The 72089-nt window shown below is 39.4% G+C and overlaps 3 protein-coding genes across 4 annotated transcripts; all 3 read right to left on the reverse strand.

The window, feature by feature from the left end:
- Positions 1 to 1020: 1020 nt before the first annotated feature.
- On the reverse strand, positions 1021 to 4160 carry SLC25A6 (solute carrier family 25 member 6). The gene is made up of 4 exons (XM_088521831.1): positions 3977 to 4160; positions 2696 to 3182; positions 1815 to 1955; positions 1021 to 1331 (listed from the first exon to the last, which is right to left on the reverse strand). Exons 1-4 carry the CDS (start codon positions 4085 to 4087, stop codon positions 1174 to 1176), a joined length of 897 nt encoding a protein of 298 aa, XP_088377957.1. The 5' UTR covers positions 4088 to 4160; the 3' UTR covers positions 1021 to 1173.
- A 3094-nt stretch (positions 4161 to 7254) lies between these two features.
- ASMTL (acetylserotonin O-methyltransferase like) lies at positions 7255 to 28838 on the reverse strand. Of its 2 annotated transcripts, none has more exons than XM_088521838.1 (13): positions 28741 to 28838; positions 27299 to 27430; positions 25601 to 25648; positions 24973 to 25037; positions 24023 to 24084; positions 21807 to 21915; positions 19097 to 19523; positions 17555 to 17717; positions 16246 to 16430; positions 14361 to 14490; positions 13090 to 13233; positions 12400 to 12522; positions 7255 to 7510 (listed from the first exon to the last, which is right to left on the reverse strand). In XM_088521838.1, the coding sequence occupies exons 1-13, from the start codon at positions 28831 to 28833 to the stop codon at positions 7296 to 7298; spliced, it is 1896 nt and encodes a 631-aa protein (XP_088377964.1). In that variant the 5' UTR covers positions 28834 to 28838; the 3' UTR covers positions 7255 to 7295. The 2 variants fall into 2 exon arrangements, with proteins under 2 accessions (XP_088377964.1, XP_088377963.1); XM_088521837.1 differs by lacking the exon at positions 7255 to 7510 and adding an exon at positions 11168 to 11395.
- An 11746-nt stretch (positions 28839 to 40584) lies between these two features.
- Positions 40585 to 42210, reverse strand: P2RY8 (P2Y receptor family member 8). Its single transcript, XM_010217693.2, has one exon. The coding sequence runs from the start codon at positions 42152 to 42154 to the stop codon at positions 41081 to 41083; it is 1074 nt and encodes a 357-aa protein (XP_010215995.2). The 5' UTR covers positions 42155 to 42210; the 3' UTR covers positions 40585 to 41080.
- Between the last annotated feature and the right edge of the window lie 29879 nt (positions 42211 to 72089).

Consider the following 72089-nt stretch of genomic DNA (forward strand, 5'->3'; position numbering starts at 1 on the left):
GAAGGCTGACTATTTTTATCCACATTTTACAGCTAGCAGAACCATACATATTCTTCGTCTCATCCCCTCAGCCAACTTCACCTTTTGGAATGAACTTCCAGTTTAAATTCATCTTCCATGACAGTACTCATTGCTGCTACAGATCAATCCAAATAGGATCCTGAAGGGCAAAATCAGCATTTCCAGATAGCAGCAACAGTACAAGAGAGAGAGATTGCTTAGGAGTTGAAGGCATTTTACAAGGTTTTTGAATGAATGCTGTGTTGCCTCTTTCTCTTTTTAAAAATTTTAGCATTTCACTTTATGCTGTTTTACCAAGGGCAACAACATTGTAACTTTTTTCGACTACCCTTGGGAGTTTGGGTTACCCTTCTAGTGCTACAGTAAAAAAAAAAATAAAAAAAAATAAAAAAACACCCTCATTTTACATTACGTGACACATTGCAAATCAGAGTAAGAATCATGCAAAAAGCCACTTGCAGCATTCTACCATGAACTACCAGGCACAAAGGAGTGGTTTCTATTATTACAACCCATGCTTCCCCCTGCCATAAGGATCTCACATTCAATAAAAAAATCCAAGCTTATTCTGCTGTAGTGCAGTGTAGGTGTATCAGAATCCATTATCTGAAACAAATTTTCAACTAGAAGAGGCTTTCCCAAGCTTAGATGTAATAATTTCAACACAGACAGAGTAAGTATGTTTATTGTTTTACAGCAGAATGCCCCAATTTAAGAATATAATCGCTAGATGTTCAGCTGTGCAAAATGGTACATAGTGCTTCAGTACAAGTGGAAAAGACATGATTTGTTAGCAAGTACTTTCAAATACAATTTTATGGTCCTAGAAGATGGGACTTGAAACTGGGGGACTGATCCACAGGCAATTTTCTGCCTGAATTGGACCCAGCTGCTTTGGACCCATAACCAATGTCACAAATTTTTCATTGCTGGGAAAGGGGAGGAAAAAAAAAATCACTGTGCTGAATTGCCAGTCACAGTGTCCCCATGCAGGCCATGGATCAGTCTCTTATGCCAGTTTCTAGTCCCATCTACAAATATCTGGCTCCGATAAATAAGACTCACAGGAATTTCTTGAAGGTCAATGGTCCATAATGGTAGTTATTCTACATGATCTGCTCAACTTGATTTCCAATCCTAGTCAGGCTATTTTTAAATGACTTTCTTGAATTCATCGTACAGCACAAGGACAAAAGCTCCCCCCATGCCTCTGAGAACATTGGACCATGCACCCTTGAAGAAGGCTTTTCCTCCCTCATCCCTTGCAATCTTCCGCCAGCAGTCAATTGTTCCAGAGTACATAATATCAGCTGTAGAAAAGGAGAAAAGAACAATTTTACTTGTATATCTGAAATACTTCTATTAACAGCCCCATTTCACTTTACCAGTTACCTGTGGCATGCCAAGCCATATTTAAGATTGTTGAACAAGGCATTCTGGCGAGAGAAAAGCTTCCAATCCTCTTGCCTACTTATTACAAATTAAAGTCATACAACAAGAACGCTACCTAAGATTTCTTTGGGCAATTACACTGTTACCTAATTGCCAGCACCTATGTTACTACCAACAGACAATTCTTTTCCCCTAGTCCATGTTTCATGCTCTATAAAGAAAAGTGCTGACCACAAGTACTCTCAAGCACTGTGCCATATCACAAGCCATGGGCTCCACTGGGGTTGCCCACACAGTAGAGCCCAACAACCTTAATGATGAGCGTAAGTGCTGAGGGAGGACAGGAGATGTCTGAAGATCTTGTTAATGCTGCTTAAGAACAGCACAAATTAGCAGCCTACCTCCTTTGCGTCCCGACTGCATCATCATCCTACGCCGCACTGTGTCGAAAGGGTAGGAGACCACACCAGCCACGGCAGTCACTGTCTGTGCGATCATCCAGCTGATAACAATGTGGGTATTTCTGGGATCAGGGAGCATGCCTGCGAGAAAGAGGCTAATGAGTTTCTCTTCCGCCCCCAATTCCTCCAGCACACTCACCGAGTGAATGACAGCGACTTTAAAATTGTGACAAAACACTGCAAAGCTATAGTCTGAAGCTGTAACAAAACAATTTATGTAACAAGACTATTTCAGACAAACTGAAATGATATAAACCTCTCAAAACTAGTCACATGTTCTCCCCCCCAGCAATCAACATATGTATATTCAAATAACAGATTAACTAGAGAGGATGTAGTTTGTTCTCTTGCCAAAAGCATATCACTAAAAAACAATCACATTGTGTGATTTCTGTATTAAACAGCAAGTTTGTATTAGCGACACTATGCCCTAGCATCAAGATCAGGAAGTGTTTAGGTAAAACTGCTCAAACATATTCTGCTTTAAGCTTCAATTAGTCTAAAATAACTATAAGAATGCACTTATAAAGAAGTGTTATAAAATTGTGAATGATTACTAAAATACATTACTATAATTAGACCCCCCTTTTGAGAATTAGAATAAAACAAAACCATTAGGAAATGGCCTGCTGCCAGTCACATACATCAAAATTGTGCAGCCAGCAATGCAGCATCACTGACACTACTTCTACCTTCCCCCTCACACGAACGGTGAGGCACAAGAACAGACATAATGGTTGAAGACAGACATATAGAAAAGCAGGCAGCAGAAAGACACATTCTACAGAGAGGTTTATTATCAGCTCCCTTCTAAAGTTTACCTTTTGCTGTATCATAGATTCCAAAGTAGGCCGCTCTATAGATGATGATACCCTGGACAGAGACATTGAACCCTTGGTACAAGCCACGAAGACCATCAGACTTGGTGATTTTGACTAGACAGTCCCCCAGACCAGAGAATTCTCTGTCTGCACCAGCTTTTCCGACATCAGCAGCCAAACGGGTTCTTGCAAAATCCAAGGGGTAGACAAAGCAGAGGGAAGTGGCTCCAGCTGCACCACCAGAAGCCAGGTTACCAGCAAAATACCTCCAGAATTGAGTGTGCTTGTCTACTCCTCCTAAGAACACCTGCTTATACTTATCCTTGAAGGCAAAGTTGAGGGCTTGAGTGGGGAAATATCTGATGACATTTGCCAAGTTTCCACGCCAGAAGGACAGCACTCCTTGTTCCTTTGGTATACGCACTACACAGTCGATGATACCCTTGTACTGCTTATCGGCAGCAATCTGCTTACTTGCATGTTGCACCTGTGAACAAAAACGCTCATTTTCACTGTGCGTCTTGCAAGGCCTGCAGACACCAGAGCTGGGGGCCGCTAACACCACAAAACAAAGAGTCACTGAGCTTGAACACCTGACAGCTGCTTTCTGTGGAGACTAAGCCTGTCAGGCAAGCCGCGAGGGCAAGCTTCCAATAAGCTCAAGGTTCGGGGATCTCTCTGAACTGGGATGCCGGAAAGAACCGCAGTCTATCCGCATTCCCGCCCAGACCGGGGACTGACCCAGGCCAAGGCCCGACCTTCACACAAGGGTGGAGGCCGCGAGGCCCCGGCGCGGCCTGCGGGGCCGTCGAAGGTCACGCGAGTCACCTTGGCGCGCAGGGCGGCCCCGCGCGCGTGCGCACGCGCGGGGTGGGGCGAGGTCACAACGGACCCCGCGCGCCCCCGCCCCGCCCCACCCGCGGACCAATGAGCGCCCCGCAACACCGTCACGTGAGGGGGGAGAAAATGGCGGCGCGCTGCCACCCCCTCCCCTCTCCCTCCTCTCCGCGCGCGGCGCCGGCGGCGGGACGGGAAGTGACGGCGGAAGCTGCGCTTCCCTCCCCCCCCACCCCCGCCGCCGCCCCGCCCCGCTTAGCGGAACCGGCTTCCCCGCCCACGTGACCTTCCCGCCGGCACTGGCGTCAGCCGCCCGCCGCGCGCCCTTTGTTCCGCGGGGACGCGGATGCGCCGCTTCCCCTTCCCCCCCCGCCCCGGTGCCCGCCGCCCCCGGCCAGCCGGGGAAGCCCCGGTGCTTGCCGCCCCTCCCGCCGCATCGCCGACCTGTAGCAGCAGCTTGACGCGCTCGATAGGCGCCACGGCCGTCTTGCTGATGGCAGCGGCGACGCCGCCCGCTAGGAAGTCCTTGAGGAAGGAGATGGCCTGGTCCGCCATGTTCTCGCCGGAGCCGCTGCCGCTGGGATAGAAGAGACGCCGCCGCCGCTCAGGCCGAAAGGGCGGCCCCGCCGCCGCGCATGGGCTAAATGGCGGGCGCCGCCGCCCCGCCCGCGCCACCCCATTGGCCGCGCCGCCCGGGGGCGGGGCTTGCCCGCAGGGCGGCCGTTGCGGCGGCCGTTACGGCGGTTACGCGGCCGCCCCGCGCTGCGCCAGCTGCCCGCGGGCCCGCCCGCCGCCGCCGTTAGCCGGCCCGGCCTCGTCCCCTGGCCCGCAGGGGCCTCGCGGAAAGGCCGCGGCGCGGGGTGGCCATCGCACCCGGCTTCCCCGCGCTGGTCACCTTCCTGCCGCAGGGGATGCTTTGTTATTACTGCTATTCTTATTGTTGTTACTATTAATTCAGTTGTAGCTGAAGGTTACGTTAACCTATGCAATTTAAAGGACATTTTTTTTTTCCTCAGGATCTACACACCATACATCTGCAGCCGGATGTGACACATCCGGTGCAACACAGTCCTATGCCAAATTCAGTAGTGTGCACAGGTGCTCAGTTCAGGAGATGATTGAGCATAGCAGATAGCTGGTTTTGCTCTGAATATTTAAGATAAACTTAGGAAGGAGACACCACTTTACCCATGAAATGCTCTCTGTGGGGAAGGAGAGTGAATTTTGGGCACTCTCTGGATGCCAGAGGCCTTTGCTCTGTACTCATCAGCCTCATGATAACACCAGTTTAAGAGATCTTGTTTCCAACCTCTCCTCACACATGCTCATCTTATCCTTGTGCTGTGTATGTTCTATCTCACAGTTTTTCTATACATCACTGAACCAATGCAGCTTTAAAAAAAAAAAAAAAGTGCACCTAGGTTACCAGTGTAACTAGTTATCAGTTAACCTAGTTACCACCTAGGTTACCAGTGTAACAGTATGATCCTATGGCATCAAAATCTCGGGAGTGAGTTGTCAGAAGAAGTCCAGGGGGCCAACCCCTTACGGCTATAAATAACCAGCCTGGTCTCCCAGCAGCAGTTTCTGTTACTTTTACTGTGTCCTGAAAGTGTAACTTTACATCTAATGGCTGAAGGGCTGACATCATACCTTTTAAAAGTTAATTCCTGAAATTATTTTATGGCTGGAGGCTATTAGGCCACACACACCTTCAATTTAATGACACTTTGTTGGTAGTTTTCATTCGTACTTGCTTTCACTTTTCCTTTTCCTTTTCCCACTTCCTTCAGTGGGTCTTTCATACAAAAAGATATAAAGCAAAACTTTTTTTTTTTTTTTATTAGGGCAGTATGACTGAAGGTAAACCGCAGAAGTGCAGTAGTTGAGGTATCCAAAACCACTGTTTGCACATGTTTGTGCTTTACTGGATTTCAAAATAAGAGTGTCTCTCCAACAGGGTGCAGTGGGAACAGGATGTGCCAGCCATAGTTCTACTGCCCTGACTTTATCTCGCATGTAATATGATACTATGTATTAATACATCACTATAATATTTGTTGTACTTTAGGAGATACGAGTCAATTGTGTGCTATTTTATGTTCCAACCCTTTGAATGGATGTACTGGACTGACCCCTCTGCCCACACAGACACTAGACCCATGAGGATACAAAACTGTATCTTGGAAGCACATAACGAAATGTATAGACGCAGGGATGCACATGCAACCTAAACTTGTGTATTCCCCCAGAGACTGCTCCCTTTGTGCTTTTATTAGACTGGAGAAGTAGCAATTGACAGCACCAGACCAAACCCTCTTGTCACAAGAGTCACAAAGTTTCCAACTATCCTAATTAATTTACCTCATAATCCCTGCTTCCCAGAAGGAGGCGAGGGAAAGCACGGAAAGATATTATTAACAGAAACATTATTGCAAGTGGAGCTCTCCTTGGAATTTACCTTAATCAGATAAAATATGAAATGGCCACACCAAAAAAAGGTTTCTCAGCACTAACAGTCTATAGCAGACATGATAGAATCCTGGAAACTTTTTTTTTCCTCCTACTTTGTATTTTGGAAATTATCTGATTGGCTGTGAGAGTGGCTATACTGAATCTCAGGAAATGGGAATGGTTCGACTGGCATGAGGTAGGCCTATAGACGGCACCTACTGACAGCCTAAGAAAACTATTTACATAGCTAAGAGTTGAAGTCTGCTACAGAGTAAGAATCCAGTAGAGCCTTGTACAGCAATTGAACCATGCAGGGTTTTTGGAATCAGGATATACTATCCAGTGGTTGCCAATGTTTTAAGAATGATGAAATTGCATACAGGAGCATGCACAATACTCAAGCTGCAACGTTCATGGTGGCAGATACAGTGACATTAATTGACTGCATACAGAGTAGCAGCACATAACCCTCAGGCTAGCTTTGTGTGCATACGGGCAGTAAACACTTATTAGGAATTGTAAGTTATTAGGAATCTCGCTCCATCTAGACAGTTCCTCCATACGAAGCACAAACAACTAAGACAACAGGGGAAAAAGAAAGTGAGCAAGAAATAAGAACTAACCACTATGAAAGACATTTGAAACACTCCCTTCTAATCAAACTGTGGACTGTGAAACGGAATAAGAAGTGAACAGCAGGTGTGCTGAAAAAAAAAGAGAGAAGCAAAAAAGGAAAAAAAAATGTTTAACATAAAAATGTATTTAAAGAAAAATGACAGAAGATAGAATGCAAAAGTAAAGGCAAGTTGTGGAGTGTGGTAAGGAAGTGCTTCTTTATTTGGAGCAGAGTGTAAAGTAAAAAATAATATTAAAAGGATGATGATGGAGAGAGTAATAGCAGTACATTTTTGCCTATGCTAACATCCCAAAACACGGGAAGGGGTCAAAGCAACAGTTGGTCTAAAGATTAACCCTTCTAATTGCATCAGATATGGAGAAACAGTGATTTCTCAGCAATGTATTACTGTAAAGATGCCGACATGATTAGTGATTTGCGGCTTGCTTCTGAGGATACTATGAATGCTGTGCAGTTGTAACATTGCTGCCACCAAATAATACTCAAGTTTTCTGGCATAATTTTACTCAAAGTTCAAAATAAATGCAATCAGTATCTCTTTTGAAAATAAACTTCAGAAAGCTGACAAAGCATTTCTTATCTATGATATAAGAAATTGAAAATACATTTGCATGATTGAAAATTATCAGGCTTGACCACTGAGACATTCAGATTTTATTACTAAATATTCTCCTAGGTTTTAACACAGAGAATTACATCTAACAAATTTCCAGTCAACCTGATTTTGATATTTGTGAATCCATGTTGTTCCAGTAAACATCGATATTCAGAGCTACTTCTCTCCTTCCCCTCTGTCTGCACAAGCATGTTCAATGACTGCAGCAAAGCTGTGCTTCTGTTTTTCTTCTCATCATCCAGCACCATTTCAGCCAGCAGAAGCCCACAGCCTAATTCAAAAACAAAGGCATGCAGCAGTGCTAATCCATTATCAGACAAGAGCGAATATCAGTTACCCTATAGAAAGGTGCAAGCTAAAAGACATTGATTATTTTATTTCTCATTTATCGACCTGCCCTCAGCTAAATGACTCACTGTGTAAACCCCTACCCTTAGGAGAGAGGGGGCGGGAGGGAGGGGGGAAAGAAGTCATGAAGTCATTGTCTGTCACAATATCAAGGGATCAAAGCCTCACAAGTTACTTTATGGCTATGCTTCAAACACGAGAGAAACTACTTCTTTGGATCTTGCATGAAAGTCATGGAAAAACATAAGGTATGAACAGTACTGCTATTTATTTGGAATATAACACTGCTTCACACATATTGTAATGGTGTCACAAAGTGGTGGAGAGATCCCTGATGGCAAGCATGACAGAAGTAGAGAAGCAGCTGACCTTTCACTACAGTCTTTGCAGATCTAGGTAAGAACAGAATGCAAGGAATTCTGTTTTCATGTAGCCTATTCCTTCATCTTCAAATCCATGAGGGGAAAGCAAAGATGAGAGCGAGGGGGACTGACGAGATGAGCACTTTTTACTTCTTGTCTTTTGGCCCTCCTTCTTATGTGATAGTTTCTATCATGGCACAGCAGAGATAGGAGGCCACCAAGTGAGCTCAAAAGTGATCCGTTTCTGCAGCGATTTGGTGCTGCACAGCATTCCTACCCCTGCTCTGACGCTTACAACTGTCCCCTCAGTGCCATTCTTACCAGCTCACCTCACACACATCCAGTGCTCAATAAGAAGTTAACCATAACACTGGGGGTGAGGGGATAAAAAAATGTTAAGATTCAGCCCCATAACATCAACTACTTAAGTACACACCCACACAAACCACTTATCCCATAACGAACTGATGACACAAGTACAAGTTTTATTTGACAAAGAAAATAGTCAAGCATGTCTAAGGTGAACCTCCACATAAAGAGTCTCTCTCCAGTGGGATTCTCCTGCTCAAATGCAGGCATCCAAAAATTAGATAGTTACATTTCAGCTAGCCCTTTAAGCAACATCTGTAGCCCCTCAGGCAGTTTTATATTGCCAGTCTGGAAAAAGTGTGTCTGAATTTTGAACGGTCTGAATGGAAGGCACAAATAGAATGGTCCTCCTATTTTGCCACAGGAAGTTATTTGGAACATCTAGGAAACAACAGGATAATCAGCAAAATCACACCAAGGAAACACAGCCCATCAGGAAGATCCATAAATTCACATGATGAAATAGAACAGCACAGGGAAGGAAAAAACAAATCTCTCTAAAAGTTGTTTTCTAATACAACTGAAATTCCTTCATGAGAGGAATTGAAGCAGAACTACGTGTCAACTCTTCCAGTGAATAAATTTTGGCCATGGCCGAGCGTTACTAGTCATGCACAACTTCCTGAATTAAAAAGTCATTTAATTCAGATTATCAAGGTTTAGCAAGAACATTAGTTTCCAGTCAGAAGGTAGGAAAACCATGTCAAATGCCAGCTACCAAAAAATGTTGTGTATATATATATATATATATATATATATATACACACACACATACACACACACACACACACATAATGCCTCCACACTCTCAAGGAGTCAGCTAACAGAGTCAAAACTGAACTGATAGCTTACAAAAAGGGTTTAGTCATTACCTTCTTTACCATAAGCTTATTTGTGCTGAGTGGTTCAGGGGAGGTAGAAAATTCACATAAAACAAATGACTGCAGTAAGATACCCAACAGCAAAAGTCACTTGCTGTTCAGCAAAGATTTGCTTACAAATATTTGCCTCCTTCGTAAAGCAGTCAAAGTTCAGTGACAAAATTATGCTGGACCTCTCTAATATAACAGCATTTTATTTCATTGAAATTCATATTTACACCTTGCGACAGTTTCCTTTGTATAAAGCATAGCAAAGCTGTGATGCATTACTACAGACACTATGCCCACAGGGCTAGAGATCTTTAAGTATAAAATGCTGTGCCCCAGAGTACACTAGTTTGTAGGGTGGCCAAGCATGTTCTATTCCGTTTTTAGAGTCAGTAATTAAAAGTCATTTTACCTAGAGACACAGATTTAAGTCTGCAACAATTTTAGGTACGCTGGGTTTGAAACTGCAAGGTTCTGACTCAGACAGCTTCCAGCTGCCTAAAGAAAAGCACTGTGAACTTTATGAGTAGCTTTATGAGACATCTAATAACTAATTCGTATTAGAGACGCATTTAGGTACATGGCAGACATCATGTCAATGCAAAAAAAGTTTCTAGTTTTATTCAAGTATCTGGATATTTTCCTTGCAAAGTGACTTATACCTCTAATGTTGGAACTAGCTAGTAAGAGGTTTTTAAAATTTCTTAACAGAAGCTTTTTATGAATGCAATTTGGCCTATCTGGGCAGTCTTAATTATGTTTCTTTGATTTCATGCAGCTGAAATTCTGTACTAAGCGTGTTTCTCATTAGGGTACTTTTGCCTTATTGAATGCTCAAAGAGCAAAGGAACTTCACCAAATAAATAACCTAACATGGAGCCTGGCAGGCAGATGTGAGTAATTCTTGACCCTGCTCATCAACCTCCTTAAATTGCTGAGGTCAGCAATTCAGCACACACATTGCTTCTTTTACAATGGCTCATTGGGGTTATTCCTGTAGATGTACGTGGCAAGCAAAAAAAACTCAAAGGCCAAGATACAAACTAGTTTTAAAGTGCAACTTTAATCTCCAGGAAGGATTCTACTACAAAGTACACTTTAAATAGCAAAAATAAATATCAATATAGTATCATGAAAAGAAAATTTAGGAATGGTAACACCAATGACAATTTAGTTGATAAAGTAGGATATACAGCATGGCCTACCTCTCCAAATAAAAACGGGACCATAAAGAAATTTCTATTTCTATACATAATTTCTGAGAATTTTTATACAGATCTTCAAATTTTCACATAAGGAAACAGAAAGCATATATGGCTGTTTTAACTATTTCCAGAAAGATATGAAACTAAGGAAGTGGGAGGAAGAGCTCTCATCTACTTGGAATGCATTGGTTGGAGGTCAAAGGCTACTGAGGTCTGGGACATTACTGCTGCTCTAGGAGCTTCCATGTTTAACTCTAGCTTTGTTTTCACTACCGCCTGAGGAAAAACATGCCCAGGTAAAGATACACTTGAGTGCTTCTCACCAGTCCCACAGAAACTGAAAAATAGGTCTAACAATCCCAAACTGACACAGATGGTAGTGTTCATTTTAATTTTATCATTTCTGATATAACAAACAATAGTCACTGAATATACTGCACAGGGAAAATTCTCTGTGTTTTTTCCATAGAGTCTAATAGAAGGTGTGAATGTAGCTTATGCAGACTAGAAGGTTGAACTCACTGTGCTATGCAGCTACGTCACTAAGCTTTTCACAACATGAAGACCCGCAACCCAGGAGTTCCAGGCTGCCCCAGACACTTTTTAATGTGTAGAAATCATTCCTACATGAGCTGCAGTCAAACCTTTACTGAAAAACCTGTAAGTCTATGCCACTATAGCAGGTAATGGTCAAAAATGATACTAAGTAACTGACAATACCTGCTCATTAGTAAGTACCAATGTTATAAAAGCTTAGTGTCCCAGGTTCTTAGTGTCTGTGCACACTAAGATGACTGACTCTTCCTGAAGCACAGGACAGCATCTAGCAAGTTTCCTGTCATCTTAATTTGTACATTCGTGAATCCAAATTTCTCCAGGAGTTGTTTGTATTCTGAGCCACTTCTCTGCCTGCCTTCAGTCATACTGAGGGACTGTAGGACAGCTCTAGGAGGATGCATCTTCTGTTCATCAAGCACAATTTCTGCCACTAGCAAGCCATTTCCTGCATTCCCAAAACAATCAAAAGTGATTCAGTAATAAATAAATAAAACCCAAAAAAGTCTAGCTAGAAGTGTTTTTTTGTTGTTGTTGTTCAAAGTTTATGATAGAGGTGAAGCCTGATATTTTACTTTAGTGAAAACCAGAAACAAAAATGTCCTTTCAATAATCTTCCCTGGAAGCAATCACTGCATTCGAGAAGAAACAGGGAGCTTAGAGCATCATCTCTACTGTGATCTTCAGTAAAGTCCAGATTCCTTCCTGATCAGGATCTGAAACTCAGTCTTGTTCCTATTTGAAATAAGCAGCTCTTGCAATCTGTCATAGCCCAGTCACCACATAACAAGGTGAAGACAGTCATCCACAACTCAGTTTTGCTATTTAAAAATTATGCTCAAAGGCCTAGATTTAATATTGAATGCTACTCTATGAAATAACTACAGTTTCCTGCTGGATTAATTCCTGCTGGATTATGGCAAAGCATAACAATTAGGTGTTTCTCCTACATCTGCTTTTCTCTTTGATCTTTTCCACTGTTCAAATGCAAAAGAAAGCACAAGATGCTACATATTTCTCAAGAAATTTGTGCAAAATGTATTGCTGAATTCCAACACGCTGTATGTTGGGTACTACTGAAATTACTAAAAAAAAACCTACCTCCTCTTGATTAAATTCCATGGCCTTTATCTACTGAGATTAATGACTACACATGTGAAATAAGCACATGCTTAAGTACTTGAATGTAGAGGACAATAAGAAAGATACTACGGGCATGAGAAATGGAGCAGATTAAATGGTTAAATGCACAATCTGCAAGGGCTTTTTATATAGATTCAATGACTAATATTAGCAACTTTTTGTTTCCTTTCAAAGGATGATATAATGCAAGCACAGGTATTCATGCAAATGCAATTTGGACTGAAATAAATTATGTATTCCTTTTTAATATGAACTTTATTATCATGATTAACCATACCCTTGCAAACTCACAAGACAAAAAACCCTTACCTGGTTTGCAAACAGATGATATTTTGCTTAACAGCATATGAATTTTTTCATCAGGCCAATCATGAAGGACACGTGAAAGAATGTAAAGATCTACTTCTGGAAGGTTATCCTCGAAGAAGTCACCTGTTAGAAAGCACAGTTAGTACCTATGAAAACAAAACAAACAAAAGAAAACACATAGCCTGTGAAGGAACTGGAAAGAATTTCAGCTGAGGTAGAATAAGTGTGAAAAAACAGGTATAAGGATACCTGTAGTTAAAGAAAGTGTACTTGAAGAACAGATGATAGTTAAAAGTTCTGTAACATGCAAGAATGGAGAAAAAGACTAAAGCAAGAACAGATAAAAGTCTTTTGCAGCCACATTAGTGTTGCCTAGATAAGAAGTCTGAAACAAGAACTTGCAGCAAGCCTACACCCAGGTACCCACAAATATGACTAATTCACACTGCCTTATTTATCCACATTCTCCAACCATAGCAGTTGTTTAATTTGCCCTGCAGGCTTATGGAGAAGTACAGAACAACCCTAATTAGCTTGGGTAAACCCACATTGCCCTGTGCTGAACGACACACATTCAGGTTGGATCAGGACAACGCATTGCTTCCTACAGCAGATGAGTCTGCTCTGTGCTCCAGAGTAATAGAAATAAGAGGACAAAAAGTCATTTTATTTATTTATTTTTACATTTACCTGATACAAATGTCACTGGAGCTGTGCATTTTCCTGAGGACTGAAAGGAAGAGCTATTTGCAATGACTTCTGGAAGATCAAATATGGTAACCTTCATATCTGGGTATATTTGTACTAATTCATGAGCCAAAGCCCCAGTACAGCCTATTGGAAGCAGAGAGAGAATAAAAAGGAAAAAAAAAAAAAAAAAAAGACAGAGAGAGAGATCAAGTCTTTTATCATTTTGTCATGGCATTTGGAAACACTTTTAAAGACAAAGCTCAATCTAGCTATTGGATAGCAGCATGGAGTTGGAAACAGAAGCTCCACAAAGAATATGGGCCATAGCACTTCCTAGTGGATAAATCTTAGTTCAGCGAACACAGGCTCCCTACCCTGCCATAGACCTGTTAGCATGATCTTTGATAAGCCACTGAACTGCCTAGTGGCTCAGTTTCTTTCCTTCTAAAAGGAGAAGGAAACCACCTTCTAATATGCAGATGCAGAACATTACAAGCACCATGGATAATGGATTCATCTCACTCTTCCACATGGTGACTGAGATGATGGTCTCTGGACAAGTGGCAAAGGATGCACCAATTTTGTCTTAAATCCTCTGACACTAACTAAAGTGTTCGTCCTTCACTGAGTATGTTCTCTACACAATATCACCTATTCCATGCAACTCCTGTAGGCAGTGAAAAAGGGCACTAACAAGCAGAGTTTTCTCGGATATATCACCGGTCTTCACAATTTTGGTGGTCATCTTTGAATATTAAGAATATAAAAGAAAAAATAAACCCACCCAATACAAACAAAACCTACAAAAACACACAAACTTAAATCCGTTCTAGAGGATTCCAAGTTTTGTTCTAATCACTTCAGCATTTCAAGTGTGACACCACCACATGGAATGATCCAGAAATCACTGGTGCTTCTGAAAATCCTGAGGAGATGCCAAAGGGCAGCAACAGTACAGCTGAAAAGGGAGTTCCTATCACAATACTTGATCAAGTGAGCCACAAACCTTCTGCTTCCTACGTTATCTGAGCTATGTCAGTACTAATTGTTACCAAACACATTTGAGTAATTTGATTATTTTAAGTAAATTGATGTTATATAAGCAACTCTGCTTTCAGCTAACTGCACTCAGTCCTTCTATTTGAGCACCACAATACCCAGACAAATATCACTACACAGTTTTACTCCAGTTTTAATGAAGTAATGGAGTATGAAGTATGGAGATGAAATCAACTTTTCCCTATAGTTTAGGGAAATACACAAAGCAATACCTCCTAAATCACAGGCAGACTTAAACTGTGAAAGATCAAATGCAGTAGCCACATCTCTTGCTGTCAGGTGGGCAATGCTGTGCATGGCAGCCATAAAGCGCTGCTTCACCTCCTGGTTTTGATAGTACTCCTATAATAAATAAAAACAAATTTTTTAAAAAGCCACACAATAGTCAAATTTTATTTTCATTGTTAAGACTAAACAGAACTACTACTATGTCCAAGCAAGGTAATAGGGGTTATTTTACACCACTAACAGGAAAAAAATCTAAAACTGAATGATTAGTCAACGTGACATTATCCAAGTCCCTTCTTGGGGGATCACAAGCAGTTTCATTGTAGTGAGAAGCAGAATTTTACATCTTCTCCAAAATACCAGATATCTTTTTCAAGGCTTTAAAAAAACAAACAAAAACCCCACACATTTTTAGATGCAGACTTGGAAAAGTCTCAAACAAGGTATCTCTAGACTTTAAATTTAAACTGGAAAGAACAGATTTGAGTTTCCATCGGTCTTCTGTTTTTCTGTTGGTTTTGGGGTTTTTATTATTTGTTTTTTAAATACACTCCCAAACTGCTTTCATTGAATTCTGACATTTATTCTCCCATGGCAAGAAAGTGACTAAGCAGTTGGACCATATTTTAAAATAGGGAGACTAAAGCTCATGCTTTGTTTTTGGACTAGGTGAAAAGTATTCAGCACCAGAACCTCATGCCTTTTAGCTCCCAAATGATGCTTACACCTCATCCTCATCCAGCCCTCAACTGCCTATGGCTTTACTAACCATGTAGCGGAATGAGCACCAGACACTGTCACCAGCACACAGAGGTAGCAAGTACATTCTGTCTGGACACCCTATCCTGCACACACATGGAGTCTAGGCCTAAACTGTCAGCAACTCCTGGTGGCAGGAGCTGGTGGCATTACCCAACCAAAGGCAGCAATCTGGGTAAGTAACTCAGGAGAAGATCCAGTTCACCTACCTTGAAGTACCTAACTTGCACATGAATTCAAGTGCCTACTGCAGCAGCCTTACTAAACCAAAGCACGTAAGTTCCCTTTTAAGCAGCCTTGGAAGGCCTACCCAAAGATCTGTTCACCAGAAATCATAGCACTAACATTAGGTTAACAGCATCTTCTTGTGGAGATTTTCAGAAGCCCTTAATTCCTGCCATCAGCTATACATAAGCAATGTAAATGTTTCTTTTAGGAAAAAAGGCTTCATCAGCATCTAAGATGCTAGATATAGTCCTAAGTGGCTCCCCAGTTCTAGCACATTCACCTGTGCTAGCATAAATGAAATAATGCTAAAGAGATGGAAACAGAGAGAATGTCTGCATTTCTCAGCAGGGGTATAAGCCAGCTTAAAGCATATACAAAATTATAGTCTAGATAAAATACAATGAATCCCTTTACTACTGCATCTGTACAAAATGACCTTAAAGAGGCTCTCAATATGCAATGAGCACATCCTGCACTGGATCTTTGCTCAGATCAGTAACGCGTGATCAGCTTTCAGTACCAGGAAGAGCATGTGTGACATGAATACTTATAGTTACATAATGTATAGACATCAGTAAGGTAAATGTGCTCAGAGGTTGTTCTGGTAGTGTGCTAGTTAGACAGGCAAAACTTTAGCCAGATGATTTTTTTTCAGCACTTGAACTTCCTAATATACTCTGCGACTGTTTAGACAAGTTCAAGCCTGAAGCGTGCACAGCTAAAGCTTAAAGGAACAGAAGGGTGCAACTGGAAAGTTAAATTCCTTGGTTCTAGTACCCAAATTCACCTATTTGGACAGTTCACTCTTCATTTTGCCCTAAATCAGGTTTTCCCCCCAAGTCCTTCACAACTACTTCTGATACAAGTAAGACTTTATACTACCTTAAATAAATCCTCCATTTTCTTTCCAAAGGCTCGATGGTTCTGCCTGGTTCCTTCTTTGACAGCAAATTCCAGGTTTGTGAAGAGAGGCCAAGTGTAGTCATTAGAGTGCATAATGTAGCCATGAAGGGAGTATTTACCATCTGAAGTCAGATAGGTATTTGTTGCATCTGTATTACTGTAACCTTATCAGAAGGAAAAGAAACTGTAATTAGCTTTCAGTGCTTTCAACTGTCAGTATTTGAAGGCATATTTTCATGTGCAGCTAGTAAACAGCAATGTTGGGATCATAGTATCTTCTTTGCACAACCATTCCTATGAAGTAGGTAAAGTTCCCTCAACCTTACATGAACAGAATCCACTAAGAAATTTATTTTTTGCAAAAAAAAATGCCAGAAGATAGACAGGCACTGATATTTTTTCCTCTTGCTAGAGGGTCTCATTTATATATCTGATACTGATTATTAGAAGTTCCTCATTCTTGGCTACATTTCTCCTCAATTATACCTCTTCCTTCCCTTAAATTCAAGCTTTCTCCATCATGTTTTGCACCTTTAGGGCTTTCTCCTTGGTCTTGTCCTCTAGAAATTTGGAAGACTTGCTTCCCCTTAGCACTTTATCTTTTCAAGGCTTACTGCTCAAGCAAAACCTACAGAAGTCTCTAAGCACACGCATAGACTAAAAAACTTAATTCTACTCCCTCACCTACATCCACCTTCAATCACAATACCAACTAAAGGCTCTAGCATTTAAATTGCAGGCCATGAAGATGGATATGTTCCAGTGCTCTCATTAATACTCAGATGCTCTGCTGAAGCTGGTGCTTCTATACTGCTACATCAGGAACAATAATTTAGTTCTCATTTTATACTATACATTTGGGTCATTTACACTGTTCACTAGAACTGCTGACACGGATTTTTTTTTTTTTTTTTAATTTGGCAGTGACCAGTACTGTGTCCATTGAGGAAGTGGAGTACAGCACCCAGATGTCAGTGTCACCAGTGATCTCAGGATCACAAGAAAGGGAGCTTCAGGCATTCTCACTCAAATCTGCCTGCCCCTCAAATAAACCAATTTCAGCTTCCACCATTTCGCCAAATCCAAGTTACCCACAACATCACCTTGGTCCCCAGGATACAGCAGTGATTAAAGCTTTTTTTTTTTTTTTTTTTTCCTCTCTAGTGCTATACTCAGTTAGAAGAACCTTTCTCCCTGACTCATGAGACCAATGAGGTAAAAAGCACAGCTTCACCAATTTGATCCTTCTTCTTCCCTCCCCTTTATATATAAAAGCACAAGAAGTCACCCTGAGGTGTTTTCTTCAGCAATCCAAGGGCAGCACATGCATCAAGGAGTCTTTCTGTCCCACACAAGGAAGCTCCCATCTCATTTGCAATATCCGCAGCATTTAGTGAACCCTTCTCTTTCAGGTGATCAAACACTTTTAGCTTAGAAGCTACAAACAGAGCCTGTGTGTGAAAAGTACTAGTTAATCAGCTACATAAAAAACCTGCAATCAAGAAACATAACTCTACCTTTTATCATAAACAAGCACATCCTAAAACCATTATTCCTAACACAGCTGTGTAAGAATTGTTACAATTCCTAACTGTTACGATACGTTTCCTTTCCTCTCTTACCAGGTTTCAGTATCTTTAGCTGAGTGAGAGAAATGGGAACTTGAAAGATACTAGAACAATCTAGAGATTTTGTACTAAGGGGATCTATTTTTTCAGATATTCAGCCAATGGCTAGCTATAAGCATGTTCCACAAAGTCAAATACATGTATTTTTCAACTGATGCTAAAGAAAGGCCATAATTGATTTACCTGCAAATGTAAAGAACTGAAAAGCCCTAAGAAAGCACTGTAACAGCTCCATTTACTATAATAGATTGGTCTTTGCTTAGCTTGCAGGAGTAGACTTAGAAGCGCAACTCTACTGTATTGTGACCCACAGAAGGACAGATACATAAGGAATGGAGACAGGATAGTTATTGCCTGACTGTGGAGAGGAGAGAGAAAAAAAAAAAAAAAAAAAGAGAGAGAGATGAAAAAAAGCACCCAACAACAGAAACACATGTAATGCAGCTGAGTATGTGGAAAAAAACTCAGCTGAACTTGCAGAGAAATAATTCCCATTGACTCAACATGAGACTCCAGCCCGAAGTCCTAGCGTGAAGGATCCATTACTGTGAAAAGAAAACTTTCACATTACTGTGAAAACTCCAGCATTATGATTCCAGTGAACACTAATCATAATATGCATAAGCAAAATGCTAATGATTCTCCACATTTTGCATTTAACTTTGAGAAACACTATGTAGTATCCTACTCCTTAAAATGCATCAAAATATATTCCCTATGAATGCACCATGCTTGAAGAACCTGGCACTAGCCCTGGCAATTTCTGCTAATACAGCCTGCAGCTGCTACCCAGCTAATTTTCATTACCTGAACAAAACAGGTTTCAATTCACTTAACTGCATTTTGCATATAACTTAGTTAATTCCTCCAATTTACAGCCTAATACTGCCTCCTGCAGTACCTGAACACACTGCAGAAAGTCTCTTAATGTTCTTCCTCCTCAAATCAGAAGATCAATATCATGCGTATAGCTCAACAGAAGAAAGCCAATACTGAAAATTGGCAGAAAACACTTTGCCATACTAGGAGTTTCAGTTATTTTAGTTCTAGACTCTCTATAGCTTATACTTGGTTATTAAGATATCCTTGCATAAGTTCAAATATTTCACATATACCTGCTAGTATATGCTAAAGTTCAATGAAACAATCATACATTAGTGGGTACACTAGTAAGTAGTATTTTTGGAGGAGTCTGTTTTTACCTTTGAAGCTTTAAAACCATCCATCAGCTCTAGAATTGTAGACGGAACTTTTGCTGCATTTTCCAGCACTCCATTCTGATTTTCCGAGGGCACCACAAAACCAGTTTTGACACAGTAACAGTCTTCTGAATTGTATACAGGCCCTGAAGGATGTGTGCTACTATTGTCCAACTTGTTAGCACCTTTATGCCCTGCAGAATGTGAAGATTCACTTTCCCCATCACTTAGGTTCTCAAAAGTGTCCACAGAAGGGATAGAGTCATGCTTTGTATGTTGTATGCTATGTTTAGGAGGCGGACAGTACAACTCTACTAGCTTTTTGCAGAAGTGATTCAGAGGAAATCCCACCACATTCAAGAAGTCTCCATGGACATACTCTACTAGCATTCCACCGAGGGCCTGGATTCCATAACCACCAGCTTTGTCCCTGAAAAAGATGAAAAAAGCTGTGCCTAACTACAGTAAGGACAGAAATTAATAGTAAAGACAGTACAAAGTAACCCACTAGTAGAGCAGAATCTGACATAAAAACTAGCTGGCTCAAATTAGAATGGATTAAAGCTGCTAACTAGGCTCAACATTTCAACTCACGAATTGCAATATACACGTAAGGATTGAGGAAAGAAACATCAGAGACTAACATTGACAGTGAGTCACCCGCAGAACAGCTCTAGTCCTGTTCCATAACAGGACAAAGATACTCAGTGATTTGTCAGCCCCAATAGGACTCAGACTGAAGAAAACATCTTCAATCTCAGAAGACTAAGGTATGTGTCTTTTGGCTCTCAGTCATGCCAGGATCAAAAACAAAGGAAGTCAGGTTGCTCCTCTCCAAGAGTCCTGTTCAAATACGAAATCTACTGCTGTCCTCTCAGCTATACCCAAAGCTTTGTGCAATTCCTGTGTAACCTCAATGAGAACAGCAAAATTATGGTTTTCTACATTGTTTTCTTAGATGTCACGTAATACAAATGATTTGGCACAAGTATGTATTTCAAGGTGAGTAGTCTTGGACATCTAATTTCTCTTCAGACAAGAATGCAAATTCCACTGTATAGAATGGAACTGAACACATGACCAGCTGTGACAGTATCAAGTTAGCAGTTTTTGTAAAGCACAGTTCAACCCACAACAGAGGGCAAGAGAAGCAGGACTGAGTCTTTTTTAACCTCTTTGGAAAAGCAAGAGGTAGAGGCCCAGTGAGCCTACACACAGCATGGAATCAGTGAGAGTCCTGCTTCCATTTGCCAATTAAACAAATTGCAAAGCAGTTGGGGGGCAGGTACAAGAAACAGATTTGTTGATGAGTTTTGCTTAATGAGGCACATTTTCATGCTGCAGCAATACAATAAATCAAGACAACATTCAGAATTAGTTTGTGGGTAAAGAGGGTGCAACTTGCCTTAATTCTGTAAGCCTGTACCTCCTGTACGCATAGACTGGGATTTTTCATCTTACATTCTGCAACACCCCAAAATCTCAAGTTGTCCATGTACTCTTGGAATAATTACAACCTAAAAGACCTGTTTACTTACATCCTGTGACTCTGAAGGAAACAACTCTGAGATTTATAGTCCACATTTTATTACTTCGTAACTAAATCCAAGGCTGTTCTGGGCTCTGTACTCATCTCTTTCAAATTGAATGACATCCTTTTGGTTTAATTGCCACTACTTAGAGCAACAAAGCTACCAAAAAAACACATTTATCTTCAGATATGTATGAGCAGAGACAGAGAAAGCTGTTCACAAGGAAAAGATTACAGAATAAAAACTAGGCCAAACAGGATAGCAGAAACCAAGTCTATTCATTACAAAAGCCAGAAATATTTAGAATCACTCTGACACATCCCTCTTGCTACAAACAGCCAGAAAGCAAGAAACCTTGCCAGACAGAAAAACCCTTGATCAGAAAAGGGAGTGAGAAAAAACAAAAAAGGAAAAGTCAATCTTCCTGCAGGCAAAATGCTGGAGGATTTTAGTAACAGTCTACTTCAAAAACAGTCTTTATCTCCTGCTTATTTTCTAGTCTTAAGGCAACAATATGCTTTTAAAATTAGTTCCCATCTCTCACCAGTGATTTATTACACAATATTCTATATGCCATTTTTTGGCAATGCTATAACAATTAATCCAATCTTCAAAATCACAGAATTGTGTCTTTTTGTCAAGTCAAGACTTCATGATTACACAAACAAATAATTTATATTTGTATTTTAAAATATTAACAAATGGCCATTTGAACTGCAATAGTGATTTAAAAGCCACAGGCACATATGTACTTCTTGTACAAGCATACAACCCGCATGGTTGGCTGCACGAAAGCATGGGTTTTGCACAGTGTTTTGCAGAATTTACCCTTATAGTTCTTCCATTCACCTACTTTTGTTTGAATGAGTATCCTCTAACTATGTGTCGTGAGAACCAGTATCCAAGTTCGCTGAATATCTCAGATAACAGAGATGATTGTATACTGTTAAGAGTACTTGCTGTAGAGTATTTCAGTCTTCATTTTTCAAGTTTGTTAGGGTAGCAAAAAGGTAATTAACTTTCCCTCACGCAATGCTAGTCCCAGACAACAAGAGCAGAAAATCCATGTTGCATCACCCATGCTATCATCTATCACACACACAGCAAAATGCTGAACAATACAGGAGAGGCTAGTAAAGTACCCTATCCCTAACCCTTTTGTGCTAGCGTCAGGCTCTTACATTGGCTCCCCACTATGAATGTATTCCCATAAAAGCTCTTCAGACAGGTCAGAAAATTTCACTTTAGTCTCTTCGTAGAAATCAGTGACTTCCATCTCCAGCTGATTATCTGCAAAGGGAGAAAGATTTCACTACAAACAAACTATAACATGAAGGTAATTATTTAGAAAGCTAACATATCTGATTTAATTCCACTTCATAGCCATTTGACAATTTTGCTTAGGAAACATTAAAGGTAGATACTGAAGAAGTATATGGAATAACTAATAGTGTTCTTCAAGGACGGTAATATTATATCTATTTACTTCCCTCTGCATATACTACTTTATTAACATGTTATTATACATATTACTTAATAAAAAATGTATTGGTGGGAGGGGAAGGGATTTTCTACACCTTTGCAGCTATATCTCACAGTCTACCAGGTTACTGCTCTTGATGCAGTCCAAGTTAAGTACATAGCAGAGCTATTATGGGTTGCTTTTATATGTATTTTTATATACACCTCTCAACACTAAATATCGGTATCTCTACTCTTAAAGAGGTTTTAACAATGATGCATTGTTAAGAATTTCATATACACCTAGATGCACAGCTGCATCTGTATTGCAGACTGTCATCTAGCAAGTCTTTCATTAATAATCTTTATGACTGAAATTACAGTTAAGCCTTCGTATCATTTTTCAAGACATCAGGTATTTCAAACTTCCAGATTTGCCAACAGTCATGAGAAAGTCAGAGGTGACCCAAAGTGTTACACAACTGGCTATGGCCCCCAGTTGTGGCCCCCATATGCATGGGTACACCCCAAAACTGGGATTACTGCAGAGAGAGGCCGTTACAAAGAATGTTCCAAAGAAAGTAGCCCCGAAAAAATGTGTATGCAATTGGCTACTAACATGTTAAAAAATTACTGACTGCCTCTTCCCTGCAGGAAGAACAGCATCTCCTGTTACTGCTGTGCAGATCTCTAGTTATCTTTTTTGTAGCAGTGGAAATTCTTCATGCAGAGGATGCAAGAGATCCACAATACAGATCAGGAAAAAAAAAAAAAAACCACATACACATAAATTAGCAGACACACACTCAATAACCTAAGTTAAAGAGTTGTTATATAGGAAGATTGATTTAAAATATTCTTTCAATGTTGATAAAGGTATCAGTTCAAGAAAGTTCACCTGTTTACATATATGTAGTGCTTAATAGCAATATTATAATTACCAGCTACAGAAGGTAGAGAAATCTTTCATTAATCACACTGCCTGAAGAATATATGCTGATTACATTTTTACTCAACATTGTCTGTTTTGCCTTACTGTTTTAAACTTCAAATGCATTTTGTAGTCACAGAACCAACAGTACAATTGTGTATGGTTTTAACTTTCCTTTCAGAGTAAAAAGGCCTTTTTTTTTTTGCCCTGTATTTTTCTTATGAAACCCTTGATCATTTTTTCCAGCAGTTTCTTATTGTGAGCACATCTAAGGGTACTGGACCATTGGAATTATTTTTGTTTAAAAAAATAAAAGTAATCATTCCAATAAAGACTTTGTAAAGAATGTCAAGAGCAAAAAGAGTATGTCCACTGAAATTTGGGACAGTAGCCTTGCAAAGTCCTGTTACTGGAACCTTGGTATGAAATTATATGAAATCCCTCAAACCAAACAATGCTAAGAGTAAATTAATGATCCAGTGCTCATTAAACCACTCATTTACTACCTAAGTTATCTATTCAGTACAAAATGTACTCCCTACAGTTCATTAGGAGATAGAAACATTAAACAAACAGTAACTCCAAACACAGCAACCTCTTGCAAGCATCAGCAAGGATAAGCAGAACATAGCAAGAAACTATTATGACCAGGTTCTGCTCAATCTTGCATTCTTTAGTACCTTGCTTACATTTCATTTAGGACATTCCCACAAGTTTACATTGTCTAGAGTAGTGCTTTCAGAGACCATACTTGTAAAGGCTACTATATTTTGTCACCCTCTTTCCTTTGCAAAAACTGAATGCAATAGAAAGATTGGATTTGGTGGGAAATATCCACACATATATATACATTCATAAGGTAAATTTCATCTCAACTGGGAAGCCAATGCAGGCTGCTTATGATAAGTTTTCTCCCTGTTTCTTCACTTGCACAAATAATCTTTATGAAAACAATCCAACCTTTTTTTCATAGAACACTGAATTTCAATAAAGTAACACATGTACCTTTACTGCTGCAATGTAATATAGCCACTCCTGTGAAAACACTGTGTTCTTTCCCACTCAACCTATCAGGGAAAAGTGTACATTAGGCAAGAGTTTTATGAAATTTGTCATCTGCAGAAGTCTTACACATGACTATGTTACTTGAAAAAAACAGACCTCTATATACATAAACCATTCAATGGCTCTGAGATGCATTCTAAACAAACAGATTTTATTTCTAATTTTAACATAGTTGAAAAGACACTATAAAAAAAATCAGAAAAATACCATGAAGATTCAACTATTTCAAATCTTCCTCCTATCAATATCCAAAATTCACTGTCTACAGCATGAAAAAGTATTCAGTGATACACATCTATTTACCATACATTAGAAGTAAATCTCAAATGCATTGGGAAGGGGGAGTGAACACTCTATCGCTACACGCAACTTTAGTTAAAGTTCACAATAAAGAGCTCGTATTTATACACCTTAGATTAAATAAGTGGTAGATGACTACTGCTTATGTATTTGATTCATCTAGATGACTTAGCAATCCACGAATGATGCATTCAGCTTCCAGCTGAGCCTACTGATGGGCAGAAAGCCCGAGGTAACAGGGTCTCTCTCACTGTGCCTTCAAAGTGCTACACTGGTCCTCATTAACTCTGTAGGCTTTTTACATCTAATGGATGCATCTTATGTATCTAATGAATAAACAATGTAAGTGTAATAAGTATGAGAACTTGAGTTGAAGAGACTAATTAAGCACCCAGCTCATTAACACGTATAAATACAAAAAATCAGAATGGGACAAGATAAAAGTATGTCTAACTTTTTCCAGTGGCAAAACAGGCTTATACTGTTTAGGAAAATAACATGAAAGCTTTGTGGAATTTTGCAAGGAATTTGTACAGCTCCTGCTATAATAACTTAACCTACACATTTGGAATCTTACTAGAAGAGCAAACCTTGACAGCATCCTATATGCATCTTGCTTATCAACTGGTTTCTCCAGGATCTGCTCATCCACAGTCTGAAAACAAAAAGATATTCTATTAATTATTTCTTTCTTTTCTGAAACTGAGAAGGACAAAAGACTTTGAAATTGTAATTTCAGCCCAGCCTTCAAACACGAGTCTACTGAGTAGAGTAAGAACCACAGATACTGGAGCAGACAGTTCAATGACAAGCACATGAGTGTAACTCTACAAACCTGCCCCCCTCCACTGTCAGGAGCTTCAATAAACAAGAGGTTAATACAGCTCCTCTATTCATCCATTGTTCAGTCTTTGCAAACCACAAATATAACAGTATGTGCTAAGGAACACATCAGTAGACAGTTTACATGATTTCAACTTCCTGATGGTCAACAGCTGCCCAAATAGAATATCACATACTAGTGGACCTGAGGCACTACTTGTGTCTCTGGAAGAGACATAACAATTTTTGTGACAAAGCTGTTTTGACATAGAACCTGCAGGTATTGCAGGGATGATTTCTCAGTGAAAAGTCTTTTCCCAAGTTTAGACTCCAAGGTACAAGGATTTTATGTACTTGTCATACTAAAACAACACTGAAATACAAAAAGCTTCTTACCACAATAGTGTCTGCTCCTATAACAATATCAGGAGTTCTAAGGTGTTTCTGCAGAGGTAAAGAAAAAGAAGAAAAAGAAGAAATTTCTCAAAAAGCAATAAAAAAAGCAAACAAGCCAAGTACGTATTCATATTCAAGCTAAGAAAAGGTAAGTTCACTGATCTTCATTTACAGCTCTAAGATAACCTGAAAAGGACTCATTCTATTTCTTCTTTTGTACCATTTACAAGATGATAACCATTTATATTACTGTAAAAGTGCTGAACACAGGAGGCCTGGGCAGACCTTTCTCAGGTCACAATTGTGCCTAAGTTACTGATGAACAAATGTACCCAGGAAAGAACCAGTTTTTCATTATTAACGTGGCAACTAGAATTCCTTTCTAGCAAATGTTCTGTGTATGGCAATCAGAGATAAAAATGAGACCAGACAGCTTTAATCCTGTTTGCTTTGTCAAGGCTTGCTAGAGAACCTTTCTTTAACTACTTCCCCCCTGCTCCAAGAAAAAGACATCATAAGGGATCACAAACTGTCCATTTTGGTAAACTAAAAACAGGGGTAGAAGATTCTTTTAACTCTTTCTTTCTGAGTTTTAAACTGCAACCTGTCCTTATTGTTCAGTTTTGATTTATGTATTATGACATACACAGTGATTATTTAGCATGGAGGTACTTTTCTCCGTAACTGTAATCACTAAATAAAAAAGATGACTCTTATGTCGACATAATTCCAACAATCATTTCTCTAAATCCAGTAGAAAGAAATGCCTTAAAATTATTATCATTAGCATAATGTTTTGCAATGGAAGTTTACTATAAGTGAACTATCTAGGTTTAAAAATCCACCCCGCTAATGTCACACCATTGTGAAAATAACTCGACAGAAACCTGATAACCATTTACTTCAGAGACCATGTAATATTTGCTTTGAGGAATGGTGGCATCTGGCAACAGCGATGGTTTAAAGTGTTAAACATTCCTTTTCTGGCACCAGGATTGGCTTGAAAGGTACAGTCCACTTTCCGAGATGTATCATTAAGAAATTAGCAGCTTATGGCATATTTTATGGGACCTTATTATGTGTGGGATCTCATTATGTGGGCTTCTGAATAGGTCCTTATACAGAACAGCCTGATGCACTGATACATGATTAAGGGTAAGGGCAGATGTCAAATATCAGCACACTGATATACCGCATGAGCTGCATAACTGGCTTCTGATATTTGGGAAACGGAACAATTGCCTTGATTACAGTCATGTTAGCTTCCCCCTTCTTAATAAAGGATCTCTTTTTTTTCTCTCTCTTCTGGAGTACTTTATAGTGGATAGATTTTCGTGTCATCTTTCAGCATTCCTTCAGCACCTTTTTATTCATGAATCCTCTTTTCTTGCAACCACTGTTCAATGACAACTACAGCAAAGCACTGGATTCAAAACTGTATTTTGTACAGAATCTGCCCCCATAGTCAATAAAATACCTGGAAGGGAGAACCACTGAGATAAGAGCTAATGACCCCAGACACAAGTCATATACTTGACTGTTGCAAGGAACTCGCAGTTGTACATCTCGAGTCAGCGTGGGCACGCTGCTGATACTTGCTTCTACTGGGAAGAAGCACCTTTAAGAAGTATGTGCAAATTAAATCAGTAACACGCATGGAAAGACAATATCTAACTGCTGGAATAGCTGATCACTTACTACATGCATTCTGTTTGCTACTTCGAGAGCTTTCTGTTTTGCTGTTTCTATGGCATACTCATAAGGAGCTGCAAAAGATGACTTTTCAAGAGTCTCCTTAAACCAGGATGGAACAATCTCAAACCGTAGACCCTGCAACAAAGAAAGGAAAGCCATGCAGTCAATCTGTAAAAGCTAGATATTAAACAAGTGAAACAAATTTCATTATAGCTCTTCCTAAACCTTTACTTCCCCTCCATATAAGAGGGATTGTCCTTCAATTGTATTATTTTACATATATGTATCCTGTAAAAGCAGTGCAGAACAAGAAGTGCCCTCATCTGAATCAACTTTTGCAATGGCATACTTATTTTATGCTTACTATTTATGAGAACGTAATCATATAATTCCACTGTTCTTGTCTGTAAGAGACAGCATTTACACACTCCACAATTAGCCTAAACCACACTGAGTTCATCCTAGGCACTTTACTCATCTTATATCAGTACATGCTAAAGTCTAGCTACACATAATTTACATTTTATTATAAAATACGGTTATACAGAAATCAAGAAAAGCCAGTACCTGCATGGAGTTTTGTGATGAAAAACCTTGTTCTGCCTCCTTCCCACCATTAAGTTCACTGCACCAGTAGACAGGGTTTGTTTCTAATAAGAATTCAGTGCATATTTTCTGTCTCTGTGTTACCCTCCACTTTGTGTGTCATAGCACATCTAGTTTGTGTTTTCTTAGGTATTGCTCACAAAATGCATACTCAAGCACTATTTAAAAAATTCAACTTCCAGCATGGCCTGTGTGTTTCTCTCCATAGCCCAAGTCTGGATTTACAATTCCTCTGTAGTCAATACATATCAAAAGTGCTTTATAGAAACTATGAAACTTGTGCTAAACCCTCCCAAACTCCTCTGATATGTCCCAAAAGCAATCATGGTGGCACAGCACTTAGCAGCCAGAGCAAACCCTTCACTTGCTCTATTTCAGGCCCTTCCCTTCAGCAGGATACTTTAACTCCTTCACCTGCTAACCCAAGAATTAAGCAAATTGAGACACACACATTTGTTTATGGATCGGAAAAGAATGGCTAAGCGGGAAAAGAACTGGGATTAAAAAAAAAGGCATTTCACGACTCCACGTGCCAAGGGCCATACATCTCTGCAAACTGAAACACGATGGCCATTCCCAACAGTAACCAATAAATAAATACAAAAACAGCTGCGGTAACAGCTACGACTCGCAGTTTTACCCTCCCCTCCCCTCCCCTAGCTAATGGCAGACCAGGGCCGATCAACGGCCGCAACCGCCACCCACGCGCGCGGCCACGCAGCCGTTTAACGGCCGCTGCGGCGCGGCGCGCACGGCGCCTGCGCAGGCGGCGCCTCCCGCGCGCGGCAGCTGCCGGGCCGCACGGAGGGGCCCGGGGCGGCGGGTCGCGGCGCACTCACCGCGTTGGTGAGGATCTCCTGCCGGCGCGGCGAGGCGCTGGCCAGCACCACCCGCTTGCTCACCAGCTTGCCCAGCACCGGCTTCAGCGCCATGACAGCGGCCGAGCTCCCCCTCCGCCGCGCTGTGCGGCCCGATGGCCGGAGGCGGCGCCCTTTATAGCGCGGGGCGGAGCGGAGCGCGGCCTGGCCGGTGCTTCCCGCCCCGGGGAGGCAGCCAGAGGCCCCGGGCCGGCAGCGACGTCGGCGGGGGAGAGGGGCTAGAGCGCGGGCGAGCAGCCCGTGAAATGGCGCCTCGCCCAGGCCCAGGCCTGGCGGGGCTGGACCTCGCCGCGGGGTCGCTCCTTAGAGGCCGGCTTTGACACCCAAGGCCTCCCCACGTGCTGAGGGGGTTGCTGTTTCCAAAAAGGTGGTGGCCTCCGCTTCCATGCTCCGAAGAAACCATTTCCATCGCATAATTTGCTGCCAATTTTAGCATATAGGATATCCCATTTCACCTTTCTAAGGGAGTAAAATTATGCAACGTAAAAGCTCAATATTGTCCTTAAAAGAATCAACAGGCAGTGGGACGTGTTTTCTTAGCTGGCTAGCAAGAACCTGAACTAGATGCTCTGGTGTTACAAAATAACCCTTAGCTATTAAAATAGCAGTTTGCACTGAATAATTGAGTCTTGGTGCAGGAGCTTCAGCGCTATGCTGGTGAGCACAGGCAGGGCCAACAGCTTCCTCCCGTTCCCGCTCCGTCCGCTCTAGGGAGACATCCACGTGTAGGGACGTGCAGCGCGGATCCCTGCAGCAGCTGGTCCCGCACCAGCAGCGTGCCCAAGGGCCACCCTCAGTCCCCGGCCTCCCCAGTCGCTGGTGTCCAGGCACACGAGCCCCTGGGACTGCGGTCCCGCTCCAGTTGAAGATGTGGATCCCTCACACGCACATGCAAACGCACAAGTACATCCCAGTGGATATCCCAGACGATATTTGTAAAATACTGTGTAAAATACTACGAAAATATTATTTTTAAAATGCTAACAAACTAGGGAAACTATGCTGAAATGAAAAAGGAAATAAAATACTTGGGTTAAATACAACTGTGAACATAGATGCTATTCTTATAAGCACGGGGGACCTAAGCAGGCATTCATGTCTTTGATAAATCCAAAATGCTAGAAATAGTTCTGGAATATTGGGCAGCTGGAGAATTAAAATGGAAAGGAAAGATTCAGTGAGGAAATGTAAAACGGGAATATTTTACAATTGTCAGAGCTTGTAAGAACAAAATTGCTCTTTGTTTGCAAGGCTGCCAAGTGTGACACCATGCCTTCCAGATTTTGGAAGATACTACAGAAATGAAATCCAAAGTATCTTTTATATGATATTATTATACATTTTGATTGGGGAAAAAAAAAAAGGCACAGGGATCCTATCAAGTAACAGCAATTCATTCCCTGGCACACTCAGGTCAAGGATGTTCTAAAGTTCTTTTCCAAAAAGAGCTATGTCCCTGTCCTCAGTGTCTGAGAGTTTAACATAGGCATAAATGTTGATATGTGTACATTTTCAGTGTCCCTGCAGCATTAGCCAAAGAAAATGAAATTATAGTTGTAGCAATTGTAGGGATGCTCCTAGAATTGGGGACATGCTTATTATCCCATGTCATCACTTTATACTACACCTTGCTATATAGAGGGTATAGTCACTCCAGAGGAGCAAGAGGGTAATTCAGTGTTGTGTCTCCTGCAAGGGGCCTGCTATTTTCTCTTTAGGTGTAGTTTCACTGACATAAAAGAGCAGTAGAAAAGTGGTGACTCCAGCCCCATATATGTAAAGAATGATCTCAGCAGAAAGATCATTCCTTCTGGTTTGTTCTGATAGACAATAATGGAATGGTGCTACTGATCTGTCTAATCATTTATAGAGCCTGTAGAGACATACGCAACATAACTCATATTACATGTATGGTCCCATTAATGGAGGAATAAGACATGACTTTCCTCTCCTGATCTGCTTTCTGATATACATTGCTTTTCTCATTTGCAGAGAGATTTTACTGAGGTAAAATTAAAAATACAAAACAAATAATTGAATTTTTTATAGAGTCATATCCATAATATCCAAAAATGGAGATTGATGCAAGAATTTTTATGTGAAAAAAAAATGAGAAGTGGCTTTTTGTTATTATTTTCAAAGATCGGTGATTTCTAAATTTGTTATTCTGATAGGCATACAGGATGAAATGAAAAAAAAAACAGAAACATGAAGCTGTTAAAATACATGTTTTCATCAACCTTTAATGTTATTTATGCAGATCTAAATGTGCAACATTCAAAGGATCCCCTTGTGCACAAGATAGCGTCAGATAAGCTGACGGCTTATCTGTCAGCTAGGAGCAGACAGCTAGGAGAAATTTGACAAGTAATCTTTATGCACTTTATGCTGCTATAGCAGCTTGTAGTAGTCAGACAGAAAAAAAAGTGTGAGACTGCAGTGAGCTGACCAAGATGAAGATCGATAACAGCAGCAGTTATCAGGAAAGTTTCTGTCTTGGCTGACTATGCTAGTCAAAGATTAGCTTGTCCAAGGTTGGTTACAAAACTGTTGACTTTTTCAAATATGTGCTGCCTTTTAAAAAAGGCAGAGTGTTAGATTCTGAATTGCAGAGATATTTCTTTGATGTTTTTGTTCCACACTTCTGCTTTTCTGCCTACATATTTACACTATGGCTATCACTGTGATATTCAAAGCATGTAAATAATACTATGATGAACAAATTCTTGAATCTGCATTTAGGTATATTGCATCCAGTGCCTGGATATGTTATAGAGTCACAAGGGTTTCTTCTGCTGCACTGGTAGTTCAGCAGTTAAACTCAGTATTTCTGCAGCCTGAATCCTGTTGCCACGTAAATAATCTCTAGCAAAAAAAAAAAAAAATGGTATATTGAGCTATAAAGACCGGTGTTCCTAAACTGTTCATATGAAAAAAAATCCACAAAAAGAGTTCATAAAATAATTTCAAAAGATGTGTATGTGTATATACACAATATATATTTTTATGTACACAAATTATATACACTGAATATCTGTGTATATATATAACATGCACACAATTATATAAAATAGGATACACAAATATGTTTAAGAATGAAAACCAGCTTGTTTCTCTTAAGTGTGCCTCCTCTTCTATTTGGCCCAGAATAAGGGGGTACTGGAAGGACAACACTGTAAGGTTAGGAAAAGTGGGGATAAAACGCAGGTGATGGAGGCTTTATTGACTCAGCTGGAATCCCAGCTCAATTGGAAAATGAATTTTTTAACTCAAATTCCAGGTTGAGAACATTTGCGGGACTCTTACTTACATGTTTAGTCTATACATTTCCACAAGAGGGCAGTACATTCCACTCTTTCTCTGCGTATCTGCTTAGCATACTTTAAAGCAACACCTATAGTAAACTGGGCCTTGTAAAGACAAAACACCAAGCACCAATCCTAGTCAAAGCCCTAGTTCTAAATATAAGGACAACTTAATATACCTGTATGCACGTGTGTGTGTACTTATAGGTACAGTCAGAGCTAACGCTGACGTCAGGAGGCCTGGTAATAACTTAAGTGTTGGTGTGTAAAAATCAAGATGGGAGCTCTTGGAATTGGAGCACAGAAACATTTATTTTCAGATCAATAGGTGCTGACATACATTTGTAACAGGAAATGAGGTCCCTCCAACAAATTTTCATGATTGTAAGAACAGGAACAATTCCACCTTGCCACCCAAATACTTTTACGAAATACGATTAAAGTATATCATACCCAAACTTACAGCAAATATTGTTAGTTAGGGGCATTGTTTTTGTCTTATGTCTTCTCAGTCATTAAAGAAAATTTGTCTGCTGTATTAATACTTTTATACTTCTTTGAAGGCTTAGCATTATGTAGGAGTGTTTGCCTTGTTACAAAAGCTCAAATGTATTGTCCTATTAAAAGTGCACCAAGTGGTTTGCATTACTTAGAATGGGATGAGAATGCTGGGATACTGATGCATTCTGCATGCACTATGAAAAGCACCTGAAATACAGAAGGGAAAAATGTTCATCTGTGGACAATGATGCAGGAACTGGGGAAATTGAATCATTAGGGTCTCATTGCTGAACATTTTTGAAGAAAAAAAAAGTAATTGAATATCACTGACTGAAGACAGGGAGGTTTCTAACTGAGAAGGTGATACAGGCTCTCTGGAGACAGATGATGGAAAGACAACTCCAGTCATTTAAATGACACATTTGCCCTCATTTACGGAAGCAGAATGGGCTAGGGGAGGTGAGAAAGACCTGCTTAAGCATTTGCTGAGGTCAACAGGAGTTTTCTAGGTTGTGAGCGAGCAGGGCTTTCCACCAAGTGAACAAGCTCCTGTTTCATACATGAAGATAGCAAAATCAGAAGACAACTGTCAAAAGTCAGAAAGCGACAGGTCTTGGATAGCAGTGTTGCTGTTGTGTTATGGATCCATGGTAATTTGGAGATATATGTGGGTCTATCATCATCTGAATGTCTGAATGCAACCAGCAGTCAAAGCTGTCATGTAGCTTTGGGAAATGGATGGGGCAATCAACAGAAATCACTACCAAACATGAAGAAACCCAGAACAACACTTCACTTACTTAATATTAACTTTTTATCAAATAAGTTTCATGTTTTGTGCATGGTAAGCCAACATTTCCAGAAATATGAGTTCCTGTATTTTCTCTGTATCTAGGTAGCAGTTTGTTTGCCTGTTAATCACATTCCTTTCCTTACAGCAGGCATCTGGAGATTTGCTGCTGTTTCTTCCTTTTTCACTGAAGAGTCTCCACGTTCCTAAAATGAAACTGTCTGTTTATGAAGAAAATTATTTACACACATTGTTTAATTGAAGATGCACTCTTGCAGAGAGTATTTCTCTGTTATTTTTCCAAACTCTCACATACTGTATTTCTACCTCCAACTGCCACAGAAGTTACCCCTTCACCCCCCCTCTCTTCTCTGTCTTGAACCTGTTTATACCTCCCTGAGGTCTGTTGTCCTCTCACCTTGACAATCTGCTAAGGTACATAGCATAGGAGCCAGGCATGTGTAGAGGATGTTGGAAAAAGTTTAAGCACACAGGAAGCTTTGGCAGCTCCCAGCATTACAACATGTACAATTTCTGAATTTGGATAGCTCTGGCTTGCCAGAATCACTGTCCTGCAGTCAGTCTTCACCAAAAGCCAAGACAGTGAAGCAGAGTCTGAGGTACTATGATAATATTCTGGCTGGCAGCTTGAACTTGTTTCATAATGAAAGAGGCCTGAGAGTGGCCTCGTGGGAAAGCACATCTCTAAGTGCTGGGGATTTAAGTAAAAATATTGGAAAACATAAGACTTACAACAGAATAATGAAAGATCAGAGTTCCATAGGAATCCAGTCAAGTAGGGTTTTTTTTTGACAGTTAAGCCATCTTTTTTGTTGTTGTTATTAATAAGATATTTCTGCTAACTATCGTGTTCTACTGAATATCACCCACATACTCTATAATTATACTTTATGGGTTTGATGACAGAACATTTTTTTTTGCAAAAACTTAACACAGAATACATGGAATCTAGACAAATATATTAAAATGAATAGTACGAGTCAATTTCTGCTCTCAGTAACAACATTTAAGACTACGAACTACAGCATAAATGAGAAGAGACAGTTCAAGATTTATTCCAGTAGCAAATTCCTCTTTTGTTCTGGATAGATTTGATTGATGAGTTCAATAACCAAGTCTTATAACCCAATTGACTTGCAAGATTCATTAAGTATTGGAATTTTCATTCGGAGCACTTAAAGAAATGAAGTTTTATCTACATCTAAAAATTTTGCCAATAAAATTCTCCTAATGGATTTTGCACAGACAAGATACTGTCAGAATATCAAGAGTCACGCTCTTGAACTGTCACAGCTATGCCCGCTTTTAAGAGGAGACTCGTAAGATAAGTTGAATGAGCCAGCAATTGAGAATGTCAGTTCCACAAGGGGCCAACAAGATGTGTTGTTAATCGGCTCCAGTAACACCAGTAATGCTTTAGGAGAGGCAAGTGAAGAAAAAAAAAGATTTAAAAAAAAAAGGTGTTAGAAATAATGTTAGACCTTGAAGCAAAACAAGATGTTAGTTGAAGAGGATTGCACCATTCGTCATTGCCTGAATGTGAGAAACTTGTCTACCATGCTAAATGAAAGAGGGCCAAGGAGCAAGCTCATGCCCCACACTGGGGCACTCTTAGCCCCCTTTCTGGCTCTGGGGTAGACTCCTCAACAACAGTAGCCACAGCACCCGCAGGAGGCAGAGGGGAGGAGGCCACACTCACAGCTAGATGGTGCTCCAGGACGTTTCTGGCAAGCATTTCAGGGGATCCTATGGGTGACAGAGTGGGGCAGGTCAAGGGTCTGTCTAATTTACTCTGTTCTCCCTCAAATACTGGCCACATTTGGGTAACTTAGAAAGGCTAAGATCAAAGAAATCACATGATGATTTTGAACCTGGAGCCGATTAGTGTGATATGTTATCCCCTATTTGTTGCATGGAGAAAAAAGGTGAAACTCATCCCTATCTCTTTTCCACGTCTCACGATTTTGTAGACCTCTTTCCCACCTTCTTCATGTCAACTCTTTTCCAAGATGATGAGTCCTAAACTATTCAATTTACAAAGCTGCAGTTTCATACCTTAGGTTGTCATTGCTCCTTTCTCTGAACCTTTTCCAGTTCTTACAGACCTCTATGAAATGAAAAGACCAGAAGTATTCAAAGTAAAAAAAAGTGTGAGTAAAACTTGGATTTCTACCATGACATTGTCAGAACCCTGAGGCACTAATAGGCCTAAACAGGCCTGATTAGTCTCACCTGGGACTCCCACCAACACCCACTGACCAAGGGGCCAGGGACTCCATTTAAGTGCAGACCTGAGCTCTTACTGCTTGTCTGATCTATATGTAGACTTGTTTGCTGCTGTTTGGATTTGCTGACTGGGCTTGCTGGATTGACTTTGGAGCTATGTTGTCACCTGGGCTTATCCGATGGTCAACTGAGCCTGTACCTGACCCTGCTAGGGTGCTGAGAGTTTGCTCCATAGGGGTGAGAACACTGGGCTGCCATCACCCTCAGCTCCTGGCCTGGCTTTCCTATAGAAATCCCCCACTCTTTTCTGCTCCCAGGCATTGCAGTGTATGTGTGGTTGGTTGGTTTGTTTTTTCTCCTGTTTTTCCGATTCCTAATAATCCTTAATGTTTGACTTGTTTTATTCCTACTGCTGAGCTAGTGCTTGAAGCTACATATTATGATACCTAGATATAAATTAGTGTTCATTGAAGAGTCTGTCATGTCATATGTGAAACTATGACTGATTTTCTCCATGTGGACTCCACTTTCCCATGTACACTTTTCCCTTGAATATTCATGATTTATACACCTTCTAGGAGGCAGGCATTGCAACGACTCTGTGACTTACTTGATTATATGATTAACAGCTTAATCTCTCTAACTTTTTTTTTTTTAATTCCTCTTGGAGAAGAGTTGATTTTCTGCTAGATTAGCAAATTGAATCAGCTTGCTCAGCTGTTTGAAATTGTTTGGTTGATTTAAATCATTAATCCACCGCTAAATAAGCTTCTCCCTTCCTAGCCAAGGGGAAAAAAAAAAAACACATAGACCTGGGAATTAGTTTAAAGACAGAGATGTTTCTCGTCCTTGTGTTTACTACTGGCTGTTCACAAGTTCTTACTTTTTTTTTTTTTTTTTAGTGTCAGGGTGTTACTAGGTACTAGCATCTTCTGGGGTTTGAGATGAATCTGTTCCTGACAGTTTGCTCTAAAGATGGCTTGTATTAGATGTAGTAAACAATGTGAATTTAATATATGTGGTCAAATGACATTAAAAAACACCAGAATCCACAGGTATTAAGAACTTATATTTCACTGTGAAACATAATATTGAAATTATGAAAAAAGAATCCTAAGTGCAACTATTGGGCAGAGAGAGGTATTTCAAGGTGGCTGACATTTCATTCTAGTATTACAGCTTTTCAGCTTGCTTTTCAAATTTGGCTCTGTAAAGTGATATGCCAAAACCAGCTTCTGCCATATTAAAAAATCAAAAGGGAACAGATATACCAAAAGGAATCAGTCTCCAAAATCCTTGGGGGAAGGAAAAAAAAAAAAAAAAGGAGAGAGAATGAAAAAGGAGGAGAAAAAAAAATGAGGTATGCTAGTAATGGCAAGCAGATTTGTTTTATTTCATAACTTGTATTCCTAGTCTAGGACTAATGTATCAGTGGATCCAGGACTTAATGTCTAATCAGTGTCTATAAGTACCTCAAGGGAGGCAGTGAAGAGGATGGTGCTGGCCTCTTTTCAGTGGTGGCCACCAACAGAACTAGAGGTAATGGCCACAAACTGAAGCACCAAAAGTTCCACAGGAACTGAAGGAAAAATTTCTTAACAGTGAGGGTGACAGAGCACTGGAACAGGCTGCCCAGAGAGGTTGTGGAGTCTCCTTCTCTGCAGATCTTCAAAACCCACTTGGATGCAGTCCTGTGCCACGTGTTCTAGGTGACCCTGCGTGTGCAGGGGGGTTGGACTAGATGATCTCTAGAGGTCCCTTCCAACCTTAAGCATTCTGTGATTCTAAGCTGGGGGGTAACTCATGTACGGCAGATAAAACAAAGGAAGCAATCTTAAATCAGGTCCTTTTTATTTTTTATTTATTATTATTATATACAAAAACATATAAGCACATTCATAGAGATTAAATTGTTAAAAAAATTAAAAAAAGAGAAAAACAGAAGCCCATACACTTGTGTCTTCAGCACAGGCAAGTGAAAACGTAAGTCAGAATCCACAATTCCCCAAATGAAGGTGGTATAGGCACAAGCTTCTTGATAACTGCTCAAAAGGTATATACATATATCTGCATATACCTATATTAACACACACCCACAATATAAGGAATGCAGCAGTATTGTCACCTTATGGTGTCCCACAAGGACAGGTTGCCAGTGCCAAAGAACAGTATGATGCGATACTTCTGAAAATAATTTCTTATTTCTTCTTCTGTTCTCTTAAGGGGAGGAAAAAAAAAAGATTCACAGTATATACTGTCAACCTCAAAAGACTGATCTCTGTGTTCCTCACTCTGGGAGCAGTTCCACTGACTGGCATGGGATTTTTGTTTAATAAGAGCTAATTACAGGCTAGGTAGTGAGATGACATGAAGCACCTGAGAGGGGCATCCTTCCTGTGCCCTTTCAGGCAGCATCTGAAGAGGGATGAAGTGCTATGAAGTGTTGTGTGAGGTTGGAGAGAAAAACATTTTCAGTCAGTTTTAACCATCTGGTTTTTGTCCTGCAAAAGGAGCAATTCAATATTTTCAAAAGAGCAGTTTTTCTGCCCTTGTAACTCCATTAGATGTCAGTTATAATTGAGACATGTTTCAGCACATTTTAGGAGCCACTAAGAGCTTCAGGAGTAGACTCAAAATATACCAGAGTGAAAATTAGCTTTAGAGCAGGGCAAGTGGCTGTTTCATTATACAAGTATTTGTATGTTTGTGTATATATACACATATATATATTTATATTAGTATTTCCTCCAAAACAAAATTCTGCCTCAATAATATGCTGAAAACCATTTTGATAGTGAGAAATTTGGAATTCTGTGAAAGTGGATGATTAAAAGGGCTTGGACAGTAGGGTGAGCCATGCATTAGTAAGTTCATAAAAAGGTTTCCAAAACATGAGTAACCTGAGTTTCTGCCCTATAGATGTGGAACAGGTTAGAAGGAATCTAGTTTGTGAATGTTCTCACACAGTGCAGGTAAACGAAGGCCATATTCAAACTCTTCAAATTTAGATAATGTTTTTTGAGAGTACTGTGCTATAGCAGGTAACTATAAATGATGCGTTCAAAGAGAATGACATAGATGAGCTGGCCTTAGACAAGAGTCCCCAGCAAGCAAGCATCATTTTAAAGTTTCTCTTTAAAAAGGCAAAATTGTCTACACTCTTTTATCTCCTCCTCCATCCTTGGGCTTAGCTAAGAAGTAAATGTTACTTTTATGTCACATCTTCACCTTCCAGCTTACGGTCTCTTCCTTCTTGAGCCCTCTGCTCACGTTTCCTGCCCAGAAGCACAGCTCACATGCAGACATTTCAGAGCGTGTGCTGGAGCTGACAGAGGAACTTGGATCTGAGCCCCAACTCATATAGGGACAATTTCTGCAGGCTCTTCTCTTTCAGAATACAGAAGGTAATTTAGAGTTGCAAACCCATCTCGCCACATGTAGCTTGCCCAGGCAGCTAATGAGGGCAACTTCCATACAGTAACTTGATGGGAAGGTTTGGATTGACTGTTCGTTACTGAGGCTGGCCTTGCAGATGGAAAATACACATAACACTTATAACTAACGCTGTGAAATGAAACAAAACACTTTACATGACTTTTGAAAGGTATCACTAAGTCTACTGACTTATCCTGCTCTAAGAACTAATGATACTTCGACAGAGGTAGAACACAAATATTTCACAGTCCATTTTGTAGTTATTTAACTACTATAGCGAAGACCACGGTAAAATTTGGGATGGCAAAAAAGTGAAAGTACAGAGCAAATCACACCTCGATTAGTGGTGGAAAATGGGATTTTAATCATATCACATAAAAAGAAAAAGACATATAAATTGTAGCAGCCTTGGCCTGATGCCTTTAACTCGGACACAGAAAATACTGTGTTCAAAAATCAGTGTAACTTGCAGCCACTGCTCTGGGCAGTGTGTGTGATGTTAAAGAGATCTTCCTACTCAGAGTTGGATGAAGTCACAACATAGCAAAGGGTTATGGGGATAGTTTTGTCCTGCTTGTGAGAAGAAATTTGTCTGACTCTGTCAGGTGTTTTTGGCTCTTCATTGTCAAGAGAACCAAAAGTAGGTGTAAAACTGTAAATACCGCAGGAAAAAGATATGGTTCTGAGTCACCCTGCCTTCATCTGTCCCCCAGCACATATTTTGTAGCTGTTGTCTTTCAAAGCACACAGGCAATCGCTGAGGAGATGAAGAAGAGGCGCATGATACTATATGCAACAGGCTTGAATAGGTTATGTCAGAGAAAAGTCTGAGACATAGGACTGCACAATCAACCTGCCTATGTTCACAGCCTAACTCCAGGCTATTTGTTTGGTAGCTCTCCCATTCTCAAGACTTGTTTTCCTTTTTTTTTTTTTTTTCTTCTTTCTGTTTGCCTCCTTAAAATAAGTACATTCTGATGTCTGGCCACACAAACAAGTTTTCAGCTGGTTTCTGATGGCATAGAATCACTCCAATTTGTTGTTGAATTCTTATATATTTAGCTGAAAAATTGGTTAACAATCTACACCACCTCCATAAGGAAGATAGATTTATCATCCTCCTCCAATATAAAGCAAAATTCTCTACTTAGGGTGATGAACAACATGATCTATGGAGGACTGATGAAAAAGATTTGTTGATGCCAGTCATAAACCAGCAGCAGCATTATTACTGTAGTAGGACACTGTGAGAAAACTGTTTTCTTAAACCATCTGCTCTCCACTTTCCCGAGAAATTAATAACTTCAAGAAGTTATAATATGCTCAGCAGCTGAAGTGATCTCAGACACTGTTACTTTTAGCTTTTCTTTCATTTATAAGATATTTTGCTATACAAAATTGAAATAAATATTGCTAGTCAACCTAACCTTTCCAAAGGTTAATGTGGTTTTGTACAGATCCTGGGTGAGTGTTGTGGTGAATTCACAGTGGCTATACGTAATGCATAAACAGTAAAATGACAAACTATTTTTGTTCATTCTTTTATAAAAATAAAACACAAGAGGAAGCAATACATCAAAATAAGACCACATTGCTTAGGAAAATAACTCCCCTCTCCTAAACCCCACTTCAGTTTATGTTTCAGTTCATATACAGTAAAATTTCACATTCTCTGAGAATCCAAAGCCGTTGGCTAGTCACTGAGATCAGAGAACCTGAAAGTAATTTTTGTTCCAAACTTATCCTTTGATTTCATGCAGTAGAACTCACTCCAGGCTGACCATTAAGGGTCAATGTTGTTTTGGCGTAATTGGCTCCTTGAATAAGCTTAATTCCTTTTATTCTTCCATTTCTTCCCAGGAAACAGTAGCTTACTAAAGTAGCATGTGAGATAGTCTCTCCTGAGTATAGTTAAGCTTCTGTCAGTGGAGCAAGTTATTTTGAGGGTAGCCATTCAAAAGGAAATGCCCTGTTTCTCTTCTCAGGGAACACACGGGTGCCTTTCTGCCTGTGAAGTCCAAGGCTAAAAGACACTCTCCTGCCTTTGCAAGTAGACTTTCACTCCCTCTAACCCATCCATAGGTCCACTTGACATAGACCTGGCTGACATGGTCCTGCCAGAGAATAAGCTTTCCCTTCTGTTTTCCAAGCTGTCACTGAGCAGTGCCTTAGGACGAAACACTTGCATGAATTTCTGGTAAAATTCTTTGGATGCAAAGTAGTAAATGAAGGGATCGATACAATTGTTGAGGCAACTGAGACACAAGGTGAGCTTGTAGGCAGGGTACAAACTCTTTTCGTAAAATAGGCGGCTGATCATATGCACAAGCAGGATAAAGTTATTGGGGGCAAAGCAGGTGACGAATACTAAAAGGACTATCACTGCCAGGTATATAGATCTAGTCTTCTGCTTGTTACCATATCTGTTAGATGTCTGAATAAGCTTCCGAATGGTGGCAATATAACATCCCACTGTTATGATGAAAGGGATCAGAAAGAGCACGAAAAATAACGTAAGGAGAAAGGCTACCCAGGCTGCAAAGCTGGGCAGCATATCCCATTTGAGGACATCAAAACAGGTTACGATCCCCAGCTCTTTCACTTCATAGGTCAGATCTGTGCTTTCTAGTGGGTAGAGAGCTAAGAGCAAGAGAATCCACATTCCCAGGCAGGTAGCGAAGGCATACCTTTTTCTTCTCCACTTTATTAACTTCATTGGATATACCACTCCCATGTAGCGCTCGATGCTGATACAAGTCATGGTCAGGATCGAAGAATACATATTGGAGTAGAACATCACGGTCACAAGGCTGCAGAGAGTCTTGCCAAAAGTCCAGTGGTTGTTATGGGTGTGATAGATAATCTGGAAGGGAAAGCAGCTGGCCAGCATGAGATCTGTGATGCTCAGGTTGATCATGAAGATAACAGAAGGTGTTTTGGGTTTGATATGCCAGAAGAGCACCCAAAGGGAGAACAGATTGCCAGGAATACTGATGAGAGCCACGAGTGTATACACGGCTGGGAGGGTGACAGAGATAGCTTTATTCTGGAGCATTGCCAGTGTTTCATTGTCCAGCTGGGACCCGTTTTTAACCATATTCACAAGGTTGTTGAGGCCCTATAAGCTAGGTGGATCATATCATGAGCGCTTGGCTTAGAAACCTAGAAGAGAAATGACAGAGAGAGACGCAATAGGTCAGAACAGAAATTAAGATCGCATTTCTTCTATTAATTAACTTTTATAAAAGCCATAAATGCATAAAAAGCCATATTTCATCTTTGAATAAACTAGGTCCATGAAAATATCTCCAGAAAACTGGCTTCTCCTTCTAAATTGTGTTAGTGTTTTGCCAACATCGCTTTTTCTTCCTAGATTTGAACAGCTAAATGCAAGTGTGAAAAACCTCTCTTGTTGAATGGCTTTCTGATTTTTTTTGCACACCATATATTATCACACCTTTACTGTTATCACAATACAAAGAAAATCACATAAGCTTCAACAGTTTAAAATGAATTCAATGCCTGACATGGGAACACTATGCTGGAAGAGCCCCATGAGTTAAGTCCATCCTATATGCTCTCTGCCCTTAATATCATGAGATTTCTCTCTTCAGATACACATTTTTTGTTTGTTTCTTATTTTCTTTTTAACACAGCGAACAGTGGTCTGTTTCAAATAAGACCTGGAAAACTAATATGGGAAAAGAAAACATGCAAGCAATTATTTTAAGAGTATTCATGTTATAAACAGAGTTTAAGAAAAAAATAAACATCTATAATCAGGAACCAAGGGCAGATAGGAGTTACTCAGACAGGTTTTCAGGCTGAAGGCACCAGGCTAAAGAAGAAACAAGTCATTTTCTAACAATAAGAAAAGCTATAAGTTTCCACTCTACAAGATGTGAGTTCTTGGAAAATGCTGTTTGCTTCTAATTCTGCAAAATGAGTTTCAATTTTGCAGTCCGCAAAGCAAAACCATGCCTTCATTCTTTCTATACAGAATATATTCCTTGGCAGACAAAACAGGTTCCAGTTTTAGCTTATTTATTTCATACACTGTGCTAATATATCTAGCATCTGCAAATAGGAACCCATATCTCAGCATGCTACATGCAAGCATACTTATTTTCATTAAACTGTAAGTACAGGGATGCAATTAAAAAATAAAAAAGTATGGAGTCATAAAAGTGAAGAAATGGCAATCAGTGATAAGAAAAGCAGGTAGATCAACAGTAAGTTCTATGAATACTAATATAAAGGCCTAAATAGGTGTCAAGGCCAAGTCAGCTGATATCTCTGTGTACACCTATATTCTTAAAATAGAAGAGCATCAGAGAGTGAGTACAAACCCGGATCATCCACGCAGTTTAATCTAAATCGTTATTTCTCACAGAAGCCATTACCAGAATAACATGATAGCTTTTCCACAAAAAAATAAAAAAAAAGATTCCCATTGTGGGTTCCACCACAGACTGTGATGCAGTATAGATAGTCAACTCTAAATTTAAAGATAAACTGGCTACATATACAGGAAAAATACTGTTTCAGAAGCAAGATGGTGTTAACAGTAATGTTAACTAATGTTTCTGATCTTTCAGGAGTTTTTAGCTGAGGTGGTAGAAGCGCAGAAAAAAAAAGGAAATAGAAATCGAATTTAAAAAAAAATGTTTCTAGTATATTTTGCACAAGACACAGAACAAACATTTTCCAAGAAATAAATATACCACATGATCACAACTGCAAAAAGTTCTTTGAGCCAAATCAATTTCAGGTGAAATTCCTCTCTTACTAGTAGAGTTCTATCAAGCAAGAAAGCAGCTCTCGAATTTTTGGGAGAACTTGAAAAGGTACTTATTGAAAAAAGACTCTTGAAAAATAATTAATATAATCTATTTCTTCTCACTCTGACTCACCATGGTAAACATCTATTTATGATCTCTTTACTGCCTTAGACAGTCTTCTCAAATGACACCTCTTTGTGCCTAAAAACTCTAAACCCTTCAAAGAAAAAAACAGGAAAGTTTTATTCATATCAAAATGTTTACTGATCTCTGCCAAAAAGTCTTTTTAAGAGAAGGATCTTTACTCTCAGCAACTGAGGGCTCTCATCCCTAGACATACTCTAAAAAGTATATGTATTTGGAGGTGGGAGAATAGATGAAAATTCCAGTTAAATCCATCACAGCAATCTTTCTATAATAAAGCTATTGAATACACAGGGTTTTGTTTTAGTGCCAGTCATGAAGGTGTTTTCTGAGAGCAGCTTCTACACTTAGGTTTTCTGAGGGCACGTGTTGCTGAGGAGATTTTAAAGAAATCACATAAACGCTGCAATTCATAGATGATGAAATATACGAAGTAGCACCAGGAATAGCAGCTCAGCGAAAGGCAAATGTTGTGCACGCATGGAGCAGTGCTGCCAGTAAAACACAAGCGTTTCTTGAAGAAGGGTCATAAGGCCCCGGACTTTGTGGTTAGTCAGCTACAGGATCATGCCAGCGAGTGCAGGTGCCATAGGACATTCCCTTTCTGTTCTCCATCACAAAGAAGGAAAAAGAAATGGTGCTTCGCTAGTGTCTTTTGCAAGGGTGAAGAGCGGGGTGATGCATGCAAGACTCCCCTTTTCCAATTCCTTGTTCAGGAAAGTCTGAGCCAGCAGAAACCCCCTGCTCTGAATCACCGTTACTTCTGACGTTTTGTTTTTTTAAATGCTTGGATTAAGATGTTGGACTCATGAAAAAGTATTTCTGCAAATGTTTGCTCTCCCATTAATGTGTCTTTTGGAGCTTACTTAATGCTCTACTTACATTTCCATCTTGTTCTGGGTAGCTTTATGTCCTTCTACCCACAATCTCTTTCTGTCATTTATGGTTTAACTTGAAAATGTCGTAAGTCAAGTGAGAATGTAATGCTTGTAAGTATTAGAATTAGATTCCTCATATATTTTACATGTCTCTCTCTTGCAAATGCAAGCCTTCCCACACAGTGCAAATCAGTGGAGCTTGCATGGATTCATTGCAGGAGGCAGTCTGACACAGAAAAATTTAAAAGCGTCAACACTGAGCTATGGTTTCATATATATAATTTGTAAAAACACATGTTCTGTTACAGAAATATCCCTGCTAGAAAGGTATGGTTTTGATTTTATTCTGGGGAGAGCCAAAGACATACAGAAATCAGCCGAAATAACTCAGTAAGCATTTTTCAAATAAAAAATATGATTAAGAAAGAGTCCAAATTCCAGCTACATCAATCTTCAAGCTGCTGACATAGAAAGAGAAAGGTTAAGCTTTTCTGCTTGCCTCAATCTGAAACACTGAGTGCATGGATATAGTGTTGTATTAGGTATCAAGAGCACCTGAATCCTCTGGAATAACCACATTAAACCTAAGGAGGATTTTCTTGGTCTTCCTCATACTCACTCATGGCACTATATGCAGAAAGCTCACATGGAATATCAGTAATCTTAGGTTTTCTTCTGCGCTATGGCTGTAAGTAAATGTGACCGTTGTCTCTTGCCTCTGGAGACAGGAATAGTGGTTTCTCTTTCTGCATTTGACAAAAGATGTCAAATAACACAGTAAAAGGCTCGCTCAGAATCAAATGATTGAAATTCAGAAGAGGATAGGACTGTGGTGTTTGTCATGGAAGAGTAACAAGAGAGATTTGTTTACTTTCTTTTTATGAGAGTACTTAGATAAACTGTTTTTTTTCTCTCCTGTATCTATTCTGTTCCTCTCGTAAATGTTTAGTGCAGCTGTGAAAATGACTGAAAAACTTCTGAACTGATGGAAAGTCAGAATTAGCATTTTATGAAAAAAATGTGATTTATTTTGTGATTGTGATGGAAAAAAAATGAAACATACCATGCAGCAGAAATAGTGTGAAAACCCAGTCTGTTTCATCATTTTTGATTCACTCCCTGTCAAAGCAGTGGTGTGTTCAATACAAAGGTGTTTGTTACTTTTATAAATTCTGTGTAATTTTTACACTTTTAGTGAGACACTATTACACTTGAAGAATGTGGGACAGAATGTTTCAGATTACAGGAAAAGGAAAATGAAATTCTGAACTTAATTGTTAACTGAAAATGAAATAGATTTAGGATGAAGTAAAATGAAAATACATTTACTGTAAGCACTATGAAATCATACTAACAGTTTAATAAAGCAAACAACATTTTAAAAAATATAGTTTTTTTTCAAGACAATAGATTTTTGGCAAATATTTGCTGAAAATTTTTTGACTTCTATTCATGACTTTTACAAGGTTATAATGAGAACTTAAGGGTTACATTCATGCATAATTAAACAAGATAATTTATTTTTATCTAAATTTAGTTAAACTGAATAAAAAAAAGAGAATGATTACTGTTGGTGATTCCATTCCTCCTGGACTCCTTGAATTGCTTGCGAGAAAAGAGAATACTAGATGAGCGTAGAAAACAGAACCACTTAATTTTCTTCGTAGATGGTGAGGAGGAGGTTTTAGAACGACAAAGAGATGGCATTTTAAGTTACAAGAAGAACTCTTTGATATTTAGATAAAGCACGGGGTTTTCACATGAGGAACAGTAAGAAAAAGTGCCCTTTTGTAATGTATCACAATTACTGTTCCTGAAAAATCATTGGTCTGATTCAAAGAAGCACTTCTGGAAAAGTTCGAGTCACAAAACTAGAGTGTGGATGTGTCCTTAAAATGACCATGGGCTTTACTAAAAGAAACCAAAGATTTTGACTGGATGAGTCTTTCTCATGCTCATAATAAGCCTTTCTTGCAAATTTTAACTTGTCGACTTACATTTGTACATGAAACTTCTTTGTATGGACCCTTCTCTGTTTTTTTTTTCTGCTTGATTGTGTTTTTATTTCTGTTGTTTTGCTCTGAATACCATTATTAGAAAGACTGAAAAACTTTGCTCTGTGAGTCTATAGTGAGGTTATCAGAAACACATCACTTCACACAAGTCTTTGGCTTTTTTTTTTTTTAAATAAATACATTCAGACAAATGAGACTGCTACCTCTGCACGTCTGTACTGATTTGGATCGATTTGTACTTCCGAACAAATAAAACAAATCTGTAAATACATAATTAGCTATATTATTCCTAACATGTCATTTAGCTTTAGAAAAATATGAAAAAAGTTCTTTTTTTTCTTCTTTTCTTACTTTTCATGAACGATTATTCCGATACAGTACGTAAGAAAACTGTGTATGCCTTCACAGCCCATTTTTACAATGAAAGGGTTACTCTATAATTATTATATGAATCAAAAACCCTTGAGAGAGAAACAGGGGAATTCTGTCTTAACCTATATAGTCAAAGTAACCCCTACAGTGGTTATAGGGTTGACCTCAAGTTCTTAGGGCAAGATAAAACAAAAGCATCTTCTATCCACAAGGATTTCACATTAAGAAGTAAAAATAGCTCTTTTTTGGTTGATAAAATGTAAATGCATTATCAGCTTTAGTACAGTAGAGGAGTTAAGTGACTGTTGAGCACCTCAGCTATATCCATCCAGATGAAAACGATTTTATTCAAAATTCTCACTTTTTTTTAATTCTCACGATTTTATTCTCACTTGACTTATGACATTTTCAAGTTAAACCTTTTACTTTGTAAAGTTTGAAAGAGTGCAAGTCAGCAGCTTTGAAGAGTCAACCAAAGAAGTCTTGCTAAGCATGAAATCTAACAATACTTGTGACAGGCAAAGAAACATGACAAGCCAGTACTGTACTAATTCTTCAGAACTAGCAAAGTAGCAGAATCAACTGTGAATAGTTACATTTACATTTCCTGTGTCTGTCTTGGACTGTACATGTTGGTTGATAGCTGAATTTTATTCCAGTTGAATCTCCACCTCCGCTAACTGGGAGTAACAACGTCCGGATTCTGTGCTGACATTAACAATTCCTCTTAATTTAGATAGAGTTTGCATTAACTTTGTCAGTATAATCTGTGTCAATAATCTAGCCAGTGATCTTTAAAACGTCTATGTTTGCAGTAGTTAGGTTTATACAAATACTAAAGTCATAGGCCAGTACTGACAAATCATTTGAAGCCCGACACTATGGCTTTTAAGAATTGTCAAGAGGACAGTTACGCTACAAAGTGAAGCTGTTTTCTTTATCTGTGTGCAATGTAGTCAGCTTTTATAAACTGTGTGGGTTAAGTCTTAGGTCAGTTGAAACCCCACTCGTGTAACTACCCTGAATTATTTTTTGCCTGGTCTAAATTTCTGTAAAAGTGATCTTTCCTACATATATGGATTTTTTAGGCCTGTTTTTTTTTTTTTTTTTTTAAGCTTGATATTTGCAATAGAATTTAGCAAAACTAACGCAATATCTTTTAGGAATTCAATGTAGCAGCCCAAGAATCCATTCCTCCAGGGCAACCTAATATCTGACTTTACATTCCTCTGTGGTCACTGTCCATGAGCGTGCTCTTATTTCCCAACAAGGGGGCAATGACTTGCCCCCTGGTGAAATAACACTGGCTTATACTTATCATGGAGGAACAGCATGCATGCGTGCAGTTACTGAAAAATTGCTGACATCTGTCAGAGAACCTTGATTGCATTAGACCATACTATATTTGTGCCTCCTGTCCTGGTCTGAGAGCCCTACTAAGAGAACTTGTCCTAAACTACTATTAATCAATACTGAGTTATGGCAAGATGGTGAAGATCTCTGTTTTTAGAGAACTTTGACCACAAAAATGATAGATTAAATCTAAATTTAGATATATAGACTGATATCCTTTTCAATTTTAAATCTTGCCTATGCCTGCGATTAACAAACTTCCGGTTTGCATTTATTTCCTAATACAAGTAATTGCCTCACATAGCTCTTGTGAAAGTCAGAGGAAAAGTCACAGCTGATCATTTCCCTTCTGACCTCAAAGGCCAGGAAAAGAACTGTTGGTTTGTTGGCACAGGTTGTCTGTGGCGGAGAATATGACAGATTCCCAAATTGGAATCCTTCAGCTTTCAGAAAAATTTATGGTCTTATATTGAATCTGTATGGTATGACTGGACTTTTACAACATATTTCGTATTTCGTACAGATTTCATACATATATACATATATGTATACGAAGTACAGATTTCATACATATATACATATATGTATGTATGTATATGTATATATGTATATATGTATGAAATCTGTACTTCGTATCTTTCCATATCTCTCTTCTGTGAAACTCTTCTAAAATATTTTCTATTCTATTCAGTCCACAAAGGAAACAAGGTAGAACTTCATGCATGTTTTAGAAGATTATCTTTTTAGATAAACAAAAGAAAAACCTCACACGTTGCTTTCTCTTGCATCTACATTAAGTATGTGACAGTCTCTAGTTGTTGATCAGTTTAACATCTTAAGGAGTCCATAAGTAGGAGAGTAAATCAAGTTTTGCAGATGTATCTGAAAGGATATTTGGCATGGTATTTGGGAAATGTTTTCAGAACAGAATATAGTGTATTTCTAATTTTAGTATAAAGTATTGTGACCAGTAATTGGAACCAGTGTTGTTAGTGATGAATCAAAGATCATGGCTGCGCTTCCTGTAGCTGATCTCAATATATACAAAGTCTTCTACTATTTCCGAGATAAAAGGTCATTTTGGTCAAATAGTACAGAAGTATATCCCAAAAGGCCCAGTCTGGATAACTGGTGATTTACAGCTAGGTTGTACTATTGTGTGTTTTATTAAGAAAGATCTGTGTGCTTATGCCAGGAGTTTTTCAGAGCAGTAGAATCAAGTAGCAGGATTTGAGTATGGTTGACACTTTTTTTGCCTGGTCTTATCTGCTGCTATGGAATTAACATCTGGACCAATATAAGTGCCTACTTTACTATGAGTTGGAAAATCTGGATTCCACTAAGTACAGTGGGCAGATGTTCAGGGCCTGTTACAGGCAGGTGTTTGAAGCTGTATCCAGCCCATTTTAAACATCCTGCTTTCCTGAAAACCCATAATCAGCTGGATTCTATCAAGATCTGAATTCGATCCCTAAACATTATTTTATCCTTCCACACTTTGATCACTCAGCTGCCATTTTAAAATGTCACCAGCTTCCATGTGAAAGCGAGTCAGTAAAGAAGAGGGCCTACTGCATGATTTAACCCAGTGAACACTTAACTGGGGCTTTAACTACAAAAGCTGCAATCAGTTTTACGTTGTGTTGTACTTGTACTGTGCTTGTAGTGAGCTTATACTGTTTGTGCAGCAAAGATAGAGCAGGCAGTCTTGTACGAGTGGCTTGCGCTTGGCAAGTTTCTCTCATACCGAGTTCTCAGAAACATGCTCCTCCTAGAAGAGGCAGATGAACATAACGAATAAGACTTGGTTCATAACAAGCTGTGCCTCCTCGCTGAATGGCTTCGATGCAAAAAAGGCAGCTTGCAGGAAGATCTGTCACCTGGTGGGGACTGAGATTGATTGTGTTTGTTCCTTCCTCTGGAACCTCTTGCAGAAAACAGGTGATCACACTGCGGTGCCCAGATGGCATGATCAGCATTCATTTTCCTCAGGACCAGCCTTGCAGGTTTTATACCGATGTAACTCCCGTCATGGCCCAAGGCAGCTGTGTGCACACTGCAGCTCAGCGTTCTTTGCTACCCCGGTTTTTGGTCGGTAAAAGTCAGCTTGCCCTGCACGAGCTCACGCAACTCGCTCTGTTCACACAGCTAAAGAAAGCTGAGGGCTGACTGCTCTGCGGAGCTTATGGCTTGTGCTGAACGGCAGTCACTGCAGCTGCACAGCTTGCGGCTGGCACAAGCCAACATTTGCTTGCTGTAATTTCACACATGTAATTTCACACACGCATGAAAAACGCTGAGCAGATGTTCCCAAAGGCACAGTACACGCGTGATACAAATGTTAGAAATAGCTAACTATATAAGCAGATAGATGGTGTGAGCTAGCTTTAAATACAATTACATGTGTACACAAAGGAAAAAGAGACACACAGTAGAATATTTTTCCACCTTATTTGCCATTTATCACATTTCTCCTGATTTTACTTCAGTTTAGCATTTTGATACAAGTTGGAGTTGTGACTATTATCATAGGAGAAATTGGCACTATGAAATGTGAAAAAAATAAAAAGGTTTTTACCAAAACCTCCTCCTACTCTTACTCTTTGTAACTCAGTTTCTTTGTAGCTGCTTGACTATCTCTCTAATACAAAGACACAACAGGAATAGCGCTTCGAAACCACATCTGCTATGGTTTCTTTCTTCTGAAAGTCCTCGAATGCAGGTGAGAGAGACGGTCAGAGCTCAGGTCTCCTCAGCTGAAATGAACTGCAAGCAGGATTGTATTCAGGCTTTAGTCTTCATCTTAAATCCTCATTACACTTAATTGAAAAAAAATAAAATAAAAATTTGATTCCATCCTTGTCTAACATATTATTTCCACATTGTGAAGTATTTAAATACCCTAACTATAATTATTATCAGATATGTGCTGATATATTATTAATATTATTTACTAAATAATCACAAGGCTTAAAAAATGTGCTTTGTAGCTGAATTTGTCAGGGGGAGCTCTTCTCTGCTTTTAACAGCATGCAATACCTCACAACAGCTCGTTATTGTCTTTCCTGGCTTTCTTTTTATTCCTAGTACTGTGAGAATAGAAACAAATGCTCTGAATAAAATCTAACGTGTCCTGAGATTTCTGGATCATAGTTGTTGTATAAATCACTGCTAGAGTTTTGCATTTTTGAAAAAAGATTAACAAAGATGGAAGTGCTGTGCTTTAAAGGGTGTTATTTATTGATTTGTGAACCAAAAATTTGTGCTTAACAACAATTTTTCTGACCTCAGCATTTCTAACTTCTGTGGAGTTAGATCTAAATAATTCTGTGTATTCCTGTCGTAAACAGACACAATCCACATCTCACAATCTCATCTGTTACACTCAAATGTGGTCTGCTATTTTTGTTTCAGGGTATGGGCAAGCGACCATGTTCTTGCAACATAACTGAAAGTGTGAATTGACAGTGCATCAGCTGCTCTGAGAAATCGGTCTGTGTATTTGATTTCATTTTTACAGAGACATGAACATGCTTGTCCCTGTGGGATGAAATTTAGTGAAACAGCTCAAGGTTTTCATGCGGGAAGAGGCAGGCATTGCTGCAGGAAGAGGCAGGCATTGCTGCAGTATACACTGTAGCTGATATACTACTACCTTATGCGCTGCTTTGTCGTGTCTTGTTTGACCACCTTCCTGCTTGTGGTCAATAAATACCATGGGCATTTCTGAACTATGACGGTGTGCCAGTAGCGCAGGCCAGAATGAGGTGAGAGCAACCTTAGTGTGATCTGACGCTGGATGGAGTCCAGGAGAGGTGTGCAGCTATCAGGAGGACAGGTCAGTGGTCCTATTCATCCAGCTTATAAAATAATATCATGATCATCTTTGTTTCGGAATATAGTTGCAATTTAAAGCACTCTTTTGGTTTTAAGCTTTTTTCAGGACTACACTGAAATCTCAGCTATTCTGTTACTAACGTTTGGTAGGCAAAAACTTTAAATGAAAGGATAGAAATCCTATAGTACAGCAGCTCAAAGACCTAAAGTAAAAGTAATCATATTTAATTTTCAAGTTTGAGTTTCAGTGGGTCCAAAACACTGTCATAAAAAATGTGGGCTCCAGAGCTCAGCCAGTCTTAAAGAGTATTTGCTTTTAAGGTAAGGCCAAAATTTCAGTCACATAGAAGAGCATCCTGAGAGTGTGGAACACTGAGAGTGACAAGGACAAGAATACAGAACAATGTCAGTTTTAAAATATGCTCAGTGTACTCCCAAGACTAGAGAACATAGCACTTTTAATTTTTTATGATAAAGTTTTAAATGCAAGTTTTAGGTGATATCAAACCTAACCATATACATGTCTGAGATGACTCAGTCTTCAGTGAGATGCCATCCACTGTGGAAGCTAATTAATTGCCCTCAATTTAACCTCTCCTTTCATGCACCAAACCATTGAGGTTTCACTGAGATCTAGTTGAGTCTGGTGTCTAACCTCAAGTAAAATATACGACTTCTCTCTGTATGTCTTTGCTTGAATGAGAAAGGAGCCCTAAAGCCTCATGGAATCCGGAACCAGGTCTACAACACAGAAAGGAATGTGACTGCACTGAGAACTCAGGTGTGGGAAAAGAATACCTTCCCTTCACCTGAACTACTAAATAGTTTAAAAGGAAGAAGGAAAATAAACTCCTCCCAGCCCCACTGGAACCCACTGATATATTAAAATGAATGTAGAAATCCGAGAGAGTTGTATGCCGAAGAAAGCTGCAATGACAACATAAACAAGCAGTCCTATCATAGAGTAGCAGACTCTGTATTTCTGAGAAGATCGGACATGTATTGACAGAAGAAGGCCAAGTAGGAGAAAAATCTGCAGATGGGAGCTCTGGCAAGAAATGACCATCTGTGAGGTCCTTCAGTGACAAAGATTAACATATCAACAGATAAAAAAAGATAGAAACAGTAATGCCTGCGATTTGATTATGGCGTTTATAGGTATTGGAGTCTGCAGGACCCTGCCTGCTAGAGATGAAAACTCATAGGGTACAGAAAAATATGGTTCCACCTAAACCAAAACAGAGTAGGATTTCTAGCACTAAAAGTTAAGGATAACATTTTTAGATTAAAAAAAAAAGTCAAAAGGTACAGAAAAGTCTATAGTTTGGGATGACACATTTTTGGGAGTAGAAGTGTTACTAAATCTTCTGTATTGGGGAAAAAAGACAGGAAAAGATATTAATAAAATTCAGGAAGGAACAGGCAAATGTTTCTATGTATAAAGTGTATGAAGCAGATCATATAAAACAGACAGTCAGAAAAAAAATCCAATATTTTTCTGCCTCTACAAATATGTAAAAAGTAGGAAATGGGGAGGGTGATTGCCCTGGTTTTAAGCTGGGAAAGTGACACAATTTAGGCATCTGGGAAGGTCAATGAAAGAAGGTATCCAGCTGGGCAAGCACTGACATAGCAATGACAAAATAAGTCATATCACTGGAGGATGCATACTGCTCTATTACAGGAAGCTTTGAGTCACATCCGACAAACAATGCAGTTGTGTTAACAAATAATACAGAATTTCCATGGATTGAAATACCTAAATAGGAAGAATATGACTTCAGGGATGTATTATCATTCATATGACAAGGATGGTAATAGTAACAGTGATGTATCAGGAAACAGAAACCAAAAATGGCTGCTCATTTTTTTTTTTGCCAAAAAGAGAATATATAAGTACTGAAATAGCAAAAAGAATGAACCCCTGAATAAACTGGGCAAATGTGATGGAGTGTGATTCAAAATCAGAGTGTTCAGGCACCACAAATGGCTGCTTGTGGGTGTAACTTGTTAAAGTACCAAAGGAGAGATTCTCACAAAGAGAAGGAGGAGCTCTTGGTCTCTGAAAAGCAAGAGAGCCCCAACGTGGGTGCTGTGCTGCCTGGTTGAGGTGTCCTGCTGCTCCTTTGGCTCTGCTGCAGCAGGGGAGCCAGAGAGCCCCGTCCGCGTGCTCACCATGGGGCTACTGCTGGGGAACCTCCACGGAGGTGGCAGAGCCTCATCTGAGCCACCTCTGGGGCAGGAGCACTTGGTGAGGCTCCTACTGGGGACATCAGGGCCCAGGCACCCAAATGCTTTGGCGTATAGGCTGCTGCATATAAAGCCCCTCAGGTGTTTAATAAAAAATAATAATCTATATCGATATTTGGGGTGAGACACATTTTGTGTACATCCCACATTTTGTGGATATGCCAAAATGAGTCTTGTTAAGAAACTTAGCTTCTGCTTAGTCTCTTGTCCTGGATCCCTGCAAGGGCTCCCCTGGAAGATAGACAACCACCAGGTTGTCCCAGGGGTAGGTCTGGGCCATTGAGACAGGCAGAGCTGGGAAATGGCAGTGTCTAGTGCAGAGTGGAGCCTCCTGGTGAGACTGGGTCATTGGTACACTGCTGCGGAGTTAGGTCCTGAGGCAACCCCAAAGGAAATTCTAATAGTCCTTGGCCTCGGCCCACCCTGAACCTGCTTGGGAACGATAGAGAAATTAATTAGCTCAAAACAAAACTGCCCCAGGAGTGCTCTAAGCATTTAACAGGTCATGTTGCACTGACCAAAAACTTTCCTTTGGAGGTGATTTATTTTTTGACATAGAAGTAACCCAAGCACATAGGTCTGTTGGCCCCAAAACCATGCAAAACACATGCAAAAATCTGATGGGAAATGATACTTTGCAGAAAGCTCTAACTTTGAAACTCGGGCTCTCGTGAGGGCTTCCCTAATGAAAAGTTTTGGTTCCTTTTTTTTTTTTGTTCTCCTGCAGTGCTGTAGGTCACAAAGGAGAATTGGCTCTCAGACCTTCTTTGCTAGTCAGGCACCTGTGGCTCTGGCAGTGGCCGAGATGCAGTTGCAATCCTCATAGCAAACATCTGACCACTTCAAACCCAGGAGCGCCTCAGCTTCCTGGGAGCAGAGGCACAACAGTATCTTTGAAAACACAACCCAAACTCCTGTGTGCTGTGCATGTGTTCATGTGAAGATCGGCACAAACTATATTCCTGCTTCTGTTTCTGAGAATAATGGAAGTAGTTTATTTTTCTGCTCGGAGTTCCCAGCTCCGTTTGGGGACCCTTGGAGACCCTTGTGGGCCGTTCAGGGAGGCAAGGGCTCTTTTTGGGTTGCTCTTCAGGGTATCAAAGCCTGCAGCCACCACAGGTCTGCTTGAACAACTCGATCTGGGCTCACTTTCTGCATGTGCCTGTTGCCACGTGTGGTGCCAAGCCACGAGGCTCCACATGGCATCCTGTGGCAGGAGAGGCCACTCAGGGCCGGCTGGAGAGGATCCCCTGTGCAAACAACAATGAGTCTCTGAGGGTGCACAGGGTTTTTATGTGGTTTGGTGAACAAACTGGAGGAAGCAAGCCCAAATCCTTTTTCACTTTGACAATCTCAGCAAGAGTTTTTTATAAAAAGCATAAGAATAATGTGTATTTCAGGACAATAGCTTTAGTATCCTTTTGGTTCTTCTTCTGTATGTGCCCTTGTCTCTTGCTTTACTTCTTCCCCACTCTCATAGACAAAAGAAGGGAGGGAGAAAGAAAAGGAAAGCAGGGTCTTAATATTTTTAACAATTTTTTTTTTCTTGGAGATGAGGATTAATGCATTAAATATTAATAAAAGAGCCTGGAAAGGAAAAATTTTTTTTATAGCCTTTCTAGTACCGTCCATGCAGCCTTGCAGGTGAGCAAAGCCATAGTGCTCTAACATCTCAGATACCAAAGATAAGACTGCAATGATAACAGGGTTTTCATCACATGATGAGGGGAAAGTTTTGTACAAGCTAGAACTGCTCTTCAGTGCCGGTTCCTCTTTCAATTCTCTGAAATGCTTTAAAGAAATAAAAATAAAAAATAAAAAGTGGTTTCCTCAGCTCAAAACTTCATCCACTCCCACACTACTTCTACAGCTGCAACCTCTAAGACACCTTTTAAGTTGCATGCTACTTGCTTTTGCAGCATACATATTTTTCACAGCACTCTATTGCATAGTAACAGAGGATTCTACACACACACACACACACAAAAGAGTTTTAGATTTGTTATTTAGTTTTATTTACCTGCTCATTTGATGTATCTATCCTTTTTTTGTCATGACTAATTGAAAGACACCTAAAAATTTACCAGATAAAATCTATGCTTTTTATTTTTAGTTATACAATCACAACAGGAAATATTTTGAAATTGTCACACAAATCACAAGACAGACTACTTTTTAGGCTGCACATGTGTTTATCCTAGTCTGTTATTTTTAGTTCACATCACATGCCAACTCCTTGCCATTGCTGTTTGTGTTTTAATCATAAATGAACTAATAACATCTACAGTCTTCAAGACCTATGTGATCACACTTCATTTTTGTTTCATTCTGATTTATTATACTCAAGTTCATAATTTTACAGAAGTGAAGGACAAAAAACAGTTAGTTAATTTACTAGTTAGATAGCCTATATATAAAGGTGGGGGGTTTGTTGTCTTATAGTTATTGCTTCTTTTGTTTGTTTCTTTAAGCATCATAGTAATCTTATGTGTTCAAATCAATATTTCTGAAAGACACTAATTTTGGCCAAAGCTTTCAATAATTAGGCATATCTGAGGAAACAGTCCTTACAGTACTCCTGACTTTTTTCAATGTTCCCTTCCATAAAAGCAAAAGACAAAAGCTTGCCTCCTGTTGCCCAAACTGCCAATGAAGGAGTAGCCACAATGCTTTGACCAGGCGAGCAGTATGTCAGTGACCTTGCTAAAGCAGCACAACAACAACCTGAGCATTATGAGATGGGCAAGTATAGCAGCGAACCACTTTGTTGAGCACATCTATATGAAAGGATGGTTCTGAAATGCCAAGGGCGCTTCCAAAGTGCAACAGGGTGAAAGCAATACTCAGGATAGGGGGACAACTTTATTATCACTCGTGCAGAAGGCCAGTCAACAAGGAGGTGAAATGTTATGTATGTTTCCAAACCTTCTTGTGAAAAAGTCTCCTAGGAATTACATAGAGATGATGGAGTAAGACGGATAATGGTTTAAGAAACATGACCCTCCTGTGCATTGACAAGACTGAAGATGTGTCCCTGAGGATCATAATCAGATTGTCCCGATTTCCAGGGCAGTCCTAGGTCTCTCACTTATGTGCTTGATGACTTTGAACTGTCTTCATTTTCCTGATCTGACTCCATTTTCCTTTTCATAATACTAATAGATTTGCATTGTTTAGTTACCCCATTGATGATGGACTTAGAAATATTAGTCTTGCTTTGTAAAAGTTCTCTCTTATATTTTGAAATTGCCTGGGAGAACAGCTCATGTTTTTATTTAACTAAAAACGCGATCTGTATAAAGTATACTTGCTTGCTTATCCCAAGACAAAAACTGTTGCAGTAATGCACTTCCTATTTACTTTGAAGATTTTCCATTCTTTTCTAAATTCTCAACAATGAATAGCCTCAAGAGTAGGGTATAGCCTGAATCCAGTTTTACAGAATTATTCATCCAAATATAACATTTGTTTACTATAAATAATGGACTTATTCTCATGACTTGTATCTCTGTTTTGCTGGACAAAGAATCAAATCCTTCTATGCAAAACTTCTGCAAACCTCTTAGTTAAATTTTTGAACCACAAAGTAAACTCAGTGAAATCTTTTAGAAATTATTACAGCAAGGTTACAGAAAATGACTACTTAGCTTTCATGCCATCTTTTTGAATGCCCACCTCAAGACATATTCAACGTATCATGTTTCTGAAAATAAGTTGTTACAATTTTTCTTTTAACTGAGCCCTTGCTTCTAACTTAAATTGTGATACCCAAATAATAAGACCTCCCAAATCACGTCAAAACAGAAAACTCTTGCTTTTTGAGAAGTGTTTTTCTTCTTTCTGAATTGTAATAATATACTAAGAGGAAAAAGTCTCAACAAACTGCAAGATATGATAAAATTTTGTGGTTCGCAGAGTTTTTTGAACACTGGATAGGGATTTCTGATGTCTTATTCTCATCACAAACCAAGTTCAGGGAAACCACATTACCCCAGACTTTAGCTGAAAACAGGTTAAAAGACATTCTTTAGAAACTGGGTGTAAAAAGTAATTGTGGTTAGTTTTGCTCAATCACAAAGAAACACAACAACTATTTAGAGGCAATGAATACAGAATGCAACCTACTGATAGGGCCTAAGACCATCCACACCTTTTGCACCCTCTGCCTTAGAAAAATAAAAAGGCGGAGGTACCTGGCTGCCTAGGAGGCTCCACAGCCTCAGTCAAGGTGTTCCATATGATTCCTACTTAAAATTAGACATCTTAGAATGAGATCTAGAAAACCAGGACACCAAGCAGCAAGCAAGCAAGATAGACAACAGGAAATGTCTTGCAGGAAGGAAAACTGCATCTTTTGATGCTTTCACGGGAGTTTCAAGGAGACATTTACTTGCAACCATGTATTCTGATTATCTCCTGGAGACTGGTGCTTGCATCTGTCTTAACTCACAAAGAAGTCTCCAAAGCAGCAACACTAGTACTGTCTATATTTCTCAGAATCACTCAATAGGAGTGTGGGAAATATGAATTTGTTTCTCTTTTCAGAGTGAGAGATTTGAATCCATGTCTTCCCCTAAGCAATATTTTTTCTATTATTCACTTAATATAAAATACATAAATTACATTGAAGAGGGAATTGTGGCTTAAATATCTTCTCCTTTTAGGCACTGAACAAAACACCTCATTTATTCTTTCTCACCAGTGCATGGTCTGTCTCTTTTGCACCATGCAAACAGGAAAAAATTCAACCACGGGAATAAAGATAAGTTGTAGAAAAATACCTTTAGCATGGCAGTTAATGCATTTATAAGATAATGGCTGGTTCTAATCAGATTAGGCCAAAAAAAAAAAAAAGTGCTTGTTTATCATCAGTGATTCTAAGAACTCCCATGTGCAAAGAGAATCCTCTAAATCCCCATCAGTGCTGACACTTTTCCCCTGGCTGTAATCCCTGCAGGGTCTACTCATGTAAGTCTCCAGTAAGTGCTTTGACTATTTATGACCTATTAGGTCCTCAAAATGACACAATTCAAGGAATAGTCTTTCCCCAGTCCACAGCTGTGGATCATTGCAATGCTTCAGCATGAAATGGGTGTTAGGAAAAAAGTGGGTATTAGGAAACAAGTGATTCTAAGTGCTTAGTGACTGAGCTTCATATTTTTGATACTGGGCACCCTTAGTGAAAATTGAGCAGTGGAAGATCTCAATTTTAAATTTTAACACTTACAAAGACAGCAAGATATTTAAATTCCCACTGTCATTTTTTTTAATACTAACAGTGAGCCCAGATGTTGAGAGTTAAACCTGTGAAGAAGCATTTTCTCCCTTAGTGATGTTGCGATGAATAAGTAGGTCAGGCAGAGGAACCTGCAGAGACTTGTCTCTTGGGCATTTAATGGAAATCATAAATTTACATTTTCCTTGCTCTGCCTTCTAAAATTGTGCTTCTTTTAAAGAAGATTCTTCTGGGCTTGTGTAGTTAAATCATCTCTGGGTGAGCACTTCATTAAAAAGCAGTCCCACATGGGATGATTTGCCTATGCCACATATTGTAAGCTTGAGTAGCAGTCAATTAAATGTGCCTGCAGTCCCAAAGGCTTTTCTCTCCACAGGCAGTTATCCCATTGTATAATGCTACTCAAGCAGCTAGCCATTTTGCACAGATTATGGTATATCTACAGGTATTTTAGCTTATCCCTTGCCAAACACGCTGTGCTGGCACGACTGGCATGCTAGGAAATATATTTACCAGAGAAAAGTCACCTGGTTTCTCCAGCTCTTCATTTTTGTAACATTCTCCCAGCGAGAGCAGTCTGGAAGTGGAAGAGGTTGAATCTAGCAGATGGGTGCAGTGCCTTCGCTCCAGGTCACCATGTCTAGTGTTCCCGTTTCTTTCCCTCTTGAGAGGCATTAGTGAAGTATAGTTGTTTCCTGTTGCATGGACATGCCTCTCTTCCCTGGTCATTTAGTGGAGGCTGATGAACCTCAGCTCACAGGGGTAGAAATAAGGATGGTTGTGGATCTAGGTGCTCTGTCTCTCTTGCTGAGGTGCTTAACCTTCCCCCCTCCCTGTCTGCCAGGTTGAAGTGAGAGAAAGCACAATATATGGATCCTGTTCAATGCTAACTACAGTCAAGAGTGGCACTTACACAGGGAGATTTCTAAGAAGTGTTTTTCCCTCTTCCTAGACCAGAGCAAAGGATTTCAGTAAAAATGAAAACTGGGTGCACTGAGTTATGGTGCAGGGTACATTAGCCTGCAAGACTAGCTCAATGCTTTTTGGCAGAACTAGGTTCACAGGACATACAAGGAGTAGTTTACATGCACCTCTTCACTCCAACACAAGACCTGAGCTATCTCAGGTGACAGCCAGTCACAGCCAGTACGACTGATTCAGAGGATATGTGAGTGCATTACTATAAATAACAGAGTTAGAGGAAAGTACAGGTGATCAGGTCATTTTTAGAGTTGTGTGCAAGCAATCCCAGTATTTCCAATACAGTAAGTGTTACAAGCTAGTCAAAACACTATCAGAAGAGTGAATGGGAACAAAGTAAGGTATTTTATGGTAAAAGCCTACATAAACTTCACTGTTACTCAGCTACTATGATCTCCTTAGCTCCTTCTTGCTTTTCTTGTGAGAAGCTAGCTGAAAAAATCAGTTAGATGGGATGGTGCATAGATTAACTTATGTGTAGACTCCAGACAAAGGATAAAAGCAAAGGTACCTAAGAGACTGTATGTTAAAGAGTTAAGAGGAAGGGAGGAGAAATGAGGAAGTAGCGGTTGAAAAAAAAATTGCTTTTAAGCATTCAAAAAGATAAAAAAAGTCATAACTTTTTAAACAGAGTGTATAAACAACAAAAAAACCCTAAAAGTAGTTGTTTTTTTTTTTTTCTTTTTTTTTTTTTTTTTCGTTAGGTGTGTGGTGCTAATAGCTAGCAGAAATCATAACAGCAGCTTTGGAAATGAAAACTCTGTAGGTAGCCAAAAAACAAGTATGGGTTTTTCAGTACCTCAGACTGAAACATGAACTAAAGAGACCATTTCTGACTATGAGAAGGTAGCTTGGTTTCCACAGCCTTTCAATACTGGATGGCATCAATTTTTTTCTAGTCTGTTGTTTGAGATCGATTAGAAGAAAAGCATATAAAACTGAGCAAATATTATAAACTATCTCACAGCAGGATTAGCCACTAAGGACATCTGGGCTGTCAGTGTCAAGAAGACAAATGCAAACTGCTTGACAAACTACATAATTCTGATATAATAATGTTATGTCACCTTCTTGAAAATGATGCCCTATATGACTGGCAAAATATTTTTGCAATTTCTCTTCACTGATGGTAGGAATTTTGCAGTAATACAATATTTGTAGCCCTTACAGACAAAACAAAACAAAGGAACAGTTTTTGCACAGGAATATGTTTCTTGTAGGTGAATGTTCAATAAAAGAGTGAGTGTTCAATAAAAGGCAGTCATTTGCAACTGTCTGTACCTATGTGGCTACTGAGATCTACAGCACTGTTTTGCACCAGTGTGAGCAGTGGTGGAAAAAAAACGAGGCTAGAGAGGGTTTTGGAGAAATTTATCTCACAACTGAAATAAATAGGAATAAAACTAAGCTTCTGGTATTGCATATATTTATTCAGTCCTAGAACTTCAGAAGTATCTAATAGCTGAACTACCACAGGCTTAAACTTTATGTTTCTGTATAATCCCATTGTAACCCTCAAGTATGGAGCAGTAAGTCAGTGCCTAACAGATTAAAGGCAACCAGAAGTTATTTTTATTTACTAGCATCACTGCTAGTTGTCCATCTTCATTACCTTTAATTGGATATGCTTACGGTAAGCTTAATTCTCAAAAAAGACATAAATACCCACGAGGTAGTCTCTGCAGTGCATTTCCTCTTCAGAGAAGGAAACTATTTAGTATGAACGGGTGACCCAGAAAGCACAGACTGAATGTATTTCAGAGAAGGTTTTGATTATTGTTTTCTTCCCAGGAAGAGGTAAAAGGCATAATGGTAATGGGCTGCAGAGATAAAAGTGGAGGACAAAGACTCTGTGTAGACCACAGTGACAGGAAAGGAAAATGTGCGCTGCGATGTCAGGTTTTGCAACAGTTCTTGTGAGCTGGTCAATACTGTTCATAGTGATAGTTCTATCAGATAGTGATACTGTTCATAGTGCAGGCTGCTTGTGACTTAAAGGACTTTTTTTTTTGTTTCTTTTCTTTGTTTGGTTTTGATATACTTTCCTACCTGAGGAATGAGGTTTGTGGGTGGCCTCACCTGTAAGGGAAGGGTATGAAGGAAAGGGTATGATGTAGGAGAAACCACAAGGGGAGCCTCGCTTCTTCAGAGTTATAGGTGGGGATGCTACGTTACGCAGAGCAGAGATCAAACAACTTGAGTTCTTCACTTTAACATTAATTTAGCAGCAAGAATATAAACAGTAAACCAAAAAAAAAAAAAAAAAAACTACTGAGCCTATCTCCTGATTTAGCCTTGTTTGAAAGGGATCTTTGTTCAGTGTTTACAGGCCTGCTTCCCCCTCTCCCTCAGTAAATGTCAACCTGTTGACTAATTCTAGCAGAATTTGATAAAGGGTGTAGGTCCTGAGCTTTACTAAGTTTCTTAGTATTTCAAAAAAATAAATGGCCAATTAGATAAAAGTCTGGGTGCCAGGTATTTACAATTTTGCCTAATACATTTTACTTCCTTTGGCTGATTTCTGCAATTGCATATGGCTTCCCGTGTGACACAGCTGTAGTAATGCTAGAGGAGAAGGTTATAGATGTGTAATGTCAATAATGGTGATTTTCTACTGCTATACAGTAATCCACCATATAACACTGAATTGTAGGAACAAAATAGCCTAATGTTTCCTACTGCTTACCAAACTGCTTGAGGTTGGGGTTGTCTTCCTTTTCATGAGAGTGTCATGGCAAGTCATATAATGACTGCTCAAAATGCCTAGCACACGTTCCTTTTTCAGCCTAGGATCAAAGCAATAAAAGCCTAGTTCAAAATAAATGGGAGAGTATTTAATGTGGTTACAAAACCAAGTCTGTAAATCCTACTTGACTTGGATATAACAGACCAATCTATGAATGGGCCGGGACCCAGTTAAGATAATTAGCTGCCACTGGAGGAAAAAGAACGTGATTTAATTTAACATTCCTGGGTCCACAGCTGGACACAGAACGTTGGCACACTTTGAATTGCCATGCAGCTCTTTGTGGGCAAACACCCTACGTATTCATTTTTTCTTTCAGATTTACTAGAAAAGTTTGAGATGATGATATAAGGGAGGTAGGTTTGCTGAGGCAAGTTAGTCTAGAGGAGTGTTTACTGCTCTTGTAATAGAAGAGTGTTAGTCTGAACTGTGAAATTGTTGGCAATGGCAAGAAGGTGTGACATTACCTTTTTTTATTCCAAACAGGAGGAAGCTGAATTCTCAGGCACCCCTACACTATTCAAAAAAGCAGGACAAAAGCTGTTTCTGAGCACCTTTTTTCACTTCTATAGTCATGCTGGAGGCACGAGTTTAGAGCAGCCAGAAGCCTAGTCACAACCAAAGGAATCAATATTCCTGTTGTGTAATTTCTCTCTCTGCTGTCTTCCTCCAGATCTGTTATGATCTCTGCTTTCTTTCCTGTGGGGGCACTAGTAATCATATAAGAGAGCCCACAAACACTAGTAGGAATAAATATGCGAGTAGAGCAAACAAATCAGCCAACTATAACATGCAGAACTTCACCACGTCCTGTTAGTTCCTCCAAGAAATGGTGTTGATGGTGTTTGATTTAAAGTGCTGCAAAAGCCTTTAAAGGTACATATTCATTAATATCTCAAATATTTAATGTACACTGAACCTGAAATACCTCAGGGATGAGAAAGTAAGGCTATTTTACCCACAAAGACCAGAATTTGAGGTTATGTATCTACGCAATAGAAAGTTGCTGAGATTACTAAAACCAGAGACCTAGAAAGAAACTTCGCTCTTTGCCCTCTTAGAGGTGTTATTAATATCTTTATGCCCTAAAGGAGAAAAATGTGGCTGTGAAGGCAGCTCTTCATATGAAAGAGAGGCATTCTAGCCATTCTGCATGGTAAGTTCACACAAATTTCGGTTGTGATTTACAGTCAGAAAGATGTTTTCATGCAAAGTACAGTTTAGTTCACCTTAAGAGCTTGATCTTCCTCTTGTTTAACTCGATTACTTAGCCATAGTTGTTAACGCAATTTGCATCAGCTGAAGTCATAGTTAAGATGAAGGTATTTTTGGATTATGTATTTCTAATGGCTAAACCAGCACTAACCATCACCCTGATTGTTTGAATATTGTACAACAAAGGTCCTCAGCTTTGCAGTCTCCTGCGATTAAGGGGAGGGGAAGGTGTGCCTCATGAAAATGTCTTTTTTTTTTTCCTTCTTTGTCAAAATACTCATGATGTTCATACCTCAGAGGGTGTGCATTAGTATACCTCAGGGGAACATGCATTAGTATCCTGGACAAAATTACTGCTGAAGACCCTAGGATACAGAATTTAATCACAAGATTCCACTGGTTCTTTTGGAGTTTAATGGTGCTGTTGCTAAAAAGTTGAAAGCCAGAAAGCTGAAGACAGCTAAGCAGACCAGTTTTCAAGAAACTTTACAAATCAGCTGACTAGAAAACAGACAAATTTAAGCCATTTCCATTAGATCTGTATTGGAACCATTGCTCTCCCAACAATATTCTTATGAGAACATACCCTATCAGAAACCTTTAGACTTTTCTCCTCCTCATTCAATGAGTGATTGATGACTATGTCTTTTGCAGAGTGCACCATTCAAATCTTTGTCCCGAATACCAAATAAATAATTTATTTGGAGATATTTTGTGTGTGTGTGTCATGAAATGCGGTAGCATTGTAACATTGGGGTGCTTAAAAAAAAAAAAAAGGCAAACAAACAAACAACAAAACAGCAAGCTTGTCTCCACTACTTTCCTCTAATACGAAAATCATTTTACTCCTATTACAAACAAACAAACAAACAAAAAGTAAGAAGTGCAGAGAACTTGAGTTGCTTGAGACCTGTTTTCTCAGAGCGTATGGCATTATATAAAATGTTTTTGTTTCAAAGCCACATTTGTGTTCGCTACATCTGGATCTACAAGTAATCAGCACTTCTTCAAGTCAGACACAGGTGTCTTTGAACAGGCACTTGAATATGAGGAACTCAGGACCAGTGGCTTTCTGAAAGCTTAACCCCTTGAAACCAAATCTGAGAAAATGATTTCAGGTCCCACATGATGAGCATCGTGTGGGTGGAATGATTAGGCCACTAATGAAACTCAGATATCTCAAAATGGAATCTGAAATAGTCATTAAAATTATGAGAAAGAGTCTGAAATTAGCATTCATCCCATGCAGGAGGTGCAGCTATCAAGAGGTAAGTATGAGTGAATCTTGGAAACATGGGAAATTGGAAGAGTAATCTTAGCAAGTCTCACAGAGTAACTTCTCTCTTTGCTGGGAGACTAGAGCCTTGATACTCTTTATGATGGTTCCTTTTATGAAGATTCCTTGTTGCCTTTTCTTTCAGAGAACTGAAGATAATTTTCTGTAACATAGCAATATAGTAGTAATTTTCTGTAACATAGTAAGATAGTAGAGAAACACTTCCCTTCCCTATCTAAGTGATAGACCAGTGGTTAAGGTCAGAAATAGATGGTTTCCTCCTTACTCTGATTATGGCACTTATATCTGAACAGGAGACTGTTTTAAGCAGAGACTTGCTGAGTACCACTCAAATATCACTTCAAAATAAGCAATTGTGTGTGTATATATATATATATATATAGAGAGAGAGTCATATATATGCATATGTATGACAATTCAGGGGAAGGCAAAACACTATGCAGGAGAACAAGAGGTTCTCTAGCCTAGACACATGGGTAGTCATCTGTAAGGAGGAGGACATGGTCTGGTCTCTGCTCTTCAGATTGGGCCTTTGTGGTTATCCAATGACTACTCAATAAGAAATAGTGCCTTTGAAGATGAAACCAGAGATCAGGTATATGTCCTCTAGCTGAATGACCTTGGCGCTGTATTTTAGGTATTTGTTCCTCTTTGTCCCATGAGTATTGCTTCATCTTCCATGAAGGTGCAACTACAACTAATAGGGTGTAAATCAGTCTTGAGTGTGGGTAGCTAGTATTCCTTCAAGGAAGTAGATGAAGCTTTGAATACCTTCCAAAGAGAAGGTTGAACATTCATGCTTGTTCTTAGGAGTGTGCTGCATAATAAGTGCATTATTTCCTCCTCATCAACTATGCTTGAAAAGAAGACATGTATTTGCTAAAGGAAAACCAATCTTAATGATGTGCTTTAAGCATTCTTCTTGCTGACATTAGGGCAGCCCATTCAGTCCTATCAAAATGTAGTTGCTCTATAAATACCTGTCATTGAGTATCTGCTTTATTATGTCTCACAAAGCAACTATTAAGGGATTAGTTAGTTACCGTATGAGAATTGTCACCACTCGGGGATACATCTCTGAAATTTCACCTCTGCTCTGCTTCAGGCACCAAAAATTCCCTTTTGGACATGTTGCCTTTCTCAGCATCACTAAGATGCTCAAGTAGAATCACAGAGTTCTGTGAATCCAGTGAATCTAGTTCTCTGGGCCATCACTTAATCATCCAAATCACAATGCCATTTTTTCTTTTCCTGTAGTCCTGTCAGCATGTGCCCTCCAGCAGCAAGTACATCAGGCAACAATCTCCTTTAGTATGGGCTGTTGACTGATTTTATGCACCTAAGAATTTCTATGTCCTAGATAAAATGCAATGTTTTCTTTTGTAATATGTATACCTAGGTGATTGAGAACTACACCATAGTCTGCATGAACAAGGGATCTTTTACTATTGGACTGCTAAGTCTAGGTCTATATTAGTAAAGTAAACACTGCAAGGACATGGGCTCAGGCCACAGAATTTATTCTTTTGTGTGGCTACAGCTCTGGCACAGTTCTGATTCACACCAGCTAGTATTCCCTCATACAACTCCGGGTTCCAAGCAATCATTTTGTGCAAATTAGGAGTTACCACAGAGCAAAGACCTTTCCCAAAAGGCAGCTTGGATGTAGCCACATCCAGCTAAGAACTATAATTATTACAGATATATTAGGTGGCTAAAAAGACCAGGGAATAAACGCTCCCAGCACATCGATGTAGTGAAAAATACACAGTAGCCTAACACCGATGGTGTTAAGCAACACCATATTTTCTGTCTAGACCACTAGGGGGTGCAGACCAACCTATTCTGCCTCAAAGATTAGTTACTTTTAGGTTTGCTGAGATTTGGATGTTTCAGGCTTTACTCCAGAGTCTTAAAGGAAATGAGCTGAAAGGGTTACATGTCTTGCTATCCCCTACAACTCACCTGCTTCACCTGCAGTAACCCAAAGTCTATCTTTGTCCTCCAACAGACTGGTGTCGACATTTCTGTCTGTCCTCATCCACCTTGGTCTCCCGCTACCTTTTGTTGTCATTGTTGTTGTTTGTTTGTATGCATATTTTATTTGTATTATTATTTTCCTCAGCATTTCTGTTCCTATTTGTCCATGGTTTTGCTATTCCTTCCTATGTCTCATCATTCCTCTGCATTCCAGAAAGAATTACTGTAGCCCAGAAAAGGGACTTGTTCAGTTTACCCAGGATACTGGGATAACAGAGTTTCCATTCAGTGGAATTCATAGAACCTCAAAAATTGGTCGTATCTTTGAAAACTTGTGTGTGGGGGGGAAGTCTTAAGAGGATGATTCCTTTCTTTGTGCTTACTCTCTTACTCAAAGCAGACTTGTGTTCCTGAATATTCCCTAATTGCCTCAGCAAATGCCTCGAACAGCTACATCTCTGCGTGTAACATCCTGTCAAAGAAAACGTAACACTTTTCATCTTAAATGTTGTTCAGTCTTACAGGCAGCTCCCTACGGAATTTGTCTTCATGGTCTCTGTTTCCGTGCTACAACAGATTTTATTTCCTCTATGACTAAGGGCTGCAGAAAGGACCAAAGAAAATCATATTAAGAACCAGTTGTTACTGAAAAAATCCTTTTAAAAGGAGCACATCTACAGATATTGCTGAATAGTGACCAGCATCGGTAACCTTGACTTTCATTGATGTAAAATACAGTTTTCTAGTGGTAACACGCACCTGCACTGGATTACTAAGGATACATAATACTCACATCTGAAGATGGAGAGAAGATAAAAGACTACACACTTTTGGGAGACTTTACATTTCCCCTCTTACTTTTGCAGGTGTGAATCAGGCACATTGTGCCTGGTAGTACATCAGCCGAGTTGCTCCACCGTGAGTGTATCAAGAGCATATTTTATTCTCGTCATTTTAAGGTTAATCAGCAGTTGGAAGAGAGAGAACGTGAGGTTAAAATTATTTTGAATTTATCAGCAGTTAAGCTTGAATGTAGTAGTATAAAAATATGACAAAATGTGCAGTGCAGCTCTTGAAGTACAAGCTTAGAAATGCCTTGCATTCATTAACTGGCCTGGAGAACTCTTGGTACCTCATTAGTCATAAAAAGACAGAACATTTCTATAACAATACGAATGGCTAAAATCCAATGTTAAAGAAATGACCCATTGTATGAAATGTATACAGAAACTCTTCCTATTTCCTCTTCATCTGAGGTTTTAGGTGGACATAGCTTCTGTTTATACTGGACACCAGTGAAAAATAAGACTACCAAAGGAATATTTCAGTAAGGACTAAAGACTTCCTGCCAAATACATGTTCTAAAAGACCAGATCAAACTGACATCACCAGATTCAAGGTTGCAAAAAAACAAACCTGTGGGATATTTCTTATTGTTTAGCACCTATATTTAGACAAAAAATGGATTATATTACCCAATTTAAACCCATTTCGAAACTAATAATAACAACTAAGGAATCACTCTGAGGTTTTGTATGCATAAACAGCAAGCCCACAAAGAATACCACCTTGACCTTCCAATTCCAGTCAGAATATCAAAATTTATCAATGAGAGAAAACATTCCCAAACAACAAAGCAAAAGATCTTTACTTATAAAATGAACTTATTTTATCCTCAAACTGTCAAAGCACAAATCATTGACCATTCCTATAAAATCATTTTTGAGAAGAGAGCTCCATTCTTTTGCGTACTGTGAAATATGTAGGAATGGAGACATATAGCAAGCCATAGTATTAAAAGTAGTGTGTTTCAGCATAGACTGCAAATATCTAATGACCAAGGTCATATAGAGTTGTAAGGAACACCAAAATGATTGCCATCAATACCCACACTGATAAGACTGAGATGCAAGTGTTTCTACCTGGATTATAATCTCATCTCTAGCTACATGATGATTTGCTCTTGGCATTGTCTAAATTAGTTGATAGGTACACACCTATCAGCTAATAGTAGATGTGCAGTTCTTGATTGGATCTCCTGCAAAGTGGACTGAAAAATGGGGTACAACTCTGGTGTCCACGGGGATTCACCTTCTGATAAAACTGGGAGATGAATGGGATGCCATCGGTGTCAGGAGCTTGGAAGTATTTCCACACCCACAATTTAAATATGATATGCATATTTGAGTTCTCCATCTGCACATGACAGTGACAAAACTTCTCTGGCTAATGGGATGTTTTAAGAGAGAAATTCATCAGAGTTGTCGAAGTACTACCACAATGGGGATCTGACAAGTAGAGTGGAAGGGATTTAGGAATGACTTTTAAAAATCAGTAGGATTTATGCTTCTGAACCAAACAAATGCTATTGAGAACCCTAACTATGTTACTTCATACACTATGTATAAAATCTAGAAAGTGCTTACACCAACTACCAACCACGATCAAGTAGTCAATGTCCAAACAGATTTTAAGCAAAGAAATGATTAAAAAAAGCAAATACCAAAGAAAAAAAGAGAGAATCTCTGATATATGATTTTGCCCAGTACAATTTCCAAATGTATGATTTCACTTTCTTTTGGGCAATCTAATGACAGCACATTACTACAATAACTGCTCTACAGGTGGCTACTTTATGTCTGTTTTTGAACTATTAAAAAAAAAGAAAAAAAAAGAAAAAAAACACTTCGTTGAAATAGTCTCTCTCCCTGTCTATTAAGAGACAACAAATGCAGCATGCAAGAGTGCACAGAGTTGCGAGACTTCCTTCTGGTGCCGGTCTGTCTGAGTTTGTCTGAGTTCAGTTTTTATGCATCAAAAGCCCCTGATGAAATTATACCTCTAATGAGATGGTTCCACAGACACTTGTATATGTATGTTTGTTTGCTGTGAACCTTAGGAGCAGTCTCAGGATGACTGTAATATATGACTCTGCAACAGATAGCCATCAGATACAGACTCACAAAGAAAACCAGTACAAAACGATTTGCCTTTTTTCCCGCAATGTATAGACACTCATTCTTCCTCCTTTTTAAAACACCAGTTGAATTCATACTAGGAAATTTACTATTCTCCTTACTAAAAGCAAACTGTACACCTGAGAAGATTTTATTTTGATAGTGGTTTGTACAGACTGAAACTCTTAAAGCTAGCAGTAAGTTCTTCCTTTTTTTTTTTCTTTTTTTCTTTTTTTAACTGCAATATCTGCTGTAATAATTTTGACTTCTGACTAGTAGTAACATAAATTCTTAATTATTATTGCTCTGTTATTAATCCACGAAGTACTTAAATTATTTCTAAAGTTCAAAGTCATTAGGGACAAAGATCACATGCACGTCTTGTATTACAACAAACTGTGTTCTCCCTTCAGATGTAAATAATAGGAGGGAGAAGAAACTGTCTTTCTGATTCCACTGAAAAATAACTATTTAAAAAAAAAATCAAGAAGTCAAAAAGCTGCACTCCTTACCTGAGCTGAGATGTGCAGTGCACCTTGAAAACCTCTTAAATGACAGAGAAGAATTAGTAATAGTTGAAAGTTTGTACTCATCCAACCACAGGAAATGACCGCGTATTTTAACAGTGATTAACTCCTTCCTTACTTCATGTCTTCACGTTTTCAAGTAGAGTGAAAAATCCATCTTACCCTTCCACTGCAGTTTGGTAACTAATGCCATGCCGTACACATTTGTGTTTCACACAAAATATGCAAGTAGCCAGAGGAGATGTTTCTGACTACCTCCACAGAAGAGAGAATTTGCAGTATCTTCTGCAGAACTGTGGCACAGTACATTTTACTGTTGAGTGAAGCTTGTATGATGAAGTGTAGAAATGACAAAGTAATGGTTTGAGTGAGTAATTCTCCTTTCTAGAAGATGTTTAGAGCAATATTCATGACACAACTTCTCTGCCATTGTGCCCAACAGAGCAAGTTACAAGCCAGCTAT

Source organism: Tinamus guttatus, unplaced genomic scaffold, assembly GCF_059628265.1.
Source record: "Tinamus guttatus ecotype Peru unplaced genomic scaffold, ASM5962826v1 Tinamus_guttatus_pri_ptg000134l, whole genome shotgun sequence".
NCBI classification, from domain to species: domain Eukaryota; kingdom Metazoa; phylum Chordata; class Aves; order Tinamiformes; family Tinamidae; genus Tinamus; species Tinamus guttatus.

Excerpts from the sequence above, each read along its gene's own strand:
- SLC25A6 (XM_088521831.1), bottom strand. The coding sequence starts at position 4,087 with ATGGCGGACCAGGCCATCTCCTTCCTCAAGGACTTCCTAGCGGGCGGC. Across the intron at positions 3,183-3,976 it reads GCGTCAAGCTGCTGCTACAG|GTGCAACATGCAAGTAAGCA; the intron begins GTCGGCGATGCG and ends TTTTGTTCACAG. Across the intron at positions 1,956-2,695 it reads AATCTATGATACAGCAAAAG|GCATGCTCCCTGATCCCAGA; the intron begins GTAAACTTTAGA and ends TCTTTCTCGCAG.
- ASMTL (XM_088521837.1), bottom strand. The coding sequence starts at position 28,833 with ATGGCGCTGAAGCCGGTGCTGGGCAAGCTGGTGAGCAAGCGGGTGGTG. Across the intron at positions 16,431-17,554 it reads GCTGAAGAAAACACCTCAGG|GTTACAGTAATACAGATGCA; the intron begins GTGACTTCTTGT and ends CCTTCTGATAAG. Across the intron at positions 12,523-13,089 it reads TCCAGTGACATTTGTATCAG|GTGACTTCTTCGAGGATAAC; the intron begins GTAAATGTAAAA and ends GCTTTCTAACAG.
- P2RY8 (XM_010217693.2), bottom strand. The coding sequence starts at position 42,154 with ATGGTTAAAAACGGGTCCCAGCTGGACAATGAAACACTGGCAATGCTC.